Source organism: Martes martes (genome assembly GCF_963455335.1).
Source record: "Martes martes genome assembly, contig: scaffold_336, whole genome shotgun sequence".
Classification (NCBI taxonomy): Eukaryota; Metazoa; Chordata; class Mammalia; order Carnivora; family Mustelidae; genus Martes; species Martes martes.
In genome coordinates this window covers 1-52,410 of record NW_027666471.1, presented here as the reverse complement: position 1 = coordinate 52,410, position 52,410 = coordinate 1, and the positions used below count along the sequence as shown (strand labels likewise).

The following is a 52,410-nucleotide window of genomic DNA, read 5'->3' as shown; positions in this document are numbered from 1 at the left end:
GTATCTTTTGATGCACCAAAGTGTCCAATTTTCATGAAGCCCAATTTGTCTATTTTCTCTTTTGTTACCTATATACACCTGTAACTTCGGTGTCACATCCAAGAAATCATCACCAGATCCCATGTCATGAAGCTTCGTGTTTTCTTCTAAAAATTTTATTACTTAGGTCTTACGTTTAGGTCCTTGATCCTTTTGGAGCTTATTTTTATATATGGTATTAGGTAAGATAGGTAAGGGCCCAACTTCATGCTTTTGCATGTGACTGTTCAATTTTCACAGCATGATCTGTTGAAAAGACTGTCCTTTCCTCATTGTCAAAAATCTTTTTACCGTATAAGTGAGGATGTCTTTCCAGGCTCTCTATTTAATTCTGTTGGTCTGTATGTCTGTCGCTATGCCAGTACCATAATGTCTTGATTACTGTAGCTTTGTACTGATTTGAAATTAAGAAGTGTGAGTCTTCTAGTTTTGTTCTTTTCAAGACTTTTTTTTTGGCTATTTGGTGTCCCTTAAGATGCCATATGAATTTTAGGATGAGTTTTTCTATTTCTGCAGAAAATTTTAAGATTTTAATATAATTGCATTGGATCTGTAGACAGCTTTGGGTAGTATGGACATTTCAATAATAGTAAGTCTTCCAATCCATGAACATGGGATGTGTTTCCATTTATTTTCTTCTTTAATTTCTTTTTTTTTTTTAAAGATTTTATTTATTTATTTGAAAGACAGAGATCACAGGTTGGCAGAGAGGCAGGCAGAGAGAGAGGGGGAAGCAGGCTCCCTGCTGAGCAGAGAGCCTAATGTGGGGCTCGATCCCAGGACCCTGGGATCATGACCTGGGGCGAAGGCAGAGGCTTTAACCCACTGAGCCACCCAGGCGCCTCTCTTCTTTAATTTCTTTCAGCAGCAGTTTGTCACTTTCATTGTGCAAATCATTTACCTCCTTGATTAAGTTAATTCCTAAGCATTTTATTATTTTTGATGCTATTTTGAATGGAGTTGTTTTGTAATTTCCTTTTCAGATTGTTCATTGTTTACATATGAAAATACAATTTCTATTTGTGTGTTGACTTTGTAGTCTGCTACTTTTCTGAAATAATTTATTAGCTTTAACAATTGTTTTGTAAAAGATCATATCATCTGCAAGCAGAGATGATTTTAATTCTTCCTTTCCAATTTGGAAATGTTTTCTTTTCTTGCCTAGTTGCTCTAGCTAGAATTTCCACTACTATGTTGAATAGAAGTGGTAAAAGCAGGTATATATATCTTATTCCTCATCTTAGAAGAAATGCTTCTAGACTTCAGCCATGGAGTGTGATGTTTGCTGTGGGTTTTCACAAATAGCTTTAGTTATGTGGAAGCAGATTCCTCCTATTCCTAGTTTGTTGAGAGGTTTTGTTTTTGTTTTTTAAAGATTTCTTTACTTATTTTAGAGAGAGTGTGTGTGTGAGCATGAGTCGGGGAAGGGACAGAGGGAGAGGGAGATAAGCAGAGTCTCCGCTGAGCAGGGAGCCTGATGTGGGGCTCAATCCAAGGACCCTGAGATCATGACCTGAGCCAAAATCAAGAGCCAGATTCTTAACCGACTGAGCCACCCAGGTGCCCCAGAGGTTTTTTTTTTTTTTTTTTTTAAGTTTACTTATTTAAGTAATCTCTATACCCAGTGTGAGGCTCAAACTCATGACCCTGAGATCAAGTCACATGCTCTTCTGACTGAATCAGCCAGGCACCCCCTGTTGAGTGTTTTTATTATAAAATGATATTTAGGGGCACCTGGGTGGCTGTGTTGGTTGAATGTCTACTTTTGGCTCAGGTCGTGATCCTGGGGTCCTGGGATAGAGCCCTGCATCCAGCTTCTTGCTCAGCGGGGAGTCTGCTTCTCCCTCTACCTGGCCTGTGGTCTCTCTTTCTCACTCTCAAATAAATAAATAAATAAAATCTTTAAGGACAAAAAAAGAAAGGATATTCAATTTTGTCAAATGCTTTTTCTGCATCAGTTGAGATGATCATGTGGTTTCTTTCCTTTAGTCTGTTGATGTACATTACATTGATCGATTTTCCTATGTTAAATCATCATTGCATTCTGGGAATACATTCCTGAATTTATTAAATGATTAAATTGATTAAGTTCCTGAAATTTATTTTTGTTGAGGATTTTTGCATTCGTGTTCTTAAGGAATATTGGTCCATAGTTTTCTTTTCTTGTAATGTCTTTGGGTTTGGTAGACCGGACCTCATAGAATGAATTAGGAAGGGGGTGCCTGCATGGCTCAGCTGGTTAAGCCTTTGATTCAGGTCATGATCCTGGGTCCCACATCGGGCTCCCTGCTCCGTGGGGAGCGTGCTTCTTCTTATCTCTCTGCCTGCCGCTCTCCCTGCTTGTGCTCTCTCTCTCTCTGTCTCTGTCAAATAAATAAATAAAACCTTTAAAAAGAAAAACAGGGGTGCCTGGGTGGCTCAGTGGGTTGAGCCTCTGCCTTCGGCTCGGGTCATGATCTTGGGGTCCTGAGATCGAGCTCCCGCATCAGGCTCTCTGCTCGGTGGGGAGCCTGCTTCCCCCTCTCTCTCTGCCTGCTTGTAATCTCTCTCTCTGCCAAATAAATAAAAACTTAAAAAAGAAAAAGAAAAACAAAAAAGCAAGCGCCCTCCTTAATGTCCATTCCCCATCCACTCCCTCCATCAACCCTCACTTTGCTCTGTATCGTTGAGTCTCTTACAGTTTGTTCCCTCCCTCCCCCTTTCCATACGCTCATCTATTTTGTTTCTTAAATTTCACATATGAGTGAAATCGTATGGTATTTGTCTTTCTCTGACTTATTTCACTTAGCATAATGCCCTCTAGCTCCATCCATGTCATTGCAAATGGCAAGATTTCATTCTTTTTGATGGCCGAGTAATAATAGTCCATTGTACATATAGACCACTTATTTTTTTAAGATTTTATTTATTTATTTGACAGAGAGAAATCACAAGTAGGCAGAGAGGCAGGCAGAGAGAGAGAGGAGGAAGCAGGCTCCCTGCCAAGCAGAGAGCCCAATGCGGAACTCGATCCCAGGACCCTGAGATCATGACCTGAGCTGAAGGCAGAGGCTTAACCCACTGAGCCGCCCAGGCGCCCCCAGAAGCTTTTATCTTGATCAAGTTGCAATAGTTCATTTTTTTGCTTTTGTTTCCCTTGCCTGTGGTGATTGTCTAGTAAGAAGTTGCTATGACTGAGGTTAAAGAGGTTTCTGCCTGTGTTTTCCCCTAGGATTTTGATGGTTTCCTGTCTCATACTTAGGTCTTTCATCCATTTTGAGTTTCTGTTTGCGTATGGTGCATGTAAGTGGTCCGGTTTCATTCTTTTGCATGTGTCTGTCCAGTTTCCCAACATTATTTGTAGGAGAGACTGTTTTCCATTGAATATTCCTTCTTGCTTTATTGAAGATTAGTGGACCATATAGTTTTGGGTCCTGTTGATTTTTTGTAGTGAGATGTTTAAATTTCTATCTTATTTTCTTTTGTATCTATATTATAGCTATTTTCTTTGTGGTTACCATGGGATTGTATTTAACATCCTGAAATTACAACTAATTTGAATTTGTACCAGCCTGACCTCGCAATATATATAAAACCCTACTCCTCTGTAATTCCATCTGACCCTTCTGGTTGTCGACATCACAGTGTTGCATCTTTATACATTGTGTGCCCCCCAAATGTAAATTAATGATTTTTTTAAATTCTCTAGTCTCTTCTCTTTAATTTTAAAACATTTCTAAGTAATCTGTACACCCAGTGTGGGGCTCGAACTCAAAATTGTGAGATCAAGAGTCACATGTTCTACCGAGTCAGCCACGCGCGCCTTCTTTAGTTTCTTAAATTATGCAGAAACAGAATTTGGAGTTATAAACCAAAGTTGCGATAATACTAGCTTGTGCACCAATTTTTTTCCTGTAAAGTCTGCTAATAATCTTACTGAGGTTCCTTTATGTGATAGTTTCCTCCGTCTTGCTCATTTCAATGTTTTCTTTTTGTCTCTGTCTTTTGAAAGTTTGGTTATAATGTGTCTTAGTACAGGCCTCTTTGAGTTCATCGTACCTGGAATTTATTGAGCTTCCTGGATATTTGATAATGTATTTTTATATGGAAAAAAATTAAGGTGTTCAGAATTATGATAGGATACCTTTTTTGGGGGGGTTGTGGTAATCAGATCCCATTTTTGTCTGGCCATATATAGAAAAGCTGGAACTACAGGACAATGTGATTAAGAAATTTTTTATTTTTTGAATTTTTCTTTTCTTTTCTTTCCTCTTCTCTTCTTTTCTTTTCTTTTCTTTTTTCAGGTAGGCTCTGTGCCCAGTGTGAGCCTTGAACTCACAATCCTGCGATTAAGAGTTGCCTGCACTACCAACTGAGCCAGCCAGGTGCCCCTGTTTTGTAAATTTCAAGTGCTTAGATTTTGCTAACATTTATTGCTTCCCCACCTCATTTAAATAGATTGCTTACAGAATTATAAAAGTAATACATGCTCATTAAAAACATTTAAATAATATGAAAGCAAGTTAAGTATATGCCTCACATTTATTCTCTAGGAGGAACCTTTTCTGGTTGATGTTTTGTTTTGTTTCATTTTCTAATTAGGTATTAGTGCACTAGGGAAAATGAGACTATAAAAGGTATCAGGATAGGAAAAGGAAAAAAAAAACTGTCACTAACTATTCCCAGTTGGCATGATTATATACACTAAAAATCCAAAAGAATCTACAATTGATTAAAACTAACACATGAACTTAGCAAAGTTTCTGAACACAAGATCAATACATAAAAAGGTCATATATATTTCTGCTTGCTAGCAATAATGAAATTGAAAGTAAAACCTTGAAATATTTAAAAAGCAAATATCTAAGAATAAATTCAGCAAACAATTTGCAAGACCTCCACACTGAAAACTACAAAAGATGCTAAAAGAAATTAAAGAAGACCTGAAGGCGGGATTTACCGTCTTCATGGGTTGGAAGACTTAATACTGTGAAAATGTCATTTCTTCCCAAATTGACCTATAAATGACTTTTTTTTTTTAAGATTTTATTTATTTATTTATTTATTTATTTGACAGAGAGAGAGAGACAGCGAGAGAGGGAACACAAGCAGGGGGAGTGGGAGAGGGAGGAGCAAGCTTCCCGCTGAGCAGGGAGCCCGATGCGGGGCTCGATGTGGGGCTCGATGTGGGGCTCGATCCCAGGACCCTGGGATCATCACCTGAGCTGAAGGCAGATGCTTAACAACTGAGCCACCCAGGCGCCCTTAAATGACTTTCTAATCAAAATTCCAGCAAGCTTTTTTGATGAGGAAGGGAGGGTAGATGTTGGCCAGCTGATTCTCAGATATGTATGTAAAGCAAAAGACTCTGGACTGGCCAAAACAATTTTGAAATAATTTGAAAAAGCAGAACAAAGCTAGAAAACTTAGACTACACAATATCAAGACTAGTCTAGGGATGTGGGTATTGCCCCAAGGGCAGACAAATACCAATAGAGCGTACAGAAAGAGACGCGCACATGTACGGTCACCAGATGTGAAACAAGGGCTCTGCTGTCGTTCAGCGGAGAAAGGACGGTCTTTGTATTAAAGTGTGCTGCTCCAATGAGATAGTCTTATAGGAAAATGGACCTTGACCCCCTCCCTCCCACCATGCACAAAAATTAATTCAAGCTGGATCATAGATGTAAATGTGCATGTAAGACAGCCAAGCCTTTAGAAAAAACTACAGAACGCTTTAGGGAACCTGAGCTAGGTAAGGACTAGATGGAGCACAAAAAAGCACTAACCATGAAAGGAAAGAGCGACATATTAGGATTCACTAAAATTAGGGATATCTGTTCAACAGAAGACAGTTTTAAAAGGGTGAGAAAGCAGATAGCTGACTAGAGGATGTCTCTGATACATTTAAAAATCAGTGAGACAGCCCAGTTACAATTGAGCCAAAAAATTGAAGGTGTATCACAAAAGATAATATCCTTAGTCATTAGAGAGGTGCCTGGGTGGCTCAGTTGGTTAAGCATCAGACTCTTAATTTGGGCTCAGGTCATGGTCTCAGGGTCGTGAGATCAAGCCCTGCGTCCGGCTCTTTGCTTGGCATAGAGCCTGCTTAAGATTTTCTCTCTCTCACCTCTGCCCTTCCCCCACTTCTTAGAAGGAAAATGTTTTAAAATAGTAAAAAATATATATAGATATGTATATATATCTATATATTTATCCTCAGTCGTCAGAGAAGTGGAAACTGAAATCACTTTGGAAAAATATTTGGTGGTGATAAGACTAATTATGCCTGTTTTTTGTGATCCAGCAATTTCGTGCCTGGGTGTGTGTATATCCAACAGAAACAAGTGTTTATATCCATCAACACAGTGTGCCAGAATATTCTAGCAGCTTTATTCATAGTGTTCAAAAAAGTGGAAATAACCAATATCCATCAACAATAGAATTTTTTCTTTTTTGGTACATTCATACAGTCAGGTCCTTCCTGGTAGTGACAGAACACGAAGGACTGACACACTCAGCTCTGACTCTCGCAGATGTGTGGAGTGAGAGAAATGAGACCACGCTCTGTGATCCCTAAAGTCAGGCCCAACCAGTGAGGTGGAGGCAGAGCCGTGGCTGCCCTCGGGGGGCGGTTCTGACTGGGCGGGGGCCTGCGGGAGTTCCGGGGCACTGGAAACCTCCACACGTGGATCTGCGTGGGACAGACACGCAGGCGTGTACACGTGTAAGAACCCATAGAGTTCTCTTTACTATCTCTGTTATAGCTCAAATCAAAGCCAGTGATGCTAGCAGTTTCTACAAATGCAAATGTGCCTAAACCCAAAGGAAGCAATGTTCCTGCGGCCCCTTAGCCCATGAGGCCAGGACGCTAGGGCGTCTGTCCGGCTGTTGGCGTCAGTGATGTCAACGGCTCGGGGCTGGACGTGGCCTTCTGTCACTGGTTGTCCAGAGGCCCCCACGGGTGACAGACTGCTGCCGCTGGGGACTGGGGTGGTGGCCGTACGAGGGGACCAGGCTCAGGGCTTCTCTGCTCTGGCAGGACAGTGTCTAGAGCAGTTTTTAAATGTAATTTATTAAAATAGGCACAGCATAGGGGCGCCTGGGTGGCTCAGTTGGTTGAACGGCTGCCTTCGGCTCAGGTCATGATCCCGGACTTCCAGGATCGAGTCCCGCATCGGGCTCCCGGCTCCTTGGGGAGTCTGCTTCTCTCTCTGACCTTCTCCTCTCTCATGCTCTCTCTCACTCATTCTCTCTCAAATAAATAAATAAAATCTTAAAAATAAATAAATAAATAAATAAATAAAATAGGCACAGCATAAAAACTGCCATTGCAACCAGTTTTTTAAGTGTACGATTCAGGGCTGTGAGATGGTCACTACCACCTACCTCTCGACTTTCTCATCCCCCAAATGGGAACTCTGCCCCCGTGAAGCACTAGGTTGCCATTTCCTTCCTCCCAGCCCCTGACACCCACCCTTCTGCTCTCTGTCGCTGTGAAGCTGACTTCTCTAGGGACCTCAGCGGCGTGAAATCATACGGTGTCTGTCCTTCTGTGTCTGGCTTCTTTCACTGAAGATCATGTTTTCCAGGTTCATCCTTGTTTTAACACATATGAACATTTCATTCCTTTTTAAGACCAAATAATATTCCATCTTATGGACAGACCACATTTCGTGTTCACTCATCCATCGACAGACATTTGGGTGGTTTCCGCCTTTTTTCTCTTGTGAGTAAATGCTGCTGTGGACACGGGTGTGCAAATACCTGTTCAAGTCCCTGCTTTCAGCCCTTGGGGTGTATGTACTCAGAGGAAGAACGGCCGAATCAGACAGCCCTTCCACGGAGCACTATTTTTAAAAAGCCACTGCTTAGCCCAACCACCTAGAGGTGTCTCTGGTGTGAGGTAGGGCCTCCACGCGCGTGTAGTTTGAAGCCCCCCGGATGATTGTAAGGAGCTGCCGGAATTGAGAACCGCTAGATCAGAGAGGCTGGGGAAGTGACAGAGGAGGGACCACAGCAGGCAAGAGTTAGGGGAGAGGAGACAGGACTGAGCGTGTCTGGGAAGGTGGGAGGGGTGAGTCCCATAGCCTCTCTGTGTTGGAAACCAACGCTTCCTCTGAAGCGGACACTCCTCTTTCTTAAGCCCTGTCGACCTCGGGGTAGAGGGTCAGATTTAGCAAATTAAGATACAGGAGGCCTAGTAAAATTTCGCTTTCAGATAAACAATGGTTCTTCCAGTGTAAGTGTATCCCAAGTATTACATGGGGTGTACTTATACTTTAAAAGCCAGGGCCAACATTGGAGGCTGATGAGAGAGCTCCCCGCCGGGACAGCTACCTGGCCACTCGTGGCCACAGGCCCTGTGTGCAGCCCAGATGCTGCCCTGCAGGGTGGAACTCACCCCAGGCCTCTGAGTGGAGCGTGACCCGGGGGCCACATGTCCACCAGGGACAGTCAGACAGGTCCTGCCCAGTGTAGTCAGCCTCTAGTGAGAGTGGAAGGAGGCCCTGCCAGCCTCAAGGTGGGAAGATGTAGGGCAGGTGGGCCTCGGGGGGCCTTGGGGGATCTGAAGGCCGGAAGTCGGTCAGTATGAGAAGGACTGAGCTGTGCTGGGCAGGGCCAGGCCAGACGGACGCCCTTGCCCTGGAGCCCGCCTTCCCCTTGCCCATGCATCCTCCAGAGCCTCGTCCGTGGGGGAGGACGCGGCGGAGGACCTGTGCTTGCTGGTGTCGCTGTCACTCAGACCCTGTCCCTCAGGCTCTACAGCTGAGCTTCTGTCTCATCCCTGATAAGACGCAGGGCCCCACTGACTCATCAGCTCTGCCAGTAGGTACTGTCTTGTCCTGTGCTCCCCTTCCTGGGGCCTTAGTCCTCGTCCTCTGTGGCCCGTGCACGACGGCCAGCCTCCCTCTGCCCGCCTGCACTCCGTGACTGTGTACCCCACAGAGCTGACCTCCCGCCTGGGCTGCCTTTCCCTCAGGCCACGGGCTCGGGGGTGCTCCTCTCTCCCGACTCCCCGCCCCCACCCCACCTCCCAAGGCCCAAGAGCACAGTTCTCAGCCCCCTTGAGGTAGCCCAGCCCCATGGCTATGGACCACTTGAAACCAAATAGCCTTTCCCAGAGGGGGGAGGAAGTGGTCCTTTGCTGCAGGACACGGCCCTCGTGAAACTGCTGTGTCCCTGGGACAGAGGAGGGCCGGCCAGCCGGCACCCCACCTGGGAGCCAGCCTCAGGGTGGCCTGTGGTGGCCAGGAGTGAGACCCCAGCCCGGGGAAAGCCTGTGGCCCCCACTGAGGAGACCCAGAGGAGCCCTGGGAGCCCAGAAGCCGGGCCGAGGCCCCCGTGCCCGGCAGCCACACCGGCCCAGCTCAGCGGCACCTTCTGAGAAGGCCTGTGTGGTTGCCATCTCTCTCAGCACGATGCGCCTCATCTCCGTCCGAAGGAGCGGCTGGGAGAGAGCCCCTGGGGCTGCTCACCCAACAGGACCCCAGCACACCTGCACCATCCACCCTTGGCGCTGGGGACCCTGGGGCAAGTCTGGCACGGTCACCCCCATCTTACAGGTGGAAGGGGATGCCAGGAACGGAGCCCAGATCTGCAGATGCCAGGTTTCTCCCCTGGGCTGCCCCGCTCGACCTCCCTTCTGCCTGCCTGCAGCGCTTGCTGGCTACTTCCTGCTCCTCCTCGCCCATCATCAGTACCGGGGAGCTGGGCTGTGTCCCCTCGGCCCATCGTGGGCCGTCCTTGGGCACGTGTTTGTTTATTCCTCATGCAGAACTAGTCCTGCTCGGCAGCTGCCAGCACCCACGGGGACGACATCTCCGCGCCACCCAGCCACTGCCCCCTAGAGCAGCTCCGGCCTTAAAAGTCACAGTCCTTCCTACAGTCTCTTCTTCCTCCCCCGTCCTGTGCTGAGGCAGCCCGGGCTTGACTTACCTCCTGGGTCTCACTGTCCTAGGGAGGCCGAGACTGGGGGCTGGGGCCGCTCCATCCCGGGGCTCCCACGCTCAGCCCTGCTCCAGGGGGCCGAGGCAGCGGCGTGGTGGCAGGGTGGGGGGGGGTCCCGGGATTCTCTGTGGCCGGCCAGCTGGGCCTCGGGCCCTCAGGATCTGTGCAAGGCAGGAGCCAGGTCTTGTGGGAAGGGGTGGGGAGGCGCTGCCCGCGCAGGGCCGGGGGGTGGCGGCCCGCCGGCTCTTGCAGCCCCCGAGCCCACCGGCTGTCACGCCAGCTGGGCTCCTCACCTCTTCCTGTGCCGGGCTCCACCTCAACCCTCCTTCCTGTCTGATTTCAAAAGCCAACAGCCTCTCAGACAAATCAGTGAGCCGCGGCTGCCTGTAAGTCAGAGAGGCAGGGGTGCTGCTAGGATCTCGATTTGAGGACCTTTGCAGACGTCATGCTCAGCAGAGAGGGCCAACCAAGGCCACAGAGGAAAACAGTCCCAGCACCGGCAGACCTTGGTTTTTGGGGGGCTGGAGGGGAATGAGACGGGCTGCAGGGTGGTTCAGTGACCTGTCCAAGGCCACACAGCAGGAAGCTGGCCACTGTGTCTGGAGCGGAGCCCTCTCACTTCCAGGCTGGCACGCTGTGCTGTGGCCATGGCCCTCGGCATCCTGTCTCATCTCCTGTGCCTTCCTCTCTCCAGCACCCAGCAGGCCCCTGCGCCCCAGCTGTACCCCACAGCGTCTTCCCAAAGGCAGGCCGGCTGCACCCCGAAACAGCAGACTGTGCCAGTTCCCTCGGGCCCCAGAGGTGGGCCTCAGCACGTGGGCGTGAAGGGGCGAGGGGAAGGGCACGCCCGGAGTGGACAAGAGAAGCATGACAGTAGAGGAAAAGTACAGGACATCCTCAGGTGACAGGAGGCAAGCCCCTTAATGTGGAGCCACGGAGACAAGTGGGAGCCCAGGGGTGGGTGGCTCAGTTTTCGTAAGCAGGCCAACTGGGAGCCATTGATGGTCGTAGAGCAGGAGAGTAGTGGGTTCAGGCGATGCGGCAGCTGTGGGTAAAGGGCGGTGGGAGGGGCCATGTCCTCCTCTCAGCCTGTTCTCCCGGGCTGTGCACAGGTGACGGCGGAGAGGGGAGCAGAGGGGACTGCAGTGGCAGATTAGAAGTCCTCTGTGTAGTGACACCCTTCTGGGCCCCCCTCCCTGCCTCCCTCCCAGCAGTGCCTTCAGAGGCCCCAGCAGCTTGCCGGCGCCAGGGGAGACGCCTGGGGGCTGCCCCGGAGAAGCCTGCTGAGGCCGCCGTCAGAGCACACGCTGTAGCCGTGGCGGGGAGGTGCACTGAAGGCGTCTGAAACCAGGCCGCGCACAGGATGTTGGAAGCCGCAGGGGCCTGGTAGGTATCTGTCACTTGAGCGAGGCCAGGAGGCCTGCTCTGCTCCCCCCTCCACAGCTCGGGGAGGGGGATCCTGAGCACAGGAGGAAACAGCCTGCTCCCTGGGGGGCTTGGGCACCCTCCTCTGCAACTTTGGCCTCCGCCTCACACAGGTGGCCCGTGGCTATCCAGGGCTGGCCCACAGGCTCCCTCTGCCAGCCACGCCGTGAGAGGCCGAGAGACCTTCGTCCTGACTCTCCTGGGTGTTTGTATGTTTGGGGCACCGTCTCCCACGGTTCTTCTTTCTGGAGCTCGCCGTCCACCCGGACTTATGACAGCCAGACGGGCAGGGCCTCAGCCCTTCCCAGCTCAGAGGCAGCCCGAGGCTTACTGCCTGCAAGGGCACGGGCCTCCCAGGGGTTATGCAGGCCCCCGGGGACCCCCTCGCCTGGACCCTGCTCGAGCTGGGCCATGACTGTCCTGCGGAGCTATCGTGGCCAGGCCAGCCACAGGAAGTGGACAGGCAGGGGAGGGCTCAACACAGCAAAGCAAGGCATGGGAGCTGCGTGGCTTTCCGCTGCTCTGGGGCTCAGCGCGCTGTTTTCTTGCGTGAGCGCCCCTCGCGAGGCCGAGCAGGGCTTCTGGAAGGCAGCGTCCGTCTGCCCGCTGTGCGGCGGGAGGCCCACTGCAAGCCTCGCTCATCTCCATCAGATTCCTTCTCAGGGAGCTGGACCTAATTTTCTGGTTGCCGAGTCAGTAGGTCTGGCTTCTGTGGAAAGGTCAAGGACACTGCCTGTTCTCTGGTTGTGGGGGTGTCTTTACCGCAGCGCTGGTTTTTAACCCTTTGGCTGCGGTGCATATGGGCTCAGGCCCTGGCCAGGCCCACTGCTGGCCCCTGCTGGTCCTTGGGGACACACTGCACAGACCTGACCCGGCCAAGGCCCTCAGCCACCAGGCCTTGCTTTCCCCGTACCTTTCCCTCGTCTCCAGCTTTTTACCTGTTTCAACCCCTCCCCCAATATCTTATCAACCTGCAGGTGGTTAAGCTTCTGCCAGTCTGGGCTGCCTTACGCGGAGCAAGGGCTCCCGGTACACCCACAGCTGCCCATCCAAGTCTAGGGTCTCCATAAGGAGTCAGTGAAACCAGGTAAGGACTCCAAGGGGCCTCCCACCTCCCAAACCCCACCTCATTTCCCTAAAACAGTCCATACTAGGGTAGGGAAGCAAGTCCTTGGTGTAAGAAACACATGGTACCTTCTAGACCAGGCCAGATTCCATCTTTAGTCTCCTCTGCTGTTAGCCGTGAGATCTGAGCCCCGGCATCCTACAGTGTGTGTTCAAAGAACGCTTTCACCTCCCCGGATGCTGCGGATGCCCCTGGACGCCCACTGCATCACCTTCACCACTGTGCACCCAGCTTACAGTCCCCCCTCCTCTTCCAGGAAGCTGTCCCTTGAGGCCACCTGAGCACGGACCCTCACATCCAGCATGGGGACAAGTCAGTCTGGTTGAAGACTAGAAGCACCTGCTAACTTCTGACCTCTCTCCTGTGATGCCCAGGACACAGCAGGCATCACAGGCTCATCTCGGGAAAATGCAGATTCTGACTCAGTGGGTCTGCGCAGGTCCAAGACTGTATCTGTAACAATTCCCAGGGTCACAGGGCTGGGCCCCAGGCCGCAGCAAGGGGCTGTCTGAATGTGGGCCTACGGATTCGCAGATGTGGGCAAATGGATGAACACACTTCTAAGAACCAAAGGGACACGAGGAGCCAGCAGGCCTGGGTCACCCCTTGCAATGAAGGACTGGCACAAAGGCCTTCCGCAGACTCGGGTGTGGGGGCAGTGAGGGAGCTGGGGGCGAAGCTCCCAGCCAGCGTCCCTCGTTATCTTTCTACAGTCGAGCACCTGGAAGATTTTTATAAAGCCTTTTTGTTTTTATTGCACATCATAGAAAATGGACTGCACTGCATTTAAAACAACGAGACATTCACAAGGATGTAGACACCCCAACTTTTCTTCCTTTCTGGCCGTCACCTGTGTTCCACCCCGCTCCAGAGGCCGGAGACAGCCTTACTACACACCGACAGAGCCAGGTCACAAACAACATGCGGATTCTGGGGCCTTCGGAGCTGTGCCGGGCCCTCCTGCACTGCCTAGTTTGGAGACTGCTGGTGACAAGGACAGGTGTCTGGGCAGGATGGCTGGGCCAGCCGAGGCCTGGCAGCACGAGAGGCTGGTGGACACCTGGTGTGCTGGTGGAGGCTGCGATTGGAAGAGATGGCGGGACTGGGGCAAGCTGGCCCTGGGCATCCGTCTCAGGATGGGGACACCGTGTGCCTGACGGACCCCGCCTGCCGCCCTTCTGAAGCACCTGGGGGCATGGCGGGGTTAAAGGGAGACAAACCGCGGGCACCGACAGAGGGAAGGGCCATGGGTGCCACGCTCCGAATACCACCCCAGGAAGAGGAGTTGGGGACAGCCGACCCAGCTCGGGGCCGTGGCCCCTCTCATGGGGGAAGGATGCGGTCCCCAGACCCGGAAAGGGCCGTGGAGGCCTGGCTCGCTGCCGGCGGCTGCGGAGCCTCACAGGCCGCTGACGGCCTGCGATGGGGAGGGGCGGACCGGCCTGGCGGCTCGGCCCCTCTTCTTGCCCACCGGCTGCCACCTCTTCCCGCGGAGCCTCTCCTTCCGGGCCGCGGCGGTGGTGAAGGTGATGCAGTGGGCGTCCAGGAAGTCCAGCAGCTTCTGGGTGGCCACGCGGATGCCGTGCTGCTTCAGCTCGGCCCGCAGCTCGGCCAGCTCGAAGGGCTGGTACAGCAGGACCTTGCGGTAGAGGGCCGGCCTGGAGCGGATGTAGTGCCTCAGGGCCTCCTCCGTGGCTGCTGCGGGCGCGGCCGCCTGGGACGCGCTGCCCTCCTCTTCGCCCTCTTCGCCCTCGTCGTCCTCTGCAGACTCAAAGGCCGCTCCAAACTCACGGGAAGACGAGCTGAAAGGGACGAGAAACACCCCGTGACACTTGTCCTCTCCAGCGCCCGAGACCAGGAGCCCCTCTGATGGAAGGAGTGCGGGTGTCCCCTGCAGAGCCCGACCCCGGCACGGATGGCCTCCCCGGGAGGCGGGAAGCTCCAGGCTGCCATGCTCCCGGCCCCCCAGCTGCCTGCCTGAGCGGGCTCCGACCCTCGGCCATAGTCCACTGCCGGCAGCCAGAGAGCATCCTGCGCGGCGAGGACACGGGAGCTCCGGAGGTCTGCTTAGGCCCACGGGGGACGGCCCTTCACGTCTCCCAGTTCCAAGCCAGAAGGCAGTGGGATTTCTCGGCATTAGGCCTGGCTTATGCCAACTCCCAGACCCGGGGTCGGAGGACCTACGAAGCCCCTGGCCCTGTCCTCCCATCCCATTACCTTAGTGAGCTAAAGGAGCTGTCACTGCTGTCCACGGAGGAGGCCACTGACTCCTGGGAGGCCGGGAGCTGGGCATCCCCATCAGGGTCTGGATGCCCCTCCCTGGCCGGTGAGGTGCTCATCGGAGGGATGCTTCCACCAGGCTGTTTCTTCTGATGTCGGGGGCCCTTGATCTTAGTGGAGCCCTTGGACCTTTGGGGAAGAGGGCCAGAAGTGGCCTCCAGTCGGGCACGGCCAGCGGCCCTAGGAGCCTTGGAGGTCCTGCTGGCGTGGGTCTGGCTGTGCGGAGCCTGCGGGGGCCCCTGCGAGGACCGGCTCTCGTTCTCCGAGTCGGACTCCAGAGTCTGGTGAGTGTACTGGAATATCTCCTTCAGCTTTAGGACCATCTGGCGTTTGGGTAGAGGGCGGACCCCAAACCTGAATGGGAAAACAGGTGAACTTCAGCACAGAGCAAACAGTTCTCAGCAAATTAATGGCTTTGTGTAAGTGAAATCTTAAAATGCCCGACTTTTGTGAGCACGTTCTGCATTGCCAATTGAGTTTACTCTGAAGAATACTCCAGAAGGGCCAGGCCCAGGTTCAGTGACGATGGCAGTGGTAACACTTCCGGGGCCCAAGGTGAAGAGCGCACTGACTGGGATGACAGTTTTCATGTTCTTCTAAAAAATCAGGTCTCTCTTGGGACTGTTAAGGCAAGGGCCCATGTCTGTCCACAAGCCCATGCAGATCTACCAACCGAGGGCCGGCTGGGGTCTCATCTCTCAGCGTCTCAGTGTAACTTGTAGTCTGGGGAACAGTGTGCGGAGAGCCAGCAGTCACACAGGCTCCCGTCCCCCCGCGGCTCCTGCTACCAGAGCCCCACGGCTGGTCTCCAGCTCCCAGCCTCGCCAAGCCCGGACCCGTACGGTGGGGCGGGGACCACTCCAGAGCAGGTTTGAAGACCAGCACCCACCTATCCAGTTCTTTCTTCAGTACCGGAGTCTCCATGATGGAGTACCTTGGCATGGGCGTTATGGGCACTTTCGGGGGCAAGTTCTTCCGATTAGCACCTTCTAGGCAGAACAAAGGAAAACGTTTCAGCACAGGGGACCTGGATTTACCTCTTCTGGGCTCAGGAACAGCACCAAGACAAAGAGTGTGCTTAAAGAGAGCCCAGCCGCCGTCCTGCTGCACCCCTTCCCCGCTGGCCGCCGGCACTGTCTTCCCGCTGGAAAGCATCACACAGCACGTGACTAGGGCCACAGCGTCGTGCAGTGCGAACAGGGCAGAAAGCAGACTCGTGGCTGCCAGGGGCTGGGGGGACAGGGCACAGGAGTGACTGCTGATGGGTGCGGTGAAAATGTTCTGGGACTAGCAGTGATGGCTGTACAACATCGTTGAGGTAACTGTGTGGTCTGGCTTGTTTTGTGACTGCCATCTGTCACCCTGCGCTGCTATGACACCACTGACTACACTCCGCCCCGTGACTTACTCATTCCCTAACTGGAAGCCTGTACCTCCCCGCACAGGACACGGACTAAAAACCACGGGACTGTACACTTTAAAGGGTGGACATCATGGTATGCGAATAATAGCTCAGTAAAGCTGTTGTTTTAAAAAGAAATCAGTGTTTTAAAGGCAAATGGAACAACTTAGGAGTATATGGACTTTGGTTTTTATCCTTTTCTGAGCGCGCGGTCCTTTGAGACTCCAGTGAAGACAGGCTGTCTCCTGAGAAAATCACAAAATTCTTTATATAATTTGAGAAAATTTGTCACCTCCTGGAAGCCCACCTCGAGTTCAGACTAATAAGGTCCCTGGTCTGAAGTCTGGTTCTCACAGCACCACCTGCAAACTGGTCAGAATGCAAATTCTGGTCTCCACTCTGGGGTGAAGCTCTCCAGACAGTTCTGATCCCCACTCAAGGCCGAGAGTGCCGGTCAGTCATGCCCAGCTGGTCTCAGATTTGGGGAGGAAATGGAACACGAGGTCGCGTGCACGTCCTCTGCCCACAGGCCGCTTCCTTGTGACCAGTCACTGCTTTGCACAACCCTGCCCCTTCCCGGCCCTCCCAGCATCTGCCTGACAGGGCACCAGGCGTGGGCAGCGGCATCTCAAGGGGCTGACCCTGGGGCTCTGACTCTCCCCTGTGACTGACATGAGCTGGGAAACTGAACCCCTCCACGGGCTTGGAGGGGTAGACGACGAAGGACTGAGGTTCACAGCCAACCCCCCACCCGCGCCACATCTGGAGTTGTTTTAATCGGGATGGAAATTCAGCTAAAATTTTAAAGTGCACAATTCAGAGGCACTTAGTACATTCACAACATCTAATTTACTGCACCCACCACCTCCAGCTCCAAGGCAACCTCATCACCCCCAAAGGAGGTTCCGCACCCCACACACTCCCGGTTCTCCTCTGCACCCCGCCCCCGTCCTGGCAGCTGCTTGTCTACGTTCTGTCTCCACAGATGTGCTCGCTCTGGACATTTCAGATAAACACAGTTGCGTGCCACGTGGTGCTCCGTGCTGGGGGGCTCTCACCGAGCACCCTGTTTCCAAGGCTCATCCACAAGGTGACACGGGTCAGCGCTGGTTCAGCGTCCTTGAGTGGGGTCCACAGCTGGGGGCTTTTAACAGGGGCCCGAGGAGCCATGGGACCCGGCTAAGCAGCAGGTCTGAGAACAAGCCCCTTCTCCCTCAAGGGAGGGGTGGGATGAGGCTCGCCACAGCCCAGCAGGCCCCGCAGCCCCAGCAGCCCGCGCTGTACCCCGTGCTGTCTCCACTGCCCCCTCCAGCCCCTCCGTGTAAAGCAGCGTAACCACCCCCCTCCCGCTACTCACTTGGCGTCTCCAGCGCTTCTGAGTTCTGAGCAGCAGCACCAGCGCTCAGTGTCTGCGCCGGAGGAAGCAGCTCTGGAGACTTCTGGTCCTCTCCGTCCCAGTCGTCCCACAGAGCGGAGTTCAGAAAGCTCGGCCTGCTGCTCCCCGGCGAGCCGGCCCGGGGGGACTTCTCTTGGGACTTCCTCTGGCCAGCGCAGCTCCCGCGGGCGGGGGCGGGGGCCGGGAGGGCTGGGGAGTGGCAGCCGCTGCTGCCTGGGGCCTCCCCGGCCTTACTGCCCGGACTGCCGGGGCTCAGGCAGCCGGTCCGCTCGAGGTTCAGGCGGTCGATGGGAATCGGCGAGAGGGGCTCCACGTGCCAGTGGCAGTCGTCCACCGGAATCGGAGGGTCACCGTCCAGCAGGGAGCTGCTGTTCGCCCGACACGAGGCCGCCTCCTGCTCATCCTCGCTGTCCTCCACCTCCACCACCTCGCTGGCGATGGCCTGACTCAGCAGGCTGGGCCCCGGGGGACAGTGCTTCTGGGACTGCCTGGTGAGATCATCGAGGCCGACGGAGACGGGGCAGGGAGCCGGAGAGCCGTGCTGGTGGCGCCTGGGGTGGGGCCTTCTAGAAGGGCTCTGGCTGTCGGGGCTGCCTGCACGGGTGGGGACCAGGCATGACGACGACATCTGGGGGGTGATGACTGAAGACTTACTTGCAGCTTCGGGCCCAGCCCTGTTTTCTAATGGGGTCCAGGGCTTGACCTGAGCCATGTGGTCCACCGAAGCCCTGGACCTGAGGCCTGTTACTTGCGTCTGCGAGGAGGAGTCCCGGCTTCTGCTGGCCAGTGGCGTGGCGGGCACGAGCCATGAGGTATCCGCGGTGCTGTCCTCCTCGGGGCTGCTCTCAGGGTCACATGACAGCCGAGGGGTCCCTCTGCCCCCCACAGAACCCCGGTTCCCTGCTGGCCTCTCCTCCCCGCCCTGCAGGGAAGCCTCTCTTCTTGCCGGGCTTTGGAAAGGTTCCTGATCTGCATCGATATCGATGACCGAAAACAGTTCAGAAGACTTGGGGCTAACTTCTAGAACTTTCCTTTCTTCCAGAGCAGTATTAAAACCGGACTTTATTTTGCTTTGTTCTAGCTCCAGTTCTTCATCTGAATCCAATAAAAGAATAATCTCATCTCCTCTGTTCTTGCTGGGTGGAGTGTTCTGAGGTCTGGAGCTCAGACGGCCAGGTTTTGACAGCGTAAGGTCGATGGACGGAGACTTCTCCGGGGAGGTCAGAATCCCTTTATTTCTGCATTCCAACGAGGAACCACGTTCCTCGCCCTTCTGGAGGCCTGGATCTTGAAGTAACGTGAGGAGGCTCCTGCTCCTCCTCCGCTTTGCTGGGGAGTCCCGGGAGGCCACCCCAGAAGCTCTGCCCTGCGGCGGGGGCCCTGGCGAGGGTGACTCGCCCCTGAGACAAGAACGAGGGTGTGACTGGCCGGGACTCTGGCCTCCGGGGGCCTGTGACAGGCACGGGCTCCACGGGGGTGTCTGCCGGGGAGCAGGGGCACAGGGGCTCCCCGCCCTCGGTCCCAAGACAGTGCCCTTGGCTTCCTGGAGATGGCTCACGATCTGGGACAGCCCGCGGCATCTTCTGGGAGTTGAGGAGCGCGGCCGGGCCTCGGGAGCATCAGCTGAGCACCAGAACATGCCTTCCTTTCTCCCTTCCCTGCGGCCCCCAGAAGGGGGAGGGGAGCCAGAACGACCCAGTGCTTCCTCTGGCGCCCCTGCTTTCTCCTCGTCCGCACGCTGGCCCTTGGGTGGTGGGGGCGTGGACTGCCTCATGCTCCTCTGTCTGGCCGGGGCCTCTCCTCTTTTCTGACCAGATGATTCCATCTGTTCTGCATTTTCTGACTGTTTGTTGACCTGGCCACTTGCTAGGATTTGAGCAGACACTGGACCGTTGTCCCCAAATTGGTCAGTTTCTTCCTTGATCTCTGGAGCTCCTTCCCCCCGGAGCAGCTTTCGCTGAGTGGCTGCAAATTCATAAATTTCTTCCATTTCTGCTTCATTCACTTTTTCTCTGTCTTCTTCAAGGCTCTCAGATTTCAACAAAGCCTCCGCTTCTTCCTCCTCATCCACCCACATGGACCTCAAGAGTTCCTGGAAGTTCTCCGCGCAGCTTTCACAATCCTCGTCTTCCTTCTGCTTCCGCGGTCCATCCCCCGGATCGCTCGCGTCAGGTGCTTGTTCGCACAGAAGAACAAGCTCGCTAACCCCGAACCTGCAACGGGAAATAGCGCGCATCAGTGCCCTGCGAGGCGGCAGCCAGGCGCCCAGGGCAGGTGAGGGCCTTGGCCCCGACAGCTGGGCCTTGGCCCCGGCCTTCCCTCCGCTCTTGTGGCGACGGAGCCCGTGCACAGCCGGCAACACCCCAGGCCGCAGAGCTCGAGAAGAGACTCGTGGACCTTCAGGGCAGGCTTCACTGACTCTACTGCCCGAACACGAAGGGGTGTGTCACGCTGAGTGGACGGTGACAGGAATCGTGCTGCAGAGCTGGTGAGTCTACTGCCCTGGGAGGCCCCGGAAGCTCGGAGACTGATGCAAACCCCAGACACCATATCAGCCCCGGTCAGCCGGGGCCAACGGTGCACCAGCCTGTGGCCTTCCCGAAGGCTCCCTGGTCTGATGGCCACACTCAGGACCCGGGAGGACACGCTGATCCTTGCCAGGAGTGCAGCTGAGGGGCGACAGGGCCTCGGGCGAGCTTGGCTTTCTCCCGGAGGCCCTTGGCCCTGTCAGGAGCTAGAACAGCTCGCTTTGCTGAGTCACCTGCCGCCTCTCCCAACACCGCGTGGATGAGCTGAGTGCCTGCACACCCCCAGGAGCTACACAGGCATTACGCGTCTGTTCACGCTCCTGTTCCCGGGGACCTGGGAAAGAACAGCCACCAGTCAGCTTCTGTGGCCAAACGACCAAGGAGTGGCAGCGTCTGGGCTAAGAGCCATGTGACCCGGCAGAGGCCGTGCTCAGCCAGCACTGGGCTCGCCTGCCAGTGTCCGTTCTGGCCAGACTGCCAGGGTCACCACCCAGCATAAACCCGGGGTTAACAGGTCCTGGAAGGACTCAGCCCAGAGTCTCCTGCAGGCCATCAACCGGCTCGTCGGCTAATGTCAGACGCCAGAGGTAAATGGGAAGAGCCACTGGACCTGTGGGCCAGAGCGCTGAGGTCAGGGGCCAGCCGGGGAGGCACGCCGGGGTCCGCGGTGTAGAGGTAGTGCAGGAGCGCACGGGTGGCCTCGGTGCTCACGTCGCTCAGCAGCACACGCTGGCTCCGCGGATCGCCGTCCTCCACGACGAAGAAGCCTTCGCTGTTCACCTGAGAATGAAGTCCAGTACAGAAGGGTTACGACCTCCCAGATGGGACGTGGGGCCACACAGAGGGCCTGGGTGGCTCCGTGCGTCCCCTCGCCTCCGTGCAGCCCGTCCCCAGCACCGGCACCGGCCAGCGTCACGCCAGTCTGCTGGTCAGGAACTCCGGTCGGGCCCTAACACTTCTCGGCTGGCAAAGTCAGACTGTGATAGAGGTTCAAGCACCCAACTGGTTCCCTCTCGACAGACACATCAGAGGCACGAGGCCTCTCTGGGAGAGACCGGCAGCCGTTTACCGGATTCCTACAGCACGCATTCAAGTCTCACGCGTGTTGGCACAGGTCAGCACAGAAATGTCTGCCAGCAGGTCGATCAGGACTTCATAATTATGGAAACAGAGGAAAACCGGACAGGTCTGGGGAAAATGGATTTTTATTCAACCGATCAAGCAATATGAGGCTCTCCAATCCTCAGCTCATCTCCTCATACCGCTTCCTAGCCTCAACCGTGTCTCTCCACCGAAGCAGGTGCGCTGAGAGGAGGGAGGGAGGCGGGTGCACGTGTGCGGGGCGCGGAGGGGAGCGAAGCGGGCAGGAGGCCGGAGGTGCGTGTGCGGAAGCCCTCGGAGCGGGAGGGGGAGGGGCGGGGACCGTACTCACATACTGCATGAGAAGGGGGCATCGGGCATACAGCACGAACTTGTGGGCGTAAAGCACGTCCCCGCGGTCCGTCTGAAGCTGCACGTCACTCAGCTGTGGGTTATCGACCATGGCTCTGAGGTCGGCCAGCAGCAAACCGAGGGTGAGCTGGTGGGAGGGGAGCGGAAGGGTCTCACAGCAAGTTCCCCAACTTCAGGGGAGCCTTGAGCTCCCGTCTGCGGGGCTCCCATGCGGGTCCCACCTTCTGTCGCCCTGAGGCTCTCAGCAGTACACGCTAGCACAACGCTAGCTTCTTTCTCAAATTCCATCCCACTGAGTCCCCCGGCCGGACACAGGGCGGGGGGAGGAGACGAGGAATTGGACGCAGCAGTGCTCAGCGCTTCCCAAGCACCGTGTGTGGCCCCAATGTGACAGGCAGGGACCCCGAGCCCAGGCTGTCTGGGCACCCGGCTGAGAGGAGCCTCAGTCCTTCTCTGACTACATGCCTTGGTCATCAGGTAGACCTTGGGTGAGTGTTTGGCTGATACTGATCTAACAGAATGACATCCATTCTAAGGAAAACCCAACTTCCAACTGAGTGTCACTGACGCAGAACGTGAACCCTCAGTTGGAGAGCAGCCAGGACCTGCACGTCAGGGGTGCATAGGCGGTCCTGAACAAACGGATGAAACTCTGGGGGCATGAGGCCACCTCACAGAGCAACAGGGGTCCCTGCAGGCTCTGAGGACTAAGCAGGTTCCCAGGGCTGGGCTATTGAGGTACCCCCCAAGTTCAAGGACAGAAGAGACAGAAGACTCATGGCAGAGCCCTAGAGGGGGACAGGAGGCTCGCGTGGGCTCTCGCCTGGCTTAGCTCAGAGGCTTAGCTGTTGAGCAGGCAGCAGACTCGTGCGAGGCTCTGGGGCCGGCTGGGAGCCGACCGCACAGAGCAGAGGACGAGCTGCCGTGGCCAGGACCCCAGCGCGGGGAGCAGGGCCGGGCTGCGCAGCGCTCGGTGGGGAGCCCCGGTGCTTACCGAAGCGTGGCTGCCCCTGTGCAGGGGCTTGTCCTCAGGTGGCAGGACAAACCCAGTCGGTGGAAGGCCGGTGGGCGACACGTCCATCCCTGAGAGAAGGAGCCACGGGTTAAGAGAACATCACCTCCCAGCAGAGTCCGTCTCCGGGAAGGGGCATCAGGTGTCGGTCGGCCGACCCCAGCGGCGCCCCAGACACGCTCTTCACCCGAAGGCTTCTCCACTGCGAGCGAACCACCGAGTTTCGCTGCGCGCCCCCAGAGGTACACGGGTAGTAAAAACGGACATTCTGCACGATCACTGGCTCTGGGCAAGGGCTCTGTCCTCGGTTAAAGTTGGAGGACACGGGTGGACTCACCTGTACGAAGTCCATCTTTGAGGAGAAAAGGGAAAGCGCTTAAAGAGACCGCGCTCTCCTCACCGTATGGAGACAAGCCAGAGAGCCTTGGATCTGAGCGACTGTCCCCAGGCTACAAGGTCATGGCCACAGCTGTGGGGAGGGAGGACCGGGAGGGCAGGGCCGGCCCAGGTGTCCCATCCAGGGTCTCACCTGTGGCCCCTCCTGAGCGTGCCGGGCCCCCACTGCAGGGCCACGGGGTGGCACTCAGCCCCTCTCTCGCCAGGTCCACAAGATCCTGCAAGGCCTGGTGCTCTCTCTGGCTGGCGGAGGGTGATGGGTTCCTGGCACCACGGCCCACAGGCGGGGCACTGGGGAGAGCGGGTGGCGTTGGCACCCCCGGCTCTGGCTGATCAGGCGGCGCCGGCAGCAGCGTGGGCTCCTGGCTACAACCCTGGAAGAAGTCAGGAGGCTGAGTGACCGTGTGGCCATGGCTGCAGCCACCACACGGAAGTTCTGAGCGCGCCAGCCACAGCCCAGAGCAACCCCGGGAAGCTTCCTCCCGTCCCCGTCTCTCAGCGGGCTTCTGTGTCACGCCGGAGGCCACGTCTGCTCCGTCTACATCTGCGGGAAGTCCCGGAGCGTGCTGTCCCCTAATGTTATCTGAATGGCCTCAAGCACGCAGCGACTCCAGGCCCGCCCGCAGCAGGCTCGGCCGGCTCCTGGGCCACACCGGGTGGATGACACCAGCCCCCGGCGTGGGGGCCCAGACTGCGTGTCAAACGCGCCCTCACACCCTCCAGGAACAGGACCCATGTGGGAACCAGGGGGCCTCCCCGTTTTTCCCAGGAGAGCCATCAGCTGCCGTACAGAGGAACACGCTACAGCCGGCGCGCCTGACTTCCCACCCTTCCTTCCTTTTTGGACTTTGTTGATGCCCAGGGCTGCCGTCCTGGCTGCAGCCTCCGGCCGGAGCCACCTGTGTGCCTAGAGGGGGGGACCCACCTTCGCGGGCCGCTGGGGCACCACGGGAGGGACCAGGCTTGCGGTGTAGAAGTCTTCCAGAACCCAGGCCCCAGTCAGGGCGCTGCCCTCCCACAAAAAGTTCTGCTTCCCCCCGGGTGGCTGCAGACGCCGCCCGGCCCTCTCCCGCTCTTCCTTCAGGATCCTGCTCGCGGGCAGCGGCGGCGTGCAGGACAGCTCCGTCTCCTCCGCCAAGAGCTGGGCCACTCGGTCCTCGGTCTGCCTCCCTCTGGTCTCCAGGTCCTGGACTAACAACGGGGGGGGGCATACAGGCGCTTTCCTCTTACGACTCTTCTTTTCTGAAGGTAAACAGAAGCACAGGGTCAGTGACGGAGCTGCCACACACCCGGGGCCCCGGTGGTGGCAGAGCCGGGGGCCACACCTACCCGCCCCCAGTCTCATCCTCTCGGAGAAAGCGCTTTCCAGTCTGAGCACCGAGGGCACAGCATCCCGCTCCATCTCAGACCGGGACAGAGCCATGGCCACCAGCAGGTCCTCGGACGGCGCCTCGGGCTCGTCGACCTTCCGTTTCTTCCGCGGCTCCTTCCTCTTGGGGGCTCCGTTCCGCTTCAGACCTCCAGCGTGACTGCTGAAGCTTAAAAGGCAGCCAAGACAGAAGAGTCAGTGAGGCCAGAGGTCTGAGCACTTCCTGTTCTGAGGGTGTCCTCAGTGGAGGGGAGAGGCCTGGACCCCTTCTCCTCTATGGTGGGGAGAGAAAAGGCACAAACGTGGACCCATCAGAGGGAAAGACCGTTCTGGGCGTTCACCGGGAGTCCCAAATAGCATCGTGTTGCCTCGTGTAACCTCATGATCCCGGGCCAAGTTCAGTGCAGTCCAGAGAGGGGAGGGTCTGGGTCCGTCCATGTGATGCTACCCTGCTAAGTTCCTGGCAGGTGCCCAAAGCTGTGAGGGGCCCTTGCACACCCCAGCTGTGGCCAAACCCTTCCGGTGGAGCCGCACTCAGTGGCTCTGAGTCAGCTTCCCGGTCCACCACCTTCTGCCCATCGACACTTCAGATGTCCCTCAGGCAGTCCTGGCCACTTTGGCCCTGACAGGATCCCTTCCCCTCCTGCAGGGGCCTGTGGGCATTGCCTCTGCCCAAGGCCCGAAGGAAAGGCCTCCCAGCTTCGAGCACCAACACGGTCAGCCAGCCTGGAGGTCAGCGTATGGCAGCCGCTCATGTGGGTTGGAGGTGTGCTTAAAGGAGTTTCCAGCTGGGGAACCTAGACTGCCTGGTGAACCCCAATAGGCTGAGCAAGAAATAGGAGGGCAAAGGTGAGAGAGAAACTGGGAGCCCAAACCCAGCTGTGGGGGTGCTCCGGGAAGCAACCTGTAGAGAAACTCATGCCGTCCCTGGGCCCGGGACGGCTCCAGAATCTCCGGCATCGCTCGGGAGATCTAGACAAGCCCTACTTAAGCTCAGCTTCCCGGGAAGCCCACCTGATGACCACTGCCTCCCAGAAGGCCAGGAGCCGTGCCAGCATCCGACTGCCCCAGAGCTCCACACACCCCAAGCCTGGCCTTCGGGCAGAGGCAGCTCAAAGCCTCGGTGAAGGTGTCCATTTGCTCTAGTTTTCTACTTTATCAACCTTCTAGAAGGACCCACACATCTTGTTTCTCATCCCAGGTACTGAAGAAGCTACGCTTCATCTGAGTAGGTGGTTCCCATCCAGTCCTGGCAAAAGGCAAGCAGTGGCTTAAAGAGCGTCTGTGCCAGGGCCTTTGGGCTTCCAGGTCCGAGATGCTAGTGCTGACGTGCTACGAGACAGACAGGCTCACCAGCAAGAATCTGCTTCTGCCCACCCGACTCCTGCCACGGGCCCGGCTCAGATGCCCATAACCTGTGTGCAAGGCAGAGGCCAGGACAAACAGAGCCAGCACGCTTGGCCTTCCCTTTGCTCTTGACAGCTGTCACAAGATAGAAGTCCCAAACCTACAGAAGTCCGGGGTCTGCACCAGCTCGTCCCCATAACACGGCGTCCACAGCGCCGGGGCGGTACGGAGGGGAGTGGAGCTGCTTGTGTGCCTGCGATCTGCTCACCAAGGACTTGCTCCCGGCCAGGACGGAGGCCTCCTACTGAAACACCTGAGAATTTAACTCATGCACGTTTAAAAAAAGAAGAAAAAAAAAAGGCCTGTGTTTCTGTCTTGCCAACTCTGTGAACTATGCCAAGTCCTCTTCTGTGGACGGGAGACGCGGGCCACACGGAGGCAGAAGCCGTGGCGCCACACGGGAATGGGTGAATGGACACGGTCAAGTGTGTTACCAGATTCCTCGCCACACCGGTAGGACCATGAGAATGGGACAATCTTGGGAAGGGCCTCAGGGAACCAGGCCACCCAGTCCTTTTCTGCAGACGCACACACGCGGACCCGTTGAAAGCCCTCAGGGTGCAGAATCTGTTGCCTCCTCAGTCCCGGCGGGGCCTGTGTCTGATTTCCTTCTCAAATGTTTCATTTCTAGAAGCAGGGAAGGTTCTAGGGCTCTACTGTTCTCTAACGCTACCAAAGGCTTTCAAAAGGAAAAAACCAGAGTATTCTGATTTTCCTCCTTTCTGTCTGGCTCACCTCGACGCCGGTGTGCCACAGGCCTCGTCGGGCTCAGCCGTCTGCAGCCGCACGGCCTGGAGCAGGAGCTGGGGGCCGACGTCCATCTTCGCCGCGCACTGCTTCAAGTGGCTCATTCTGCTCTTCGGGCTGAGAAAGGGCTTGCCACAAATTGGGCATTCGGGGATCCGAGGTGTGGAGGGTGTCAGTGCCTTTTCAGCCTCATCCAAGCACCTGGAGGAAGACGGTAAACACAGGAGAACCCTCTCCCTGGGAACGTGTGTCCACGTCGGAATGGACAGGCCTGTGGGCCCAAGCCTGTTCTCCCGGAGCCAGCGCCTCCACACGGCCTGCCGCCGGCCTCCAAACCCTCAGTTTTGCTTCTGCTAGCGAAGCCGGCTAACGGGAACAAGGACGTGTCTGACAACGGCAGCCCCTCTCCTGAGTCTGTACCCCGAGGAAGTGAGAGCAGAACGAGAAACACGCGGTCATGCCGCTCTACGCCCGCATCCGAAAGTCAGAAACTACGCGCAGGGCAGCGGGTGAGCAAGACACGGTCTCCCCGTCAGACGGGCCTTCTCAGCCGCAGAAAGGAACGAAATTCTGACCCGTGCTCCAACCCGGCTGAACCTCGAAAACACCGTGCTGAGGAAAGGGAGACAGACACCAAAGGCGACGTGCGTGTGATTCCACGGACAACCCGAGCAGACGAATCCGCGGACGGGACACCGGCGGCCGCCTGGGGCTGGCGGGGCGGGGGGCGGGGGGGAGCGAGCGCGCACGGGGACAGGGTTTCTCTCGGGGGTAAGGAAAATATTCTAAAATCGACTGTGGTAATGGCTGCACAATTCTGTGAATATAATCAATAAAAGCCATTGAACTGTTAACTTTCAGAGGATGAACCGTGTACTACGGGACTTTTCTCTCAATAGCAAGCCGTTCGAAAAACCAGTTAAGGACAGGCTGACACCAAAGTGCTACGGTCGCGGGCAGGTGTCCCAAGAGTCCCACCACCGATTCCCCTGGGTCTGCCACACCCACGGGAGAGGTGACCCCAGAGCGGCGACGGTCAAGCTGCTCCTACCGGTTCACGTGCTGTTCCCTTCGTGTCACGTTCATGGCTGAGAGGTTCTTTTGACAGATCTGGCAGAAGAACAACCCCTTCTCCTCCAGGTCAGCCTCCTGAGCCGATGCTCGCCGCTCCCCAAACTCCCGCTGCAGGGCCAAGGCCACTGCAGCATCGCTCTCGGTGGCAGGAAGCCTGGGCCCAGGCCCTGTGAGGAGGCACAGTCTCTGTGAGGACGGGCTGCCCCTCCGAGCTCCACAGCACCTGTCGGAGCGCACAGACAGGAGAGGCGGCGCGGAGAAAGCAGACCGGCTCCGCTCTGCCTCCTGCCAGTACCGCCCAGGGGGGACATAAACAGGGCTCCCGGAGCATAATTCTCGGACTCCAGCGCGCCTAAGAACCCCCGGGAAGCTTGTTAAAATGCAGCTTCGCACCCCCGCGGTCTAGGTGGGGCCTCCCGAGACTCCCCGCAGGCCAGGAGACGCTGCTGGTGCAGGACCACTGTTTGAGTCCCCGCTCCCGGAGAGCCCGCTCTTCCTTTTCCCCATTTCTGCTGAAGTCGTCTATCTCAGGCGTTCCAGGCTGACAAGGCTCCTATCCCAGTAAGTCTGGGTTTTCTCCGCAAAGCTCAGCCTTTCCTACTGCTACGCCCCTTCCTAAGCTTGCCCATCCTAGAAGAACCAGGTCCAAGCGAAATGTCTTTCTCTCTTAAAATGCAGAGTCTCCTTCCTAGCATCAGACAAAAGGATGGACTGACTGCCTGTGGCCTGGAAGCCACTCCCAGAGTGGCCGGGCCCACTGCCGCGGCCCTCTGTCACATCTGATTTTGCTGGAGCCGACCCTAGGCACTCACAGGGGGATGTGGAGAATTTCATAAATCCCCAGTTCTTGAATATTCCTGTGGCCTATCACTCTCTCCGCTGAAGCCAGAAAGGATCACACTTCATTTTGGTGCCTGGTTTTAATCAACAACAAAGACATGGCTTCTCTGTCCTGAGCACTGAGGGTTCCTGGGTCTGCCATGAAAATCTATGGGGACAGCTGAGTCACGTGTAGGGCAAAAGCTCGTGTCACAGCTGAGCAACTCTGACGCACCCCGTCAGTGCTGCCAGGACTGATGCCACAGCAGCTGTCCCGTCACTGCCTGTGTGGTCCTCCTTGGTGCCCCCAGGACGCAAACACACTACCAGGAGACTACATACTTGTTAGTCTTTGGGCGGTCAACAGTCTCTGCCTGTTTCTTGCCCTTTTGTATATTTTCACCAGCAATGAGGGCTTGTGTCGTTTAGGGGGTAAAGCTCAGAACCAGGGATCTGACGTGCCTCTGGGGCGGTATAATGGGCTGCGTACAGCAGCTGCACCCTCGGCGCCGCGCTGTCTTCACCTGGGGCCGCCCGGCCGTCCAGTCCACTCACCTGTGATGCACCCGAGAGGCTACGGGAAGTGGCTATGTGACCCCACAAGGAGACAATCAATCAAATCTAGCAAATGGGACATTTAGACAGTTGTCCCAGACTCTTCTGAAAGTTGGTATCACGAAAAAAAAGACAAGGGGATTGTTCTAGAGTCTAGACTTGAAGAGACTACTGAACTGCGGCATATGCAGTGTGTGAGACTTGGCTTTCTGGCGGATCCTTGCTCAGAAAAAAAGAAACCAGCTCTAAAGCTGTCCTTCGGACAAGTGGGGAAATTTTGATAAGAACTGGACATTAGGCAATGTTATGGAATCAGGCAAGACAAGAGCACCGTGATCATGTAGATCATCTGTGGGGGGAAGCGCCATCATGTCTGGCACTTACTTTCGAATGGTACAGAGGAATCATACACATTTAAAGATATAGAAAATATATGGTAAAGTGTTAACAATTCTTACATACAGGTTGAGGGTATGGGGGTTCGTTGGGAGTATTTCTTTTTGATCTTTCTGTATGCGAGAAATTTCATAATAAAAAGTCAAAATAAAAAGAGGAAAGCATACCTTGTCAAAGAAGCTAAGTGAGAAATGACCCAAGGAACCCTTCACTCTCTGGCTAGACATAATGAAGTGGCCAAGGTACAGTGCCACGCAGAGCACTCACCCCCACGAGCAACTCAAGGAATATGGGTTCTTTCCTGGCCCCCTTTCTGCAGAGTTCGAACTCATCCCGGACGGGAATATACAAAACTCCCACCATACCATTCCCCGCCGTCATCTCCTCTGGAGGGCCCGCTGGGGCATCTCCTTCCAGTGCAGCCTCCAGACAGCGCTCTTCCGAAGCGCGCAGCAAACGCTCGGGGTCCGCTCTCTTGAACTGCTGCATTCGCTGTAGGACCAGCTCTGCCGTCCGGGGTTTGGAGGGACTCGGAGCCATCACCGTCAGACAGGAAGGAGCCGGCTGGGAGCTGCTGTCCGGAGGAGCCTCTGGCAAAGAGGGAAACATTCACAGGCATCTGTTCTAGCTGGAGAAACAAAGCCCCTTCCATCAGATACAGGTTGGACCCAAGTTTCAAGGGGTCCTTTACCAACTAGTTTAGGTTTAACTCCCAAGTGTGAGTAGGACTGATTATCGGTAACCTCACCGTTGGTGGTAATACAAGCAGGCCTGTCGGAAATACCTGTGACAGGAGCGGGCACAGGGAGTGACTGCTAGCGAGCACAGGGTTTCTCTGTGGGGTGATGAAAATGTTCTACAGTGAGCCCGTGGTAATGCGTACGCAGTTCTGCGAGCACCCTAAAACCACTGAACTGCCTGCTTTAGAAGGGCACATTTTATAGAAGGTGAATTCTTTCTATAAAGTTGTTATTAAAGAAATATTAACGACAAACATTTTTATCTTCCCAGGTCCTAAGTTCTCCTCTAACTTGGTGTCCGCAGATGGGTTCTGGTGAGGCTTCGTGAAGCCCCTGCAGGTTTATGCGAGTTTCGCAGGTGTGCGTGGGGGTGCGGTTTTCTGGAGGAATCATGCGTAGCTTTCACTGCTCCCAAGGGGCCTGAGGGACCAATGATGTGTCAGTAACACGCCTTATGACAGTCTCTGCGAGTTCATTCTTCACCACTATTCCACTGAGACATCATGCTGACCGCACTAGTAAAAAATACCAGTTAAGATCAGGAAGTGAAGGTGAGAAGGATTTAGAAACAGAACACAGGAGCCCAAAGATCCTGTGCAAGGCTGGTTCTCAGTTCTGCTTGAAGAATGTATGTTAAACACACGGTTCGGTACACCAAGGGCAGCAGGTAAGAAACCTGCTTTAAGCAAACAAAGGAAAAGAAAAGAACAAAGGTGTTCAGAGGAGAAAGGAAGGACCTGAAGATTCCCCCGGGCGTTCCACTTATCTGGCAGCTTCCCACTGCCTTCAAAGCAGCCTTACTGGCCGGCACCACTGCCAGGTACCCGCCTGGAAGGAATTCAAGAGAATGAGAGAAGCAGCATTATTTTCATGCTCATGTGACCTGTGTCAAACGCATAATGTAAACCTTCATAGGAAACTCTAAAAGGGAAGAGAGCCCCAAACATAATCATGTAGAAGATTCACATAAAGGTTCTATTTTGTACGACCATTGTTTAAAACAGGAATTGGCCAACTCTGGTCCTCAGGGGGCTGCCTGTTTTTGCTAATGAAGTTTGGTTGAAACGCAGCCCATTTGTTTGCTGACAGATTGTCTGGGGAGTTGGGAAGTTGCAAACAGAGACCAGGACTGCAGAGCCCAAATAATTTACTGTCTGGCCCTTTTCAGAAAATTTTCTGACCCCTGGTTTAAAACAATACAGTCACCTCTGGTTTCCCCTCTGGAAACATCCTGGCAGGTGTTCTGGCCCAGTTACCTGTCTGGGTGCTCTGCACACCCTCCTGGAGCGCAGCAGAGGCAAGCACACTTCCCTCTCCATTCTCAGGGGGAGCGGGTTCACTCCTCTGCCACTTGGGTGCCCCTTGCTTTTTAGTCCTTGGGGCCTGGCTGCTGGACCGAGTCTTCTCCCTGGGCCCTTGAAGGGCTTTGTCCTTGGTGGCAGGTGGTTTGGTCCTTCTTGGTTTGCTTATCTGAGTGCTGCTGGAGGTCTTTTGCGTCTTCCTTTCCCCCGACACTTCCTTGGTAACGTTCTTTTTCACCCTTTGGAGAAAGCTGGCGCAGAGTTCCTTAAAATCATCGTCTGACTCATCCATCATCTGACCAGCCTGAAGGCTTGCAGGTGGTCGTCAGAGGCGTGAGGTCTCTCTGGGAGCCTGGGAACGAGCCTGGCAGGGTCTCCTTCAGACTCGCAGCTCCATTACGGCTCCCCTCTGCAGACACCCGCAGAGTTTGCACAACTGAGCAAAAAGTAGTGTTTTCCCCTCCATAAGGATCCAAAATGTCCTTCAAATTGAGTCCCTAGTAAACAGCACGTTTGAAGTTCACATCTGAGAGCTTTTGTTGTCCGGCGGAGGCCTCTGCGACAGGATACATACGAACTCCATGCTCAGGTGATTCTCCAAGATCTCCACAGTGATGAAGCACACTGGTTCATTTAATGTCACATCTGTAGAAAACCAAACACATCTAAATGTAATGAGAAAGACATTGCATTTTATGCCATTTCTTCCAGGAAGGTACAAGAGGATGTGGAGCACGGGCAACGTCCTCAGAGTCACAATATCTGTGTCAAATAGGACAGCCTGGTGAACACAAACTCGTGGTCTTACAGGATATCACAACACAACACAGGGGGAGGGATCTAAAAACCCATCAAAGAAAGAACATGAGCATCTTGAAAGAGTTGTTTTTACTGAAATCTGGGGAAGGAATCCCATGAAGGGTGAGTCACCGCAGAAACAAGATGATGGCCAAATGGAGAAAAACTCTTTCTTAGGCCCTGTCGACAGGCAACTTAATGTGCAGAGGGAGGGAGGCAGCCGAGGGAGAGAATACACACGTGAATGGTTGGGAGGAAACAAGACCGGAGCACAGGAGGCTCCTCCATCACTCATGTGAGCAACGTTTCCAAACCAAAAAGGGGCCACTTTTCTCCACCCTCTCCCACTTCAAGAGCTCTCCAAACTCAGGAGACTGGAATGGTGACCACTGCAAAACCTTGGCCTTATGGGCAGGATTATTTACACTGGCATGGTTTAGTGGGATTCAAAAATCAAAACTGAATGACCCAGTGACAGAAAGTGCAATGTCCTCCATCGGAGTAGCCCAACTAATGACCTATTTTTCCTGTGCCGGGCAGACAGGCGGACCTGTAACCTACTCCGCACAGCCAGCCCACCCTCCTCTTCCGTGTCACCTCCTTAGAGAAGCTTCCCCTCATCCTTTATCCACTCCCATTACTTTCCATCATCACAATTGCACTTATCACCAACTACAGTCATCTGTAATAACATTTATTCAATGCTCACGGTATGCCAGTATGGGTCTAATTGCTTTACAAGTCTAGCTCATGTGACCCTATGACAATCCTATTCCATGGACTCTACTGTCATCCCTTCACAGCAAGGAGTCAGGCACAAGAGTGGGAAACTGGCTCAACCTGACACCACTTTTGAAGTGGCAGGGCTGGGATCAAATCCAAGCCGGTGGTTCTAGGGCATCGGCCCCTACATTTTTATTCAGTTACTATCTGTCCCCTATTAAGCTCAAAACTTAAGGAGGGCACAGACTCATCTATTTTACTCCATATTCTCTTCGGCTGATTAGACACCTGATTTAAAAAAAAAAAATGCCCGACATTTGTGTCATCACTCAACCGCACACACTTTGGTACAATGGGCGAGACGGCTGCAGGGATCGGCGCGGGGATCGGTGTCCGGGCGCCTCAATCGAGCCCGTGGGACGTGGGGAGCTAGTGCAGATTCCACCCTCCACACCCCCGGAGTCTCCACAGGGCTTGTGACGTTAGTCCGACAACAGCCCACCTCCTCTACGTGCTCGCTCAGTATTTGCCAAAGGAATCTGCAAGTTTCCGGAGGGCTGGGGACTTGCGTCTACGCCACCCGGCACCCGCGGCTCGCAGCAGGCGCCGAATCAATGAGTGGGCAGCGCGGGGCGGACCCTCCCGCTCCCCCCGACCCGGTGACACACCGCAAGCGGGCGGAGGGGTTTCGGCCTGGGGGAGGGCCGCCAAGGACTCAGGCGGCTACGAAGCCAGGCAGCGACTTCCGATCGCCAGCCTGACCCCCGGGCCGTGACCCCGTGGGTACCCGATCCCCTCCTCACCCTTCCTCCCTCCAGGCGGCCCCAGCCCCCTCCACCCGAGCGTGGCTCCTGCCTCTCTCCACCGCGGGCAAGAAAGGCTCTTCTCCCTCACCCCCGACAGCGAGAACGGCCCCAGGTGACTGGACCTCCTCTCCCGACTGCAGATTCCCAGCCCTAAAGCCCGACTCCTCCTACCTCCGGCGCAGCCGAGGCACCTTCTCAACGGAGAGCCTCGCGCCTACGCATGCGCCAACCGGCGCCCCCGCCCCTAACCCCCCAGCGAAGGACAGCGCCCGCGCAGGCGCGGAGCGGCCCGAGCGGCCCGCTTCCCGTCGTCCTCTGCGATCTAGGCGCGCAGCTGAGAGCGTTTCCGGACGGCTCGAGGCGGCGCGCGGCTGAGGGCGGTGCTCGAGGCCGGAGTGGCCTCAGGTGTTCGCGGCGCCCCGCGAAGTCTGTGAAGTGTTGAGGACCGGGCAAGGTAAGTCGAGGGCCCCGCCGCAGTATTTAGTTGCAGTTTGGGTCCCCTACGGTGCCCACAGGAAATGTTTGCGGAGGGAGGGACGACCCCTCGGAGCGCACGTGCGGAGGGAGGGTCTTGGAGACGCGCCGAGCGCGGCAGGTCGGGGCGGGACAACCTCCTGGCCGAGGTGGTGGCGGGCGTACGGGGGCCGGGGGCCGGGGGCCGCGTGAGGGAGCGGCGGCCGCGTGAGGGAGCAGGGGGCAGCCGTCGGGGCTGGCTGGTGCGCGCGGTCACGTGTCGCCGGAGGGCTTCGCCGCGGCCTCCAGCTTGAGGACCTTGTGGCTGCGGGCGGTGCTTGGAGCCCCGGCCCCGGGGCGCTCGGGAGACGTCGGCGCACGTGAGGAAGGACCCGTGGAGGCCAGACTGGAGGCCGGGGGAGCCCCTGGGAGAACGCGGTAACCCTCGGGAGAAGTGAGCGTGGCCCGGAGTGGACGTTGGGGACGTACGTAGGCGTTCGCGTTGACGTTCGCAGCTTCCCGGCCGAGCGTCCGCAGTGCGGTGTGGGTCGGTTCACTGAGACCGCGAGCGCGGGAGGAGCCGCGGCTGTGGAAGCACGAGAATACCTTTAGGTGGGTTTGTTGCAAGACGTAACACCGTAGGATTCACTCCTTAAAAGTGTACAGTTGGGTGGTTTTTCGTACATTCGCAAGGTTGTGCAGTCATCACCGTGTCATTCCCGGACGTTTTGTAAATCCACATGGAAATCCCTCTGCCCAGGAGCAGATACCCCCTCCCCCGGCGTTCCCTCTCCCCTGGCCCCACAAACCACTGTTGCTGGGGTCTGGCCTGTTCTGTTCATTTTCTATAAATGCCTTGTGCAGTACGAGGCCTCTTGGTCTGGTGTTTACTTGGCGCAGTGTCTTTAAGGTCCATCCATGTTGTGGCATGAACTGGTTCTTCCCTTCTGAGTGGCTGAATAATACTCCCTTGTGTGGCTGTTCTGCACTGTTAATCAGTTGGTGGACTTTCTGGCTGTTAGGAATAATGTCGCTGTGAACAAGGTTGCAGGAGTTGTGTGTTTTCAGTTTTCTCGGGTTATACCTAAGAATATAATTGCTCGGGGGGTGCCTGGGTGGCTCAGTGGGTTAAAGCCTCTGCCTTCGGCTCAGGTCATGATCCCAGAGTCCTGGGATCGAGCCCCGCATCCGGCTCTCTGCTCAGCAGGGAGCCTGCTTCCTCTTCTCTCTCTGCCTGCCTCTCTGCCTACTTGTGATCTCTGTCTGTCAAATAAATAAATAAAATCTTTGAAAAAAAAAGAATATAATTACTTGGTCCTACGATACTTAGTTGCGAGTGTTGAGTTTTAAATGCTCATAGGACTCCCAAGAGCTTTTTCCGTATGGTTTTGGGAACCTAAGTTGTAATATGGTTTCCGGTTGGATTAGTTCAGTCAACAACGCAAGAGTAGTGGCCGCACAGAGGCATGGTTGGAGTGGAGTGTCTGATTTGTACCCGTGGGATTTTAATTTATAGAGGAGACTGGGTGAGAACATAGGCCAGTGCCATTGGAAGAATTTGTTGTATTTCCAGATAGAAGAGGGTATGTCATGCCACATCGGGCCCCAGGGAGGGTTTTGGTCAGGAGGCAGAGCCGGAGACAGGGGAAAACCTAGTTCCCAGCCTTTATTCCTTGAGAAAGGTAAGGCAGGCCAGAAGAAACAGTTTAGGACTGGCTAGTTTTAATAATTCTGGTGGGCTTTGGGTTATAGCGGCTAGCTGCCTGGTCCCTGGCCCTGGGATGATTGAGGGAGCGGAAAATATGGTTTAGTCTGTGAGCATTAAAGAAGTTGATTGTTTGGGATGTGACAGGCTGCTCCCAAGTAAGTTGATTACTACCTTTAGGAATTAGCTAGCCCTGGGAAGGGCAGTCTCTCCCCACCAGCAAGGTTTTTAAGATGTCAGAACATCATAAGATAAAAAAATTTTAAAACATGATTGATTCCCATGGCTGGGTTGATATGAAGGCCAGTTGTAAAGGTGGTGCTGGTTTTTCTCTAGTTGAATTGAAAGTGCAGGACCTCAACCAGTTTAGAACTCAGATCTCTTACCGGCTAGGGGAAGAAACCCCTCCCTCCTGAAGAAAAACAAACAAACACACACCTGGGATTTTTTTTTCTTTTAAGGATAATTAGTTATTTGAAGTATATTTGAGGGAAGGAAGTGTTCTTTAGACCTTAGATTCTCAACTGAATTACCTGTGGAATATGTTAAGCTGGAAATGTTTGGATACCACTCTTTGATCTGCTGAATAAATCTTGGGCAAGCCTTCCAACCTGTATCTTTTGAAAGTCTCACAGGTGATTCTGATGATCACTATATGTAGTTGATACCTACTGGTCCAATCCTGTAGGCTAAGTAAAAGAGATGCCAATAGCTGGGTGAGAGGTTATTGGGATTTAGAGTTAGATGTAGTTTCTCCCTTCAAGGAACAAAGTTCTGGCGCAACTTTCTCTTTGGCCCAGGGTGAACCATGGGAGCTACTTTGACTTGGACCCTATTGTGATTTACCTCCAGCAGAAGCTCTGGGGGTCACACTGGTCCCCTGGAATAGGCAGGAGTAGCCTAATGTGACGAAGCTGAGGGATGTGTCCAGAGACTATGTTATTACGTCCATGTTACTTCATTGGGAATACTGCATGTTAACTGCCAGCCTTTGTGGCAGACCCTGCACTGCTAAACCACTAAAGCCAAGGACATGAAGGAACATTTAATGTCTTAAAAGGTTATGTTTAATAAACCCTACAGAGTTTTTCAGAAAGAGAAAATGGTTGCAGAAGTGTATGGAAAATTTTAGATACAATGTAAGGAGTGTTATTCCAAGAAGAGGCTCTGTTTTCAGAGTCCTTAGATAATTTTTGGGTCCAGGGAAACAGGCAAAAGTTGAGTATGCTGATTATCACTTCCTTACTCTCCTGGATTATTTCCTTTTTGGAAACTTTGGGCATCTTCCACTGAATTAATGTTTTAAACAGGTCTCTGGAAGAAGTGAAAGGTCCTTGTCCCAGGTCTGTGGTTTGGTTGTAAGTCACAAAACCAAAACCTGCCAGCTCCTTCTCATTTGTCTTGGCAAGAGTTGAGGAGAGAGCACATTGAACAAGGGAGAATTTTGTGACTCCTCAGTTCTTTGGTCATATAAACTTTATTTACTGTTGTATAATCCTGTTTCCTACACTGCTAAAATTGTTGAAATCAGATGAAAGGACAGTGTTACATTTAACAGTGCGCAGAAGGTCATTCGGGGTTATGCTGCATTTCTCCCAGTCTACCACTGCTACCTTTTGTGTGATGTAGTTCTATTAATTTTGTTAGATAAGTGTAAGGGGAGATTCTTTGCAGATGTATTGGCTTCAGCTGCAAAACAGCATTTCCCCAATGAAGTCGATAATGGAATTTGTAATTTTGTTGTTAAAATTAAGTCATCTTCCACTTAATATTGTTAAGATAGCAGTACTCCCCCAAGGGATCTGTAGATTCAGTGTAATCCTAATAGCCAAAGTCCCAATAGCCCTCCCCCTTTTTTTTTTTTCAAATGGAAAAACTGATCTTAAAATTCACGTGGAATTGCAAGGAACCCTAAATAGCCAAAACAGTCTTGAAAAGAACAAAGTTGGATGCACACTTCTGATTTGAAATTTTACTACGAAGCTGCAGTAATGAAGACTGCACTAATGGCATAAAACTGGACCTATATATATCAGTGGAATAAAGAATCCAGAAATAAACCCACATGTTCATGGGCTATTGGTTATTGACAAGAATGCCAAGAGGTACCTCGGTGGCTCAGTCAGTTAAACCTCTGACTTAGATTCAGGTCAGGATCTCAGGGTCCTGGCATCAACCATGGTGTCGGGCTCCCTGCTTAACGGGGAGTCTGCTTGTCCCTCTCCATCTGCCCCTTACCCTGCTCATATACATTCTCTCTCTCTCTCAAATAAATAATCTTCTTTTAAAAATGCCAGGATCGTTCCTTGGGGAAAGGAGAATCTTTGGAATGAATGGTTCTGGGACAACAGAATACGTGAAAAAAAAATGAAGTTGGACCCTTTATAGCATACACAAAAGTTAATTCAGAATGGGTTAAAGACCTAAAAGGAAGAACAAAACCATAAAACTTTCAGAAGAAAACAAATAAATCATGACCTTGATTTGATCATGGATTCTAGAGATGACAATAAAAGTACAAGCAAGGAACAAAAGACAATAGAAGAATTGGATTTAATAAAAATGTAAAACTTTGTACACCAAGGGTCCTGTCAAGGGCTGGGAAGGGCAACCCACAGAGTAGGAGAGAACATTTGAAAGTTATATCTGATAAAGGTTCAATATCCACAATGTACACAATGTACAAAGAACTCTTACTCAGCAACAAAAAGACAATACCCACTTTGAAAATGGGCAAATGACTGGAATAGACATTTCTCTGAAGAAGAGATACCAGTGGCCAACAAGCACATGAAAAGAGGCTCAACATCATTAATCATTAGAGAAACGCAAATCAAAACCAGTGTGAGATACCACTTCACATCCCTTAGGACAGCCTTAAAAAGAAAATTAAAAAACCTTCAAAATCTCAGTAAGTGTTGGGAAGGATGTGGAGAAATCAGAAACCTTATACGTTGCTTGAGGGCCATAATGGTGCAGTTGCAGTGGAAAAACAGTTTGGTTGTTCCTCAGTAGGTTTAACGTAGAATTACCATATGACTCAATAATTCTAGACAAACCATAAAAGACTCAATCTCAAAAAACAGACTGAGGGTTGCTGGGGGGAGGGGGGACGGGAGAGGGTGGTGGGGAAATGGACATTGGGGAGGGTTTGTGCTATGATGAGTGCTGTGAAATGTGTAAACCTGGCGATTCACAGACCTGTACCCCAGGGATAAAAATACATTATATGTTTACTAAAATTAAAAAATAAATAAATAAATAAAAGTAAAAAAATAAAAAAAAAATTCTGTTCTTCAGTGTTTGACCAAAAGAACTGGAAAAAAGCTGTTTAAACAAAAACTTATACTCCTCATGATAGCAAAAGGATAGAAACAACCCAGGTGCCCATCAGTAGATGAATGGATAAACAAAACATGGTTATAGACGTGGTATATCCAGTGGAATGCATGTTACAATATGTGTTTGTTGAGATGCCCGGGTGGCTCAGTTGGGCCGCTGTCTTCGGCTCGGGTCATGATCCCAGGGCCCTGGGATCGAGTCCCACGTCGGGCTCCTTGCTCGGCGGGGAGCCTGCTTCTCTCGCTGCCTCTGCCTGCCTCTCTGCCTGCTTGTGTGTAGTCTCTCTCTCTGGCAAATAAATAAAATCCTAAAAAAAAAAAAAATGTGTTTGTTTATTTTTAATGATTATACTAATAGTATAATTAACCTTTGGTTACATATGGTGTACATATAAATATACACCCTATAAATGGTGTAAGCTTTTGTTTTGAATAATTTGCCAGTTCTTTCATGCAACCAGAATCGTTTCTCAGTTCTTAGGAGGAAACGCTCAAGACTGAAGGCTGGCTCTTCACTTTTAACAATTTATTGTGAAATATTGTATACCAAAGAACGTAAGTAGTGTGAAGAGTATTGATAAACAGAATATTAACACAAGTGTATCTACCATCCAGCCTAAGAAATAGAGCATTATCTTCAATATTTTTTAAAAATACATTTTTAAAGATTTTATTTATTCATTTGAGAGACAGAGAACACAAGCAGGGGGAGAAGGAGAAGGGAGCCTGACATGGGGCTTGATCGTAGGACCTAGAGACCATGACCTGAGTGGAAGACAGATGCTTGTGCAACCGTCTGAGCCACCCAGGCACCCCATTAAAAATATTTAATCTTAATACCCTATGCAGGGCTTGAACTCATGATCCCAAGATCAATACTCACATACTTTACTGAGTGAGGCAGCCAGGTACCCCTGTCTTCAATAATTTTAAATTTGAATTTCCTTTACTGCTCCACTTAATATTTCATTGAGTTAGCAGATTGTTTATAAATATAAGGAATATTCATAAGAGTGGCTTTCACCAAATTTACATGTCATATTTATCACATGTCATGTTCATTTGCACATATGATTTGCCACATTATTCAGTTACATTCATGTAACTGAGTAAAAGCATTTCAGAGATTGAAAGTCTCCATATAGTTAGTAAAAGAAACTTATTATTTTTTTAAGAAGATTACTTGAGATAGTGCATACGCACAGGGAGAGTGGGGGGAGGTGCGGGCAGAGAGAGAATCCCAAGCAGACTCTGGGCTGAGTGTGGAACTGTACATAGGGTTCGATCTCTTGGCCCCAAAATCACCACCTGAGCTGAAATTAAGTCTGATGCTTACCAAACTGGGCTACCCAGATGTCCCATTAGTAAAGGAAACTCTTACTTTGGAACGTGAACTTGGCCCTGAATAAATACTGAATTTTACCTCTAGGAAAAAAAGAACATTTATTTGTTACGTCTTAGGCACCTTCTTTGGCCTTTTCTATCAGTTGTCTTCCTTAATCCTCTGAAAAACTGTATGAGATAAATATTATTGTACTAACTTATAAATGAGGAAATTGGCTTATGGTAAGTAATTTGCCAAAGGTCACAAAGCTAACAAAGCAGATCCAGTACTTAGCCCAAATGTGTCTAAATGCGGACTGACCATCTCACCAAATTATCTTCCTTCCCTAAATCCCAGGGAACCTGGAGTTTACATTTGGGGGATTGGCTGCTTTTACATTTTTTCTCTAACCTTGATAGGAACTTGTAGTCCATTGATCCCATTGTCTTTTCCTCTCCACATCTTTATGCAGCATGTGGCCATTATACTTGGAATATTCTTACCAGTACCCTGCCTTAGTCCCCTTAGTTTTAGTCTTGTCCATTAAAAAAAATCAACATGCCTTTTAAATCTCTTACCTACATGTTTCCCCTCAATCCTCTTATTTTCCTTATAATATATTTGCTGAAGGACATTGGCAGGTTGATTTGTAGAGCTTTTCAGTTTGGATTTTGCTTATTATATTTGCATTACGGTTCGACATGTCCATATGCCCTCTCTAATTCCTGTAAATTTATAACCTGGACCAAAGAGGCTTTATCAGGCTAGGATTTATTCCTTTGGCAAAATTATAGATAGTGTTGTGTTCATTTATTGGGAGGCATATAATGTCTGGGTGTTGGCTTTTTAAAAAAGAACAGCCACCAATGCTCAGTGGCTAGATTGCTTTATTGGAGATAGCATAATTAGTGATATTCTAATTAGAATTTTATTTTCACGTACTAGCTGGAATCATTTTATGAGGCCAGACTTCCCATTTCATACTGGTTGGTTAGTCTGAGGTGTAGGTCATATAGGAAAGGGAGGATACATCTTTGATTCCTTTATCTAGTTTTTTTTTTTTTTTTAAGATTTTATTTATTTATTTAATAGACAGAGATCACAAGTAGGCAGAGAGGCAGGCAGAGAGAGAGAGGAAGGGAAGCAGGCTCCCTGCTAAGCAGAGAGCCTGATGCGGGACTCAATCCCAGAAGCCTGGGATCATAACCTGAGCCGAAGGCAGAGGCTTTAACCCACTGAACCACCCAGGCGCCCCTATCTAGTTTTCAAAGTAATGAATTAGTTCTCTTTAATCCTTAGAAGGTGACCAGTTAGTTTTTTTTTTTTTTAAGATGTTCTTTTTTTTAGGTTATTTTTGTGAGAGAGAGTGCAAGTGAACACAGTAGTGTGGGGAGGAGCAGAGGGAGAAGCAGACTCCCCACTGAGCCAGGAGCCTGATGTGGGACTCAATCCCAGGACCCTGTGATCATGACCTGAGGCAAAGGCAGATACTTAACTGACTTAGCCACCCAGGTGCCCAGGTTTTTTACTGTATCATAATCAGGGTTCCTTGGTGGTGCATTTGGTTGAGCCTCCGACTCTTGATACTAGCTTGGGTGGTGATCTTGGGGTGGTGAGTTTGGACCTGCATCAGGCTCCGCACTTGGTGGGGAGTCTGCTTGTCTCACCCTCTACCCTTCCCCCCCGTGTATTCATGTTCCTTGAAAATAAAATATCAACTCATGGATTTTAATTATTCAGGGTTTCAATTAATTAAAGTTACTGTTCTTATTAAAGCCCAATTAATAATCTCATCCATCTTTGGTCAGTGAGAGCCTCTACCTTGGTTCCTGAGTCCTTTTTGACACCATCCTAGCAGTCATTGAGAGTTTCCTTGATACCTAGTTTAGGGGAAGTAAAATTTCACTTCTACCCTCTTAGGGTTCTATTGGCTGGGCCTGAGAATTAAATCAACGTAAAACACATCGGCAAGAGAAAGGCATACACGTTTTTATAACACAAATTTTATTTTCCTTTATTTTAAAATTTTTACATATTAGAGTGTGGGCGTGAGTGGGAGGGAGAGGCAGAGGAAGAAGCAGACTCCCCGCTGAGCAGGAAGCCGGACATGGGGCTCCACCCCAGGACCCTGGGATCGGGACCTGAGCCGAAGGCAGACCCATCACCGACTGACTCAGCCAGGCGCCCCTGTAACACAAATTTTAAATGACACAGGAGCCTTCATGAGGAATGAAGACCCAAAGAAATGAAACTTACTTGCTTTTTTATTAGGTTTTATTAAGAAGCGCTTGTGAAAAAGTGACAAAAGTATATGGTGAGGAAGATAAAGAACATAATTATTTTTAACAAGGTCTGTTTATAGAAGTCTCTGTCTCAACTTTGTCCTTGATGATAAGAATGCTACTCTCATACTAAGAGGACTTCTCTTATATGGGAATTACATCTGCTTTTAAGAAAAAGAAGGAAGGTTGGAGTGTTTTTGTTACATTTGCTGTTTTCAAGTGCCTTTAACTCAAAATAGTCAATATGCCAAAGCGGCTTATTTTGGGATGGTATGTTCTGAACTTCTCCATTGGTATGTCAGGGTATTCCAAGTTCATTTCCTGTACCCAGACTTGGGATCAACAATTTCTCGAGGAAACATGGGTTTCTCTTAGTGGGAAATGGTGTTTCAGGATCATAATCTTGGTACTAGGAATGCTCTTTGGTACCAGGTTGGCCATTGTTTCCAGCCTTGTCAGTGAGCAGAGCTAGGAAGTGTATATATTTCAGAGAAAACATTTTGAGTTCCTAGTATTTCTGTTTGGCTTTTTTTTTTTTTTTAAGATTTTATTTATTGGGGCGCCTGGGTGGCTCAGTGGGTTAAGCCTCTGCCTTCGGCTCAGGTCATGATCTCAGGGGATTGAGCCCTGCATCGGGCTCTCTGCGCAGCAGGGAGCCTGCTTCCCCACCCTCTCTCTGCCTGTCTCTCTGCTTACTTGTAATCTCTGTTTAATAAAAAAAAAATTTTTTTTAAAAAGGTTTTATTTATTTATTAGAGAGAGAGAGAGCTGGAGAGAGAATTTGAAGCCGATTCCACACTGAGCCCAGAGCCTGACATGGGGCTCGATCTCACAACCCCCGAGAATTTGATGTAAGCCAAAACCAGGAGTCGGACACTCAACCGGCTGAGCTACCCGCCCACCCACCCCCCCCCCCCCGCTATTTCTGTTTAAGTTCAGGACTATGGGGTTTGTGTTTTGTTTTTTTTTTAATTAAGATTTTGTTTATTTATTTATTTGAGAGAGAAGAGGAGGGACAGAGGGAAATGGACAAGCAGACTACCTGCTGAGCAGGGAGCCTGACCTAGGGCTTGATCCCAGAACCCTGGGATCATGACCTGAGCCAAGGGCAGCCGCTTAACCTACCGAGCCACCCATGCGGCCCTGTAGAAGATTCTCATTAAAACCTTGTCTTTTAAGATCGATCTTCGGCTACGTTTTGGCATTTCCTCTGTAACAGTTGTCTGTTTAGCCTTTCTAAACTTTACTGAGGCATCTGGCAGTCACTTCCGCCGGGCTGTAATTGAGTTCCCTCTCTGTATTCAGATCCACCAACACTAATCCTTCATCCTCCAGAGTGAAGTCTGATTCTCTTCATACCGTCTGCTCATGGGATTCTTATCAGTACTTTACATTCACGTCAGTCAAATACTGTCTTTGCCTTTCCCAAAGATACATTTGCCTTTTCTCTTAAGTAACACAAGTGATTAATGCTTTTATTTCCCTAACTGCACGTCTTATGGGAGAGTAGAACCTGATTTGTACAGAACCTAGCATCATCCACGGTTTGTTGTCTCATAAATACTTGGGGAGATGATACAGAGTGTTGGGGTGGGAGGGCGGCAGCAGGAGAGGGGATGTTTATCCAGTGACCTCCTGCCGCTGCCCCTCTGTGAATGTGATGAGTGGCTGTGCCCCTGGGCTGGCTGGGAGTGGGCCCAAGGTAGCTCCTTAGTTCTACTGTCAGTCTGTGTAGGTGGCACTTGGGTGTGTGTGTGTTTCTTTTCGGCTGTTATAAACAACACTGCAGTGGACATTCCTTGCTCACATGGGCCAGTGGAATTGTCTCCCCTCCTGGGCTCTTGCCCACTTGCTCAGAGAGCAGAGTGGGAGGACCCAGGAGGCTCTTCTGCTTCTAGCCTTGCTTCTTTAAAGGGACCCGATGGTGCATGAGATACATTCAAAAGTGGAAGAGCGGGGCGCCTGCGTGGCTCAGTGGGTTAAAGCCTCTGCCTTCGGCTCAGGTCATGATCCCAGGGTCCTGGGATCGAGCCCCACATCGGGCTCTCTGCTCGGCAGGGAGCCTGCTTCCTCCTCTCTCTCTCTGCCTGCCTCTCTGCCTGGTTGTGATCTCTGTCTGTCAAATAAATAAATAAAATCTTAAAAAAAAAAAAATGGAAGAGCAAGAGCACTGTCCTGCTGAGAGCCTGGTATCATCACTCAGGGCCTATTGATGCCGCTTACTTGAAGTTGGAGAGGGTTCAGTGTTCTCAACTCCCCATGCCTTCTGAGACCCGGAGGTGTAGAGATCAGGAATCTCCTGTAACTGTTGCTTCCCTCTGTCCCCGCCAACCCAGGGCAGTTGGACCCTCCTGAGAAGACACATCCTATCTTCCAGTAGCCCTGTATCCTGAAGTGCTGAAATGAGTTTCCACCATTGATGTGTTCTGCAAGATTCTCCACTTGTGCCCCCGGTGGGGTCTGAAGCTGGGGTCAAAAACAAGAGTCATCTGTCACTGAGGAGTATGGCTAAGTGTCCCTTCTGAGATTGTACAGTAGGTGGTTGTGGCTATTTTTATGACACCTATTGGGCTAAGGAAGGTCCCTATTAAGTGTGACACAGAAAAGGAAGAGTAGATGAGAAGGAAAACAAAGGAGCCCCCAAAAGTGGTGTGATTTAGTCACACCTTAAGTGCCGCTATCCCTTGGTGGTCCCTGGGCCACAGGAGGCAATCCTGGGTGTGGTGCTCTTCACCCTGAAACTCCTCCTCTCAGCACTTGCTCCGTTAAACAGCAGTAAGGGCCGAAGTGCCCTGTAGCGGAACATGCCAGGTGAGGAGGTCAGCCAGCTAATCACAGTGCTCTTTGATCAGAGAAGGCTGTTCTGCCAAAGCTGTCACTTTGGTTTGGCCAGGTCTCACTTTGGTTTGCTCAGAGTCTCAGGCTGCCCCTTAGGTACAGAGAACAGGGTAGAGGGTAAATGAATAGTTAGAAATGTTTAGGATATTTGCCAGCTGTGTTTAGTTCTTTCATTGGCAATATTTCTTGTAATAAGTAGTTTAAAGAAGGGAAGGTGATTTTTGTGTTTAGTCAGGCCAGCCTGTATTCACGGAACCCCTGTTTGTGAAAAGGTTGAATGATGTGGCTTATGGAAGAACTAAAAACAAAGAAGGTTTTATGTTGAATTTTTGCTCTTTGTACTTTATGATAAGCTTGTGCAGCACTGTTTAGTGTAGAAATCAGCTGAAGCTTACCTGGATCCAGTTCTTCCTCAGGCCAGCTGTCCCTGAGGAGGCTTTAGCTCAGTCTCCCAAGAAGTGTGGTCTTTACCCTCTGCACTGCCATGACTACTTACCTGAGGTTAGTTGAATCTTCGCAACGGCACAGGTATTGCACCATATTGAAGTATGATCACAGAACATTTCAGCTTCTTTACAGAACAGATCAGTATGAATTACAGAGGTGTTTGCTTTGTCTTCCCAACAAAATTGACCCTTGCCTGTATGCGAGGTATTATCATGAGCATGCATTATTATAACTGACCATGACTTGGTTATTCCGGATTCCAAGGTAATTGGGAACAAAACCAGCTACCCCATCCCAGCTCATTGACTTGTACTGAGACTGGTCTCCATTGTGTGTTATGTAACAGGGCTCACCTCCCTCCATAGGGAGGACCCAAGTGCTAGGTAGAATATTTCTTAGACCTGCTAGCTGTACTACAGGATACATCTTATTCTGACCTATTCTGGGATGAGGGCGGTCGCAGTGCATCATTGTAAGTTACAGGTACCCCTAGAGAACTCCCATGGGTTTTGAGGGCCCCAGGATTCCCATAGATGTGCCCCGAGCCTCAGCAGCCGGGATGGAAAGCCATTGCCCCATGGCCTCTGAGCCTCCATCTGTATTGAAATAGTCGAGAGTCTTTGTTGGGTCAGAGCATAAGCCCTTTCCCAGTGGTGGTTCTTGGAGTATTTCACATTATTTGCTGGGTTGGCCTGACCCATTTCAGTAAAGCCTCATCTTTCCAGGCCTACTCCCATCCTCTGCTTTCCTCCTGCAAGAGAACTTTCTCTAATCTGCTAATAGTTAATAAATTGTTTTCCTCTTACTGCTGCTGCTCATTGAAAGCGAATTCAGCTTGTCCCATGATGCCTAGATTGGCGCTTTCCTCCCCTAAGGTCCGTTTCTGTCTTGTGCACCTGTGTTGTTTAGTTCACTGGGCATGTTGTTGCCACTGTGTACCAGTGGCCTGAGTGCAGTTAGGATCTGTAAGTCTCTCTATAAACTAATCCTATTAAATTCTGGCTCCATTGAAGGAATAGTTTCTGAAGTCAGTGTTTGCCATTTCTTCTGACCCCAGGACAGCTCCTCCCATCTTGTGTTATTTCCCTGTTCTCTCCTGTGAACTAGCTGGCCTGTGGTTTAGCCTGTCTTGAATATCCTCCCAGCTGCCTGTTATCACAACCTCCACTGTTCTTGAGAGCCCCTTGGGGCTTGAATGTCTTTGCCCTCTGCTGTAAATGATGTCAGCTTCGGAGGAGCAATTTAGGATCTGATGCTTCCTGGCCTGTTTCTGTCCTAGGTAAAAAGTCTCTAAGCCAGAACTGTGGAGCTGGGTAGGCCAGTGGTAAGCTTTTCTTTGAGTGACACCCCTTTCTCAGTCCTGGGCTGGGGCGGAGGGGAGGCAGCAACCTGAGGTCCACTCAACTTCTCCTGGCATGGATCTAGCAGATCACAAGTCGAGACAGGTGATCAGAGCCCCAATACTCTCAGATCATCCTGCCCTAGATAGAGCCTCCTTTCCTGAGTTAGGGGCTGGACAGAAGAAGGGATTCCCTCTACCCTTTACCACATTCCCCTGAGACTTAGCTTCAGGAACAGGCTGCTGGGGCCGATTAAAACTCTGGGGTCCTGCTCTTCCAGGGAAGAGAGCCCCTCTGGCTGGGTGCTGTTTTCTTGATGGCAGCAGTCTGGAGAGGGAGTGGGGTCTCCACTTGCTGCTGAATGGGGCAGTCTTGGTTTAAATACCTCAGACTCATGCCTTTCTTACCAAATTTTGAATTTCCATGGATGCTCTTTATTGCTGTTTACTCTTAGGACCATTTCCAGACACTTTAGAGGATTATGTTTTTATGGCTTTCATCAGTTTTTGGGGGGAGCAGGTCAGTATAACTCTTCACGTTGTCATGCCAGAAGTCAGTCTTACCCTCATTTTAGTTTTGAAAAACTAACAGACTGTATTTTTTAGAGCAGATCTAAGTTTATTGAGAAATTAACTTGAAAGCACAGAGTTTCCAGTTATCTTCTCTCCTCTTCCCCATCATATTTTCCTGTAATTTTAATATTCCACGTGGGTGTGCTACATTTGTTAGAGTTGATGAGCCGATATTGATGCATTATTATTAACTAAATTCCAAGGAGGGCTTCCCTGGTCCAGTCGGTAGCGCGTGTGACCTTTCATCTTGGGGTTGTTTGTGAGTTTGAGCCCTATGTTGGGTGTAGAGATTGCTTAAAAATAAAATTTAAAAGAATGAAAAGTCCATAGGTTATGTTAGGGTTCACTCTAGTTTTACATTATGTGGGTTTTGACAAGTGTATAATGATAAATGTCCATCATTACAGATTCATACAGAGTACTTAAGAACACCCTAAAAAAGTAGGGCCTAAAAATGCCCTAAAAATCTCCTGTCCTCGACCTGTGCATCCATCCCTCCTTTCGTGAACCACCAACAACCACCAGTCTTTTTACTATGTGTCCATAGTTTTGCCTTTTCCACATACATAGTTTGGATCATGTAGCATGTAGCCTTTTCAGATTGGCTTCTTTCACTTAGTCATATGTGTTTAAGATTCCTGAATTCATCTATTTGTCCCTCTAACTTTGTGGACAGCAATTTGGCCTTTGTCCTCCTCTCTCATTGGATCCAAGAAGAACTGATTTTTAGTCAGCTCAGTTTTTTGCTACTTGTTAGGATGGGGTGGCAACTTCCAAGCTCCTTGCGTGTGGGACTGGAAGCCAGGGATCCCATTGCCTAGTATGTATGGGTTCTCCCTTATCTGTAGGGGATACATTTCAAGACCCCCACTGGGTGTCTGAAATCACAGATAGTACTGAACCTTGTATATGCTATGTTTTTTCCTATGCAGACATACCTACGATAAAGTGTAGAACATAATTTGACTTCACAGGCAGGGAGTTGTTCCTGGACTCTCTTTTCTATTCCATTGGTCTATATGTCTGTAGGCTCGTATTACACGGTTTTGATTATTGTAGCTTTGTACTAAGTTTCACAGTTGGGAAGTGTGAGACCTTTATTTTTCTTTTTCAAGATTGTTTTTGGCTCTTTAGGGGTCCCTTGAGATTCCATATGAATTTTAAGATAGTTTTTTTTCTGTTTCTGTAAGAAGGATTATTGAGATTGTGGTAGGGATTGCATGAATCTGTAGGTCACTTTGGGTAGTAGTAGCATCTTAAGTCTTCCAGTCCATGAAGAAACAATGTCTTTGCATCTATATATACCTTCTTTAATTCCTTTCTGCAGTGATGTGTACTTTTTAGTGTACATCTTTTGCCTCCTTAGTTGTTTATTCCCAAGCATTTAAATCTTTTTGACGTTACTATGAATGGAATAGTTAAGACCGCTCTTTTATTAAAGTCTTTGCCTAGGGGCGCCTGGGTGGCTCAATGGGTTGAGCATCAGCCTTTGGCTCAGGTCATAATCCTGGGGTCCTGGGATCAAGCCTTGCATTGGGCTCCCTGCTCTGTGGGGAGCCTGCTTTTCCCTCTCCCTCTGCTTTTCCCCCTGGTTGTGCTCTTTCCCTCTCTCTGTCAGATAAATAAATAAATACATACATACATACATACATAAATACAGACTTTTAAAAAAAAGTCTTTGTCTAGTAAGTTTCATGTTTGTGCTTCCTCAGGAATGGTTTTTGCCCATTTATTTTTTGAATAGGCCATATTTTATTTCTTTGTATACCTTTTGTTATTGTTGTTGAAAATTACGTGTTTGAAAAAACAGCCACCTCTATCAGATGTCCTTGCAGACTGGCTCTGTGCGTGGGCAGTCCTTTCACTGATTTGGTGGACTTGATCTGAGCTTAGGGATCAGCCCAAGATGAAAGTTTAAGGTCTTCTCTGAGGCTGTGTTTTGCCTGAGTCTCTGTGTGACTGTTTTCAGTTCCTCTGTATACACAGCTGTGTGTTTTTTAAGATTCTGTTTATTTATTTATTTAGAGCGAGAGCATGAGTGAAGGGAGGGGCGCATGGAGAGGGAGAGAGGACCCAAGAAGATTCCACAATGAGGACTCGATCTCATAACCCAAGATCATGACCTGAGCCAAAATCAAAAGTGAGACACTCAACTGACTGAGCCACCCACGTGTGCCCCACAGATGTTTTTTTAATGTCTTACCTTCCCAAAGACTTTGTCTCCAGCTTCTCTTTGTGGCGTAGATTGTATTTCATAGGTCTTCACTTATGAAGTAATGTTGAGGAAGTTCATCACTCTTCCTGGTTTGCTGAGATTTTTTTTTTTCCCTCTTCTTAATTGAATGGGTGTTGAGTTTTGTGAAATGGTTATTTTTTTTTTTTTGCATCTGTTAATGTCACATTTTTTTCTTTGGCCTGTTGATGTGATGATTTATCTTTTTTTTTTTAAGATTTTATTTGTTTATTTGACACACAGAGAGAGAAATCACAAGTAGGCAGAGAGGCAGGCAGAGAGAGGGGGAAGCAGGCTTTCTGCTGAGCAGAGAGCCCGATTCGAGGCTCGATCCCGGGACCCTGAGTTCATGACCTGAGCTGAAGGCAGAGGCTTAACCCACTGAGCCACCCTTGCGCCCGTGTGATGATTTATCTTAAATGATTATTGAATGTTGAACAAGTCTTTCATACCTTGAGTAAATTCCACTGGGTTGTGTATAATTCTTTTTATACATTAATTGAATTTGAATTATTTATATGTTCTGGAGAATTTTTTATTATCTATGTTCATGAGAGATATCAGTTTGCTTTTCCTTTCTTTAAAGACTGTCTGGTTTTGGCATTAAGGTAATGCTGACCTCACAGAATTGACTTAGGAAGTATTCCCTCTACTCCTGTCTTCTGAAAGAAACTGTAGAGAATTGGTATAATTTCCTCTTAAACGTCTGGTAGAATTCTCCAGTGAACCAAATGGGCCTGATAATTTCTGTTTTAGAAAGTTATGGTTGATTGAATTTCTTCATTAGATAGAGGACTATTCAGGTTCTGTTTCTGTGTGAATTTTGGCAGATTGTGCTTTCAAGGATTTGGTCCATTTCCTCTAAGTTATCAAATTTGTGGACATAGAGTTATGCATAATATTCTTTCATTGTCCTTTCAGTGTTCATGAGATCTGTAGCCATGTCCCTGTTTCATTTTTCATATTAGAGTACGTGTTCTCTGGTTTTCTTAGTTAGCCAAGCTAGAGGTTTATAATTCTGTTGTTCTTTTCATAGAAGCAGATTTTGGTTTCTTGAATTTCTCTATTAATTTTGTATTTTTGGCTTTCTCAGTATCTGCTCTGATTTTTATTGTTTTTCTTCTGCTTACTTCAGAATTAATTTGCTCTTCTTTTTTTCCTGAAGCAGAAGTTTAGATTACTGATTTTAGATCTTCTTTTCAGATACATGCATACAATACTATAAATTTCCTTCTAGGCACTGCTTTCCATGCATCTCAAAAATTTTGGTAAATTATATTTTCATTTTCATTTAATTCAAAATATTTCTTAATTACTCTTGAAATTTCTTATTTGATCCCTGTGTTATTTGAAAATGTATTGTTTAATATCCAAGTATTTGGGGATTTTTCTAGCTATTTTTCTTGTTGCTGATTTCTAGTTTAATTCTGTTGTGAACGGAGAGTAGACAGTGCATGATTTTTATTCTTTTAAATTTCTTAAGATGCATTATAAGGCCCAAATATGGTCTGTGTTGGGGAATGTTCTATGTAAGCTTGAGAAGAATGCCTATATTGCTGTTGCTTGATAAAGTAGTCTCCACATGTCTGTTATATGCATTTGAATGATGATATTGTTGAGGTCAGCTATGTTCTCACTGATTTTTCTGCCTGTTGAATCTGTCTTTTTCTGATAGAAGGGTAGTGAAGTTTGCAACTGTAGTGGTTTCATCTGTCTGTTCTTGAAGTTCTGTCAGTTTTTCCCACTTGTATTTTGAAGCTCTGTTGTTAGATGCATACACATGAAGGATTATTATGTTTTCTTGAAGAATTTATTCCTTTGTCATTATGTAATGCTCCTTTTCATATCTCTGATTAATTTTCATTGCTCTGAAGTCTGTTCTGTCTGAAATTAATAAAACTACTCCAGCTATATTTTGATTAGTGTTAACATGGTATGTATTTGTCCATCCTTTTACTTTTAATCTGTATTTCTGTATTTAAAGTGGGTATCGGGGTGCCTGGGTGGCTCAGTTGATTGTCTTTTTTAAAAATTAACATATAATGTATTATTTGCCCCAGGGGTGCAGGTCTGTGAATCATCAGGCACATTTCACAGCAGTCACCATAGCACATACCCTCCCCAATGTCCATAACCCAGCCACCCTACCCTACC

The 52,410-nt window shown here is 51.0% G+C and overlaps 1 protein-coding gene across 2 annotated transcripts; it reads right to left on the bottom strand.

The window, feature by feature from the left end:
• Positions 1 to 13,254: 13,254 nt before the first annotated feature.
• Positions 13,255 to 32,039, bottom strand: SLX4 (SLX4 structure-specific endonuclease subunit). Of its 2 annotated transcripts, none has more exons than XM_080831554.1 (14): positions 31,350 to 32,039; positions 29,719 to 29,943; positions 27,561 to 27,750; positions 26,498 to 26,710; positions 24,316 to 24,524; positions 23,912 to 24,228; positions 23,120 to 23,360; positions 22,573 to 22,661; positions 21,559 to 21,705; positions 20,737 to 20,906; positions 17,560 to 19,811; positions 15,690 to 15,789; positions 14,738 to 15,154; positions 13,255 to 14,322 (listed from the first exon to the last, which is right to left on the bottom strand). In XM_080831554.1, the coding sequence occupies exons 1-14, from the start codon at positions 31,687 to 31,689 to the stop codon at positions 13,920 to 13,922; spliced, it is 5,313 nt and encodes a 1,770-aa protein (XP_080687680.1). In that variant the 5' UTR covers positions 31,690 to 32,039; the 3' UTR covers positions 13,255 to 13,919. The 2 variants fall into 2 exon arrangements, with proteins under 2 accessions (XP_080687680.1, XP_080687681.1); XM_080831555.1 differs by having other exon boundaries at positions 15,690 to 15,786; positions 31,350 to 31,979.
• Between the last annotated feature and the right edge of the window lie 20,371 nt (positions 32,040 to 52,410).

Bases quoted from the DNA above. Each gene is read 5' to 3' on its own strand.
- SLX4 (XM_080831554.1), bottom strand. From the start codon at position 31,689: ATGATGGATGAGTCAGACGATGATTTTAAGGAACTCTGCGCCAGCTTT. The intron at 29,944-31,349 runs GTAACTGGGCCA...CCTCTTTGCCAG, and splicing joins TGTGCAGAGCACCCAGACAG to AGGCTCCTCCGGACAGCAGC. The intron at 27,751-29,718 runs GTATGGTGGGAG...GCCTCCTCACAG, and splicing joins GGAGATGACGGCGGGGAATG to GGCCTGGGCCCAGGCTTCCT.